The sequence below is a fragment of the Gopherus flavomarginatus genome, chromosome 2 (genome assembly GCF_025201925.1).
Source record: "Gopherus flavomarginatus isolate rGopFla2 chromosome 2, rGopFla2.mat.asm, whole genome shotgun sequence".
NCBI lineage: Eukaryota > Metazoa > Chordata > Testudines > Testudinidae > Gopherus > Gopherus flavomarginatus.
In genome coordinates, this window is record NC_066618.1 from 63,131,183 (window position 1) to 63,195,203 (window position 64,021).

The window sequence follows — 64,021 nt, forward strand, 5'->3', positions numbered from 1 at the left end:
GTTAAAAATGCAATAAAATAATTTTAAACATTCATCCGCCATCTGTTGTGTCCAAAAATTTAGCTAGTGCACAAGCTCATGTAAAAGAGGGAAACTATTTTAATTTTCTAAATTTTGTCAAGGGTTTTCCAATGGTTTCTTTGGAGGCATTTACTTCAAATTGGTAAACCTTTCTGCATGTCACCAGAGCTCCATCTGGGCATATGTTTTACAAATCTAAAACTAAATGAAATGCAAAAAGAAATAAAGTAAATTAACTATTACTACTTAACTGTGGAAGTTAAGTTTAATTAGTTGATTGTGAAAAAATTAGCAAGAAATAGTAAATCAATATAAATAAAGTGTAATCTAAATCTAGTCATGAGAGCTGGATGATTCAGGAGATTCTTGGAATATGGATCTTCTCCATCTCTAACTCACTGGTTAGAATTTAGCCCATAGCAGTAGTACCTTTTTATTTTCCAGATGACAAACAACAGACATGAAAATCCATTTGTGTAATTAACTTTATTTTGAGGAAGAAGAGGTTAATATGTAACTGTAATTTTTCTATCCAAACCAGAAACTTCAAAAGGACTGGAAACTAGAACTTCCTTAACCATCATTGCAATAACAACATGAGTTTGTATGAACAGCAAATTATATAACTAATTGCTATGTTCAATAAATATTTTTTCTCCTGCACTGATTAAGGGGACACACTACTTAGAGTTCAATTAAAAAAAATGAGTTAGATTTTTATGGTTTTAACTTGTGTAGCAGTCTAGAAACTTTTCATCTATAAAACACAACCTTTATCTTCAGTGTATAAGAATCTGTTTTTCCAAAGAAGTTAAACCAAATATGAAAATTTGCTATAACTCTAATATTCTACACTCAAAGCAATTTAACCAAAAAACCCGTTGGGTTCATGACTATCTAGTGAAATTTGCCATTACAGAAAAGGTTCAGAGATGTTGCTTATTTTTCAAAATTAATAACCAAGCATTAACAGAAAGATTAACAATTTTTTTTGGAAACACAGGTTTATATTAAAGTACTTGAATGTGTATATTACACACAACATGCAAGCTTTAAAAAACATCAATGCTCTCCTCTCCTCATTAGATTAGCCAGGAGTACAATTGTTTTAAAAACAAAAACAGACTGACTTACAAAATGTAACACCACTTTGGGATTTCTATTTAGTTTTGCTTAAGATGTTTAACTACACAAAACTACAACAATTACAATTTTAAGAGTATTACAATAAAAGGGGGTGGAAAACAGCAATACTTCAACTGAAAATATGTATCTTCTAAATGAACCAAAGATCTTATAAGAGATTTGAGGGGAAAAGAGGGGGAGACCAAAGGGAAGCTAAGGGCGGAACTTTATTTAAAAATCGTGTCCACAACTGGAATTCTTCCATTCTTCAGTAGCGTCCTGAAAAAAGATGACAATATTACTATAAAATTCATGTATATTTAAACATTCAAGTGTGCAATAGCAGAACTTACACGAAGGCGAATTTTCTGTTGCCACATTCAAGATCTCTCATTCATCACGAGTCTATTTTCCATTAAAACTAACAATCAAGTCCAGATGCACTAGCATGGTTTAATATGAACTATTTACATATACTTACTTGGGCTATAGGAGCGGGATCTTGACCGTGATCGATATCGGCTATAATAAGGTGAAGGTGATCGTCTCCTTTAAAGAGAATATGAAGTTTTTGCTTTGTTATGAAATGTCTTTATACAATCACTTTTTTTGTGATAGTTATTCCTTTGATGGTGGATGATTGGACTGTATGGTTGATTTAAATCTGATCTGGCAGAGACTCAATGAAATATTTAAGGCACTCCTAGCTTCTCTATTCCAAGCATTATGTATTTAAAAACTTCGAATTTAGAATGTTTATTATCCTATATGGTGCTCCAAAAAGTGTGCACAGCACTTCTGCAGACATGTAGAAACAAGTCCTTTCCCCCAAAGAATTTAGTTTAACTAGACAGCTTTGACAAAGGAGAAAGATTTTTAAATGGATCTGACCTCATGCTTAACCACCCCTTTAGTGGCTTTATTTTCAATATTACATTTTCCATTTCGTTTTAATATTTTCCTATTTTAATTTTATTTGCACCCCTGCCTATTTACATGCATTCTTATTAGCTTGGGCTCAGAAATCTTTTTTCTCCTCCCCCCGATTCTGAAACCTCACCTTTCTATTATATTAGCCTTTCCTCCAGTTCCCTACTGACATTATTTCCCTTTCTCCCCCCCTTGTTCTCCTAGAAAGGAGTATGTGGACAGCTGAATATGTTATTTAGTTGACATAACTGCATTAGTAAGGCTACAAGGCTTGCTTTTGCTGATCTTTCTCCTAGCAGTCACTTGAAATTTAAGGACACCAGATATGTATGAGAGTTGCAAGTCTCCCCCCAGCAACATATTAAAAAAAATTAAAATGAAAGAATCAAATAATTAATCAAACTGGTTACCTGTACCGGTAGTCATATTCTTCATATCTGTCATATCCTCTATCATATCCCCTATCATAGTAGGAATCACGACGACGACCTGCTCCTCCACCACCACCGCCACCGCCACCTCCACTGCTATTTTAAAAAAAGGAATAAAAGAAGCATACAAGTCTGCCTTCGTTCTTGTTAATTTTAAGTTCTCTAAAATTATCTTCAGTGTCCTCAAGTGACAACTACTCACTGTATACTTTGTGTCTCAGACTCAGTAGATTCCACATTTAAAGAATCACTAAGTGCATTAATTAACCAGAGTGGGGTGAGGTTTAGACATTAAAAAGCCCTGGAACAATTTGTTTCCCCCATCTTGTTTATTTTTAATATATTCTTCACTCAGCAAGCTCTTGGGCTTTAAGTAAAAATACCATACTAAAACAGGGTTTAATAATGTACCTCAAGATCAACTGCAACAAACCCACCCCCACTGCATGCAAATACATCAGAGATAACGAACAGCTTAAAAAAGGCAGACGACAAACCCTCACAAAAATATGCTGGTAGTTAAAACACTTAGTTTAACTTGATCTGAGGTCCGTTTACACTGAGTAGAGTAAATTCCTTACTGGGTTGGCCTGCCCATGTAGATGCCCGGGGTGGGAGTGTGCGCTCTCTTGGTGATGGAGTAATCCACGCGGATCCTCCTGCCGTCCAGCTCCATGCCATTTGCATGTTCCATCGCCTGCAGGGGAGACAGGGGCCCGGCCATTAGCTCGCGAGATGTTACACCAGTTAATGAATAGGCGATAAAATGAGCGCTTCGCTTTTAAGTACGCGGCACAAGCCCTGAACAAACGTCATCTACTCAGGCTGGTAATTAGCGCCCCGCTGTGGCGAGCGGCGCCTCTCGCCAGCCGACATGCCCGTCGCAGGCGGAGTGTTGCAGCTGCCTGCACTGGGACGCTGGAGCTACGTAACGCGCGATCCCTGTGCTAGCCATTAACATACTGACGCTTTCCCCAAAGCACTTCGACATTTCGCCAACAAAGAGAGTTAACAGGCAGCAAAGCAGCTTTCCCTGTAAACGGCATCCTTCCGAGCCCCGCGGAGGGGACGGGCGCATTCAGAAGCCGCGCACACAGTGGCTTCCTGCGGGATGCATATGGCCGCATTACTGCTAGTCGGCTGCCATTTCATGCTCTGCCTCCTGCCATCTCCCTTACAAGGACCTACTCCAGCAGAGCTTAATAAAATGGCGGGTTCAGCCTACATGGATACCTAATTACAACTTTCCTCCCTACTCGCATTCTGTGCAGCTCGCTAAACCAATACACATCAGGGACTGTGCTGGAAGGCTGCGCCCCCAGACAGAGCTGGGACCCGCGCACGCACTCATTCAGTGGCCCCCGATACTCTCGGTTTTGAATCAATACAATGGCCCCCTAGCCCGATTCCAAATAATTCAAACTGGAATTCAACGGAGCATAACACACTTTAAACAGTTACGCGAATATAATCTAAGACTTCACTCAAAGAGATCAGAGTTAACTGCTATTATTTAAATATATTTATTAGGTTACAATTAAGTGTTATTTGCAATAAGCAGCAATTTCTGGCCCCTTCCATCTAAGGGCACTCTCAGCTAACAGGTCGTAGATTGATCAGTTCATACTAACAATTAGTTTATCTGATGTAGATTGTATTTTCCTTCTCTTATGTGAGCTAAATAGAGTGTTAAAATTAGCACACCAAATTGTGTTCCCATTTTATGGATTTTAAGTTAAATATCACACACCACACTTAAAGCTGTCTTGTAAATGATACACAAAGCATTCTCTTTTACAGACAAAGTAACTAAAATTGTAACCATTAAAACAAAATTAAGATTCAGATGATTCCTTTTCAAGTCCCTGTTTTGGCCAACAATTTTATAATTTACATGTTAAATCAATGCAATAGGAATCTACAAGACATCACATGGTCACTGTTTATATTCCCTCCAAACTGGAAATCACAATTCTCCACTAACCTATTTAATCCCACTTAGTTTGCTCTTTTATAATGCTGTTTAAATCTAAACAATATCGCCACCTAGTGATATCTATTCAAGCTCAAAAATAGCTAGATTTAGTACAGTGAATAGCAGAGCAAAACTATGAGGGGATAATGAGCAAGAACTCAATCGTTCAACATTACACTTAAACATATAAATACAAGGTTTTGAAGTGTTTGCATACCCATAATCTTTTAAACTACTCCTATAATGCCATAAAATAAAAATGCTGTTCAGCAAAGATATACTCAGATATAAAAAAGCAACTGGCTACAGAATACCCTAGAACTCAACAGGATTCTCAAGTGATGTCATTTTGAACATAGGCATCTCAGAAACTTGATAAAGTGAAATAAGGTATAAAAGGTGGGGTTATTTAATATTCAGGTGGAAGATATTTTAAAATCTCAGGAACTATGAACCAGCAATTTTGGTAAAGTCTTACAAAGGAATTATGGCTGAAGTGACAGCCGGTTCAACAAATATAGACTTGATTGAGGTTTTTGTTTAACTGAAGAGCTAACTCTACAGGAAAAGGAACTTCTATTTCAAATGGCCCTGTCCCTTTCAGGGAGAAGTCAACCTTGAAGATGATACATTCTGAGAGCTGCTATATACCAACAACATACCTAACTGGCAAATAAGGTGTGTGTGTGTTAACTGGAACAACGTCTTAGAACTACCATTAAGATATGTACCTATGGATCTCAAGACAGTAATTCTAGTGTCTTATTGTGATCCAAAATATTAATAACTGTTTCCCCAAAGAACATTAAGTACATTACACGTTAATAAAGATTCAACAGTTTAATTTCTAATTCCACAGCTCTTCAGAAAACCTGACTGGCCTGCTTAGTGTCCCAAATAAATGTTTTTCAAAAAACAAAACAAAGACACTGTCCCCCCCAAAAACCTACCCCCTCCCCCACATAAAACACAAAAATAAAAAAGATGAACAACTGTCAGCATCATGGCCGGGATATTTAAAGTAACTGTAAAGTGATTTTCTTTTTTACCTTTGTATTAGGGTTCTTATAGACATCTATTTACCCAATAGGCAAGAACAATGGGGCCTAGATTTTTTAAAAAAAGGTAATTAAAGTCAAATTTTCATAACCTGATCCCACCTTCAGCCACTAGCAACTCTTCTTAATGATACTGTGTACTATTTTTAACAGCACAAAGTAACTAACAGAGAAATCCATGCAATGATCGTTCACAGAGTGCTTCTGGCATCTAGGGAATAAGGATCATTGCAAAATGACTAAACAAAGGCACTTTGAAAATATGCTTCCATTTCCTGCTTCTAAACGGTCCACAGGTGAAAGTGTCTTAAATTTGCACAGACATTATTGCCAGGGACACACATTAGGAATGCTAATAACTTTCGATAGTTTGCATTTCTGTATCTCAAACATATCAGTCTATACTGCTATTTTGTAATTGTATGCAAAGCATATTTTTATTAATTACTGTAAAGCATATAAATGTTTAAAATGTTTACTTGCTTAGGGAAAGTTCCCCACAGTTAATCAAATTCTTTAACACATTTGTAGCAAATATATTTTCAAATAGGATTGCATATCTATACACAGTCTCAGAAATTCACTTTCGTCAAAAGGGTGAAAAACAGTATTGATTTGAATGTCTGGAAAATCTACAATAGATGCCCAAATTTAAGAGAAAAATTATTATAGTTTAATTTTGGTTTTAAACATCACTGTTTAGTACCCTTTCCGAGCCATAATATATTTTCCCCTATTGATTCTGTCCTTTTCTATTTGAACTCTGATTTTCTCCCCAATTCCTGAATATTTCTAGACGACCTGAAATCACCATGGCTTTTATAAGATGATGTAACAGACAGCTCTTCTACAGAAACAAGTTTTAGTAGTTTACTTGGGTGGATTCCATGGGAAACACTTTAAGTCACTGTCTTCACAGAGGGAGAAAGAGTGGAAGTATATGAACATTGGTAACCGCATGTGAATCCTTCAATTCTAAATTGTTAACTTAAACCTGGATCAGCTTAGTACTGTTTATATCCTTACAGCTGTTCAGTGGCCTACTAACTTCAAGTTGGTAGTCTGTGTAGATCCTAGTGGACTGGTATACCACCTTTACCGTAGGTGTCAATGGCCAAGGATTCAATAGGTAGAGACTCAACTACTCTTTCATCCTCCTAGAACAGAGGTTTCCAAACAGTGGTATGCATACCCCTGGGGATACATGGGAGAAATTGGGCAACAGTGGATTTTATTTATTTTATTTACTGCATTTTCATAATAAATGAGTCAAAGCTTTAACACAGTGGGAATTTGTTGTAATACAGTAGTTGATTTACTCCAAATGTACCAAAGAGAACAGGGAAATATGGACAGATGGCTTAAAGACAGGTAATGTTTAGAACACAAAAATTACCAATGATGAAAAGGCCAGAGGTATGCAGACAGCTGGTAGATCCGGAAGGGGGTATGTAATAACAAGAGCTTGGGAATTTCTGCCTTAGAAAAAACCACCATGGGGAGGACTGATGCACATAGGAGGCCTTACGCCATTTATGTGTGTTGCACTTATTCAGCAGATAGCTCTACAAAGTGAAATCCTCTGTCAATATATTTCATGAGTCCTAAAGTCACTAAAAATAATTGTGCCAATTACATAATTGGTTTTAAGAGATACAACCCAAACTGCAAACAGATCAAACATTAGAGACCTTTATTTGACAGTGTCTCATTAAGTGCTATGTACAGCTTCAAGAATCTGGGAAACCAATGAAGCAGGCCAAGCATACTTAGTAATTTACTACTTCAGTTGTAAAAGCAATACCCTTATACACAGTAAAAATGTTTTAAATAAAAAACTTCCAGCTGTAACTTCTAAATAGTAGTTAATGACTTTTGGGACACATTCAAATATTTCTACATTTATTTATTTTCAGTATTTCTTAAAAAAATTGTGATTACTTACATGGAAAGGATTTCTACTAAGTCATTGGCTTCTGTTGCCTATTTCTTACCTGACGTCCTCCTTACGTCAATCACTTCCACAAAAAACAATTGTGATGCAATGAACAATATTAAAACGTGATAGGACCAGACAGTCACAATGAATGAATTAAACTAAAGCTTTTGTGAAACCAATATTATTTAATATCTCATTCAGATCAGAATAAAAAAATGCAAGCAAATTAAGCAGATAAAAATAGCTTTTTTATTTATTGTAATCTGTCAAGTCTAACATTCAGGACTATTTCCTTGTAAGAGTCTGCATCAGTTTCCTGCTCTGGTGTAAGTATTTCTAATGTTAAATGTTAGAAATTGCAAGCAAGCCTGCATTTTACATATTTAAACATCCTGCTAAGAATTTGGGATCCTGTTTTTTAAAAAGCTTTAAAGAATTTACGAGTAGATAAATACAGGATATAAAACAAAATTTCTAATCGGAATGCTATTCTAATGTTTCTGTGAGTGTGTCAGTAATGTCAGTGCATTTTACAATCAGCAAACGTTTTAAAATCGTAATCCCAGAGGTCTCTTAATCTCTGCTGGTTCGTTTTGTTCTCAAGAGTGCCTTCTGTATGATTTGTTGTTTTTTTTTAAATGTAAACAATTTCTTTAAGCATTAACTGAATAATCTGTATGAGAATTTTTGAAGTCTGTAATAATAAACAATGTAAATTTATTTCTAAACACACCGATAGGCTAGCACTGTAGAGAGTAATTAGTACTGATAATTAGTAACATAGTTAACAGTGGTTTTAAGTAATGTAAATATTTGGTCAGAATATTTGTGGTCTTTTTGGATTTAAGCTCATGTTTCAGTGCTTGGGAAAGGTGATGAATTGACCACCCTTAAGTTCTCTATCTGCAGAACGGAAACACAAAGTACATCTAGCAACAATGTCAAGTTCATGATTTATTAATGTGTTACGCTGACCCAGGGAAATTAATTTATAAAGGTCTAAAAAGCAGTGCAGTCTCTATGCCTACACAATCCTTGGTGCCTTTACCTAGATTGCCAACAGTGTAAATTACCACCACTTCTAAAAGTAGTTTTATAAGATTAATGCAACAGGACATTCCATAGAACTGGCATCCATAAAATTGAAAAATCCATATAATTACCAATACCCTGAATTATCCAGTCTCTCACAGTTAGAAGTTTCCTGACACATTACTAAACAAATACACAGTGTTACAGATATTCTACTTGGGTTTTTATTGAGAAGGCATTCCACTTCCACACATGTACAGCATTGTTACTGAAAAGTGTTTTAGCTATGAGTGTAGTAGTATTTCCCCGCTGCCATATATATTATTAGTCAACATAGACAACATTCCTGAGGATGCATTTTTTAAAATAGAAAAGTGAACTCCAAAACGCAAATAGGTGGATAGGTGAGAATCGGCTAGAATTCCATCAAGGTGTTTCAGTGACAATGCGGTAAACAAATGGAGGTAGAATGATTTTTCGTTAGAATTTTATGATGGAATGCCAATCCTGTGAATTATCTCCAAAGGGAGAGGATTACAAATGTGATAATCCCTTGTAATAAAATGCCATTCCTTAAACATCTCAATCTTTGAGACTGAGTAACTCAAGGAAAATCAAACACAAGTGACCACATACTGCAACAGACAAGACACAAAAACAAATACCCAAGTTTCTTAAGAAAATATAATGAGTGATAAAACGTCTCCTTTCCTCTTAAAAAAAAAAATCAAATCAGACAACCTCAAAGATTGTGCCCTCAGAAACAATCCGAGTTTTACAATTGGCTTGCTCAAATAAACATCCTGAAAAGGACAAAAAATACTCTAGCAGGTGGAATAGTCTGGGTACCTCTGCTTTGAAAATAGCAACTAATGACCAAACTGGACCCTTAAAGATTCTAAGCCACATTGTTTTGAAAAAGCATGCCAGATGGACCACATGTAAACTCTGCATATACTTGGAAGAAAAACAGGTCTTAGGTTGGCAAGTGAAACAACTCTGCCTTATAGAATAGCATGATAGTACAGGACTGCTAAAAGTTTACAGCAGCAAGAAATGCACTCAATACAGCCTTTGTAGTAACAGCAACATCTATTAAATTGGTGTCAGATACAAGAAGCTGGGTGGATTAAGGCTGTTCAACAGCTTATCTTTTGGAAACACTGGAATATAACTGTGAAGCCATGTATTGCATCTGTTGAAAACAAAGATGGATCTGTTAGTTGACCCCATGGTGTCTTGTAAGCTCAGCAAGTAGATCTTTACAGTACTCTACGTGGGAGCTCTTTGGGAACAAATTACTCACTTTGTGAAGCAACTGCGGTTCTTGGAGATCTCTCCCCCTTTAGGTGCACGTTCAGCCCTCAAAGCCCTTGTTCAGAGGCAGTTAGTACTGTCCATTCAGCCCATGCCTCCTCACCCAGTACCAGGGCTATTGAGGGGCATGCAGGTAAATTGCCCTCTCTTCTCCACCCAGAACAGGAATAGTCTGAAGCAGAGGGGAAGAAGGGTGGGTAGTGGAGCACCCCTAGAGAGACACTTTTCAAATAACTCAGGAATGCTGGAACAAAAGAGGCAAGAGGGCCACGGCCCCATCACTTTTAAAAGTGCGAGGGCAAACCAGCCACAAGGGCAAACGACCGGGGGAAGGGGCGGGCAGGGCCATGGTGGAGGGGCCATAGGGGAAGGGGTCACAGTTCGGGCGCTAGTGGTCCCCATACTTTTAGGGTGCTTCTGCCGCTCCTGAAATAACCAGTTACTGCACAAAGTAACCAACCTCTTCTTCTTTGAGAAGTGTCCCTATGAGAGCTCCACTTCAGGTAAATTCTGAGCAGTACCTTCAATGGAGGAGGGAGCTTCAGAAGAGTCCAGAATTGAAGACAGTACTGCAGAACCAAGCATGGACAGCATGGAGCAAGGCGTAATATTTTGAAAACGTATGTATTGAAGCCCATGTAGTAGCCCTACAGTATTTCAGATACTAATACACTCAATCAGTAATGTCGCAGATGTTGCCTGTGATCTGGTTGAATGTGCTATTACCCTGGGTGGGGTGTGGATGACCACCCACAGCATCATAAGTGATAAATACATCTAGATATCCATCTTGATAGCCTGAGTAGAGATTGAGAACTGTGTGGATCTATCGGCAAAGAAAATGAAGAGCCTAGGTGTCTTCCTAAATTGCTTGATCCCATCTAAGCAGAAGACCAATGCTCTTCTCACATCCAGGGTATATAAACAAAAATTCTGTAGAGAACTATGTAGCTTTGGAAAAAACACCCGTAGATGAATGGCTTGAATAAAGTGGAACTCTGATAGAAACTTAGATAAGCATTTAAGGTGTGGATATAAAGAGAACTTACCCTTGAAGACCACCATAAATGGGGGATAGAGAAAGGGAATCTGCCATCCAGGATCCAATCTCCCTGACCTTATGGCTGACGTGGTGGCTACTAAAAAGGCTGTCTTCATAGACCAAAGCAACAGTGCAGGTTGCCACTGGTTCGAATGGAGGTCTCATAAGGTACCAGACTGAGGTCTCAGGTTGGGGCAGGGTTTCTTATCTGGAGACAGACATTCCTCAAAACTTTAATAAGCCTGGACCACACTGCTTGAGCAAATATGGAAAACCGTTCTAGTGGAGGATGGAAGGCTGATATTGCCTTAGTATATCTGAACTCCTGTGGTACCGAATAGAGGATCAGTACCAACATGATAGCGGAGGCCAGGGTCGCCAAAGTTGATGGTACCGCCAATGCTAGGCATACCGAAATAAAAGCCAACAGTGTGTGGTGCTGTTGCTTGCTGGTGCTGAATGCATGGGTACTGACAGATGGGCTGAACTTGATGGTGCCAGTCCTGAGTGTCTGTGCTTGCCCTGCTTGCTGGTAGAAGGTACCAAGTCCTGACTGGACCTCTCTCTCTCCCCCCCTCCTTGGTGCTCCAGGACTTTACAGCCCCTCTGGTACTGGATGAGGAGTCCTTTGATTCAGTGGTATTGAGTCAAGAGGTAGCTCCTTCAGAGGCCATAGATCTCACCAAGGTCCTGGACTTGTTTTGGAGCTGGGTCTTTAAGGTGAGAGCCAATGTTCTTTTTAGAAGCATTTCCTGAAGCCTCCAACGTTTTTCCTTCCTTAGGAGAAGCCTGTGCTGAATCTGTCTGGAGACAGTTGTAGAGTGAGTGAGTGAGCGAGCGTGTGTGTCCGTCCTGACCTGACTCAGGAACTGTCTGAAGGGAGTGCTCCATCATTAGCAGACTGAGTTTAACCTTTTTCCTTGCCCTGGATTTCAGGGCCAGCCAGAAATTGCACTTCTGGCAGACTTCGAACTTCCCAAGCCCGACACACTTAGAGTGGCCATCTTGTACAAATACAACTTCTTAGCAGGAAAGGCAACATTTGAAGCCTGGTGAGCCTGATATGTCCTGCCAGGAAAAATAAGTCTTCCAGGAGGTAAAGACGGTAAAACTATTCTCAGTACTTATCTAACTAAATCTATACTAACAACTATAAAAACTATACCACTATAGAAATATCAGAAAAGCCAAGGCACACTCAAGGAGGACACACTAAGGCTTCGTCTCAGGCTGAGGCGATTGAGAAGGAACTCAGGGCTGTTTCCCACACCCCCCAATATAGCCTTGGTATCTGGCACAAGGAGGCATAAGCATGGATGAGCAGACTGAATGGACATTGCTAAGCAAAAATCTCCAATCATGGGATCAACAGGTGCATGCGTGCCTAAAGTGGTGCACCCATAGGGACACCACTTGAAAAAAGAGAAGCAGCTTTCTCACACATCTGGGTCCTGTTCAGTTGGAATGAGTGTAGTGATATGCCATCTACTTTAACTACATCATGCAACAATAGAATAAAAAACCAAAGTAAGGCTGAGGTTTTGCTTTTATCCCTTGCTGGAGAGTGGCCACTAAATTACTGCTACTAGGACTGCCTCTCTCTCAAGACCTATCTAAAGTCTGACAGAAAAATTCAAGATGCCCACAGACATTAATTATATGTAATTTCATACTGCCTATGAGATGTACTCATGTACCAGGATCCCACTGTGACATGCACTTCATAAACACAGAACAAAAAAGAAGGTTCCTGCCTCAGGAGCTTACAATCTAGTTGTACAACAAGAGAGGGTTACAAAAAAGAGCACAGGGAAGCAATTAAATAATATTGGCCAGCCTCATTGGCTACTGGTGCTGAGACCATAACCCAACTGTTGTAAAGTTTTTTGGGTGCATCATGACATAGGAGAGTTTTAAGGAGGGATCTGAAGGAGAACACTGAAGTGGTTTTGCAGATGTTTACAGGAAGCTTCTCCCAAGCAGGAGGGGCAGCATGGGAAAAGCATGAAGGTCCTTGTTTGAAAATCTAACAAGTGGGTAATGGAGGCTAGTATCATGAGCCAATCAGAGGTGGGAGTCAACATCTTGATACTTAATGAGAAATGATAGGGTGGGGCTATTAAGTGATGTGGAATTTGGTTGTTACCACCTATGATATTTTTACTTAAGTAGAGGGAAACTGGATAGCATATGGAGAGATGGCAGTTGTGTGTACTCTGAGACATGCTGAATGGACCCAAATTCTGCCGTGACAGAAATTTAGCACACTGGTTAGACTGGAAATTCTGTAGCAGTTTCACACTGAAGGAGAATTACACAGAATTAAATAATAGCATGTCAAACTCAATTAAATGTTGCACCATAATTATCCGTTTTTTAAATCGGCTGCAGAATTTTGTGCTGAAAATACAGAACTGCATTGTGGAAGCTGGAGACTATCAACTCGTTAAGAGATAGCTGGGGCTTTTGGAAACTGGGAAAACAGTTTATGATTGTGAAATAAGCATAATAGCTAATGTGGTTTCTGCTAATGTGGTCAGCATTGTTAAAGTTAACAAGGCTGACACAAACTGTCATAATTCAGTTCCAGAATTAACGCTCTATTGAGCATGAGGATAATTCACACCTCTTAGATCTACAGTTTCAGACTGTCTACACACTTAGGAAGACAACACGGAGACAGTTTACGTTCATTTCATGTTCTCTTCATAACTATGAGGGCTAGAAACTTTAAAACGAAATCTCAAGTTTCGCTTAAGGTGGGGTCTCTGTAGCCAGTTACTCAGTAGCAGAAAACACAGCTACTAAATAACTTTAAAGCTGATCAGCTTTGCCAGGGTCACATTAAAAGCTCAAAGGAATCTTAGGCCTGGTCCACATTACGCTGTTAAACCGATTTTAACAGCGTTGAATCGATTTAACGCTGTACCTGTCCACACTACAATGCACTTTAAATCGATTTAAAGGGCTCCTAAAATCGATTTCTGTACTCCTCCCCAACAAGAGTAGTAACGCTAAAATCGATATTAACATATCGATTTAGGGTTAGTGTGGCCTCAAATCAAAGTTATTGGCCGGATAGTTATAGTGATAGCTACCCACAGTGCAACGCTCTGGAAATCAATGCTAGCCTTGGACCATGGACGCACAGCGCCGAATTAATGTGCCTAGTGTGGACGCGTGCAATCAACTTTATAATACCTGTTTAATAAAACCGGTTTAAGTTAATTCAAAATTATCCTGTAGTGTAGACGTACCCTTAGTGAATTTCAGACATGTCACAATGCACATGAACCTGATAATGGTCCAAAGAAACACTTGTTTATTCTGGACTAGTTCATGAAAGACTAAAGCATAGCTGTTTACATGGATTACTTTAAGGGATACATGCTGGCATGCATGACTTCTACATATGGCAAGTAATTCACAAACGTATGTAAAATAGTGCTCTTCTTCCAGTTACTTCAGCCGAACTGGCGAAGAAGAGGGAGCATGGTCTAGTACAGTGGATATGAACTGTTCCCACCGAAGACCCAATCAAATCACACTTCTTACTGCAATCCAAAATCCCACAAAAATTTGTGGCCACAAAGAAGTGCAAACATGGGCTCCACAACAAGAAACTGGACCTCAGTTAGGAGACTGGGGGCAATGTGTTAAGGTGCTCATAATAACTATGATTTCCTCCATTCCCCAACCTCCTTCCATCCAACTGTTTCAAGTTATTGTGGAATAACAGAGTGAAGTAACTACAAGAAAAAGAAAGTTCTTCTCTTCCTCACTCCTAAAAGCTGCAGCCTTTGGTAGCTTTCTTCCTCACATTCTTGTCATACGAGTGCTTAACAAAAAACATTAATTAACCGATGTTATACACCCACGAGGTAGGTTCATTTTACTGCAATTCCTGAATCTATTATCTCCATTTTACAATCAGAAAACTTAACCTGCAAATTACTCATCTGTAGTTACACTAGAAATCTGAGGCAGAACCAGGTACGGAATCCAGATCTCTCAAATCCCAGTCCAATGTTAACCACTAACCCACCTTTCCTCTTCATCAAAATATCTTCTACCTTAGCATAGGAAGTTTTTTTTGTTTCTTGGCCCCCGGAGTGCAACCAATCGGGTAGCTACCCCCTCATGACCCACTTGGGGGGAGAGCAGGGGAGGTGCACACCCCAGCATTATTGAGAAACTAATTTAATGGAAGAAGCATTGACTGCAAACTTGAAACTGCTGATTTGGTGTCTATTTTTCTTCATTTTCACAGAGCACTGTTTAGAAAAACTTGAGATACAGTATCTTTAATCAAGGTGGCCTCACAGCCACAGACGTTTCAATATAATTTCCTATTTAGGAAGAAGTAACACCACACATCTTTTTAAAAAAGACACTGCTTTTCTATGGTGTTCTGTACCCCTTGTGCAAAAATCAATTTAGATTCTTGGTTTCCATTCTTTCCTCCTCAACTGACCGTATCATGGATGGAGAATGATCAAACCCAGCAGCAAGGTGCGTCACAAATGTTTTGCATTGATTAGTAACCCACTGACCTATAAAGGCGCACAGTGATAGTAGAAGTAAGCTGTCAAAATCTTGTTCCTTAAAACAATGACAGACAAAAGCTCAAGACTATGTGAGAGAAAACAATGGTATTTCTCATGATTCTGACAGATAAGAGACTGCTCAGGGAAGAGAGAAGTAACTTTTTAAAGGCAGATGTTTAAAAAGTTTCATAACATTAAAAATATCTATGCCCCTTTAAAGATTTTATTTCCATTTTGTAATAGATGTACTGAGGCAAACAGGGCTTGCACTAGTGAGTAGTTATGGTTGTGTTAATGGACGTATACTGATTGCACTTCACAGCTGTCAAGCCCAATAATGTTTGCTCAAACAGTATATTTGTATATAAAATTGCAGTGTTTTATAAACACTAAAACATTACTTCTCATGAATTTGACCAATGTACTATTTAGACAGCGATTTTCAGCATTTATGTGCTTCACAAAATAAAGAATTTAAATGTATAAAAATATGTGAAGTTTACAAATATGTAATAAAAATGAACTACAGTCAAGCGCAATAAACATGAATTTACCTCTTTAGAATCATCTATTCTCTCAAAATAAACAAAAGCGAATCCTCTTGATCGTCCAGTCCGCTGATCATAAACCACATTGACGCCACTCAAAGGTCCATAACGGGAAAAGACTTCACGCAAGTCTCGCTCAGTGGTATACAAACTGAGGCCAAACACTCCAAGGCATGTGTTAGGATCTGGATTAGCCTGTTAAAACAAAAAAGTTCAAAATATATTCCATTAAAATGTTATTACTATCATATTAGCCTACTATTTGCTTTCCTGGTTATTCAAAGCTTAGCACTTCAACCTTAATGAACTAAAAGATATTTTCAAAAATCAAACTTAATTTTTTGATAAAACCTATTACAGTAAATTAAATATTAGCAAGTGATGCTGAGTTCACAGTACTGGAAACTGAAGCCTTTTGTTCCCCTCCAGAACAAGTATAACGTAGACAGCTGCTCCGGAAGCTTTCCGATACTGCCCCTTACTAATATGCTACTGGCCTGATTTGGAAGGACAGACACTAGTGGTCAGAGTAGCACTACTCTCCATTCAGATTCCATCCTTGACCTCTCTGCAGAGACTGGAATATCATTTAACACACTATTCATGAATATTTAGCATAGGGGCGCATGAATTCCTAATTTATCTTTGCTAGATATGGACATCTCAACCATTAGTATACCTGTAATCTTCTCCAAAGATTGTTACTATTTCTGTCATTCCCCCCTAACAATAATTTTATGTCTGTAAATAAAAGGCTCAATTTAGGTTCGTACGGTGCATCTCTGTCCTATTCCTCTAAACAGACCAAGATCACAAGCTCATTTTATCTAGATGGTATAGATGTGAACTATTTTAAAGGGACCTTGGCACTCCAAAACCAGTAGGACCACAGTTCTGCATCAAGATGCCAGGATTCTTACATGGTAGACTGGAAATTCTTTGGCACCTTCACTTCAATTGAATGTTACTACTTTTACTTAACGTACTTTTAAAAAATATAACATTGACCCACACACAATTAGTACAGTACTTTTTATTACATTTATTTTATGTTGTCTCCACGTTTTCATTTTTTGATATGCTGGATATTTTAGTTTTAAATACAATGCATTGTAGAAACTTTTGAAACTTTTGGCACATTCGGAACTGTTGGAAGCACTTTAGGACTGTGGGATTAATTGCAGTAGCTGAATGTTTCAGCTACAATTATTAGCAGTGAAAGTTAATAAGGTTGAAATTTATTTAATCATTTTTAGATAGAACAATGAAGTGAATGGGGCAGTTCACACCTTTCAGAACTATGGTTTCAGATTTTCTAGCCACAGAAAGTGCACTGGTTTACATGTTCCTGATCCCTGGAGCTGTGACGAAAACAACAATTTTTTAATTTTTCATTTTGGAGCATAATTCCACAGCCACGGAATAATTCACTGACATTTTCAGTGACCACTAACTTGACGCAAGTCATTGACTTGCATAAAAAATTGTAATTTCATTCCTTAATTCCCTAAGGGATCTCATATCTCTACAATTGGCATGAACCTCTTATTCATGTCAGTTATTCTAAAAGAAACACTCCTTGTGACAATGTGTGGGCCCTGTGCAATTTGAAATGAGGTTTCCATCCTGTTTAAGGCAATAAAAGCCACTTTAAATTTAAAAATCAAACATCTGTATGATAATTTTGTTCTTGTCATTGTTAGAATTTAAAATTACTAACTAAAATTTTAGTGAGAACATTCTTTTGTACCTTCAGTTGGTTTACTTTATTCAATAATGTCAAATGCACAGTTTGAATTATTTCTGTTTGTGTAAACCTTATACAATAAAAGTCAAAGTTTAAAAAGAAAAATGTGATTGTACATGCTATAAAAATTGACAGGGGATTCCTGGAAAGATATGAGTTCCAAAACTACTACTTTAATTGACCAGATCACAAACTGATGGTGTTTCTTTAAGCTTTTCTCATGATTAAAGCATTTTCTACCTGTTTTACACTTGTTTATAATTTACAAAGCTTAAAGTTTTCTGTGTCTGAGTGTAAGCTCATTTACAATATTATACAGAAATGTTTATAATTCATGTGAGAACTGATACAGACACAGATTTAAAAGCCAGAATGGACCACCATCATAATTTAATCTGACCTTCTGAACATCGCAAACTACAGAATCTCACTCACTCCTGAGTTAGTGAAGTCCTCAGACATTCATTTAAAGACTTCAAGTTACAGGAAATCAAAACATTTACTCTAAGTTCAAATCAGCAAATGATCCATGCCCCATGCTGCAGATGAAGGCTAAAAATCCTGTCACGCTCACATGGGGGAAAATTCCTTCCTGACCCCAAATATGGCAACTGATTAGGCCCTGAGGATGTCTACAAGACCCAACAGCCAGATCTACCTGGGAAAGAATTCTCTGCAGTAACACAGAACCCTCCCCAGCTAACGTCCCATCTCAGACTGCTGGGGATAACTTGTACTAGCAATAGCGGAAGGGCCACTGCAAGCTACCGTTATACCATCCCCTCTGTCAACTTATTAAGCCGAGTCTTGAAATAAGTTAGGTTTTTTGCCCCTCACTATCCCCCTTGGAAGGCTGTTCCAGAACTTCACTCCTCTGATGGTTAAAAACCTGTGTCTAATTTCAGACCTAAGCCTATTTATGGCCAGTTTATATCCATTTGTTCCTGTGACAACAATGGCCCTTAAAGGCCTCCTCTCCTTCCCTGGTGTTTATCCCTCTGATATATTTACAGAGAGCAATCATAGCTCCCCTCAGCCTTCATTTTGTAAGGCTAAACAAGCCAAGCTCCACAGGTCTCATCTAGCAAGGCAGTTTCTCCACTTCTCTCCTCATACTAGTAGCCCTTCTTGCACCTGCTTCCAGTTTGAATTCATCTTAAACATCGGAGTCCAAAACTGCACACTGTAACCAGATGGTCTCGCCAGTACCCTTGCACAACGGTAATTCCATAGCTCTACTGGAAATATTTCATCTGATGCAGTCTAGCACTAGCCTTTTTCATGGCCGCATCACACTGATCACAGGATGATTGAGCTGCCAATCAATATACCCAAGTCTGTCTTCTCCTCAGTTGCTTCCAATAGTAAATTCTCAGTTTACAGCAAAAATTATTGTAATTAGTCCCTGAAGTGCATGATCGTGCACTTTGCAATATTAAATTTAATTCCATTTCCATTACTTCAGTTTTCAAGGTCATCCAAATCTTTTCGTATGTCCTCCTCAGTATTGACAATATGTCCCCACTGCGTCATTCAGTTTTTATTAGCACTCACTTTTTTTATCAAGGTCATTAACAAAAATGTTAAATACACTTGGTCCCAAAACCAATCCCTGAGGAACTCCACTATAACCTCCCTCCAACCTGCCAGTTCACCTTTCAACATGTTCTGTTGTAGTTTCCTCTTTATTTAACCAGTTCCTTACCTATCTTTTGATTCTCATATTAATCCCCATTTTCTTCAATTTAACTAATAATTTCCCACATAGAACTGTATCAAATGTTTTACTAAAATCCAGGTAGATTAGATTACTACATGCCGTCATGTAATGGCAGACAGCTTAAACGGGATAAGTTTTTAAAGTGCTATAATAAAATGGGTGAACTGAAGTGCCTTGCATTAAATGAAGATATTGATATAATAAGCATCACAGAAACTTGATGAAATAAGCATAATCCGTGGGACACAGCAATACCAGGGTACAAAATATACTGGAAGGCCAGAACAGGTCGTGCCAGTGGGGGAATGGCACTGTGTGAAAGAAAGCATAGAATGAAATGAAATAAAAATCTTAAATGAACCAAACAGTACCACAGAATCTCTACGGATAGTAATTCCATGCTCAAATAATAGAAGTATAGCAGCAGGGATATATTACCAACCACCTGACCAGGATGGCGATAGTGAATATGAAATTCTCAGAGAGATTAAGAGGCTATTAAAATAAAAAACTCAACAACAACAGGGGATTTCAACTATCTCCATATTGACTAGGTACATGTCACCTCAGGACAGGATACAGAGATAAAAGTTTCTTGACACCTTAAATCAGGGGTGGGCAAACTTTTTGGCCGGAGGGCCACATCTGAGTATGGAAATTGTATGATGGGCCATGAGTGCTCTCAAAATTGGGGGTTGGGATGTGGGAGGGGCTGAGGGCTCTGGGGTGGAGCCAGAAATGAGGAGTTCAGGGTGCAGGAGGGGATTCTGAGCTGGGGCAGAGGGTTGGGGTGAGGTCACTGGCTGGGGGTGCAGGAGGATTTTCTGGGCTGGGACCAAGGGGTTCGGAGGGCAGGACGGGGATCAGGGCTGGGGCACGGGGTTGGGGCACAGGCTCTGGGCGGCACTTACCTCAAGCAGCTTCTGGAAGCAGCGGCATGACCCCCTCCGGCTCCTAAGCAGAGGTGAGACCAGGCGTCTCTGCACACTGCCCCGTCCGCAGCTGCCAATGGCTGCAGTTACTGGCCAATGGGACCTGTGGGGGCAGCACTTGGGGTTGGGGCAGTATGTGGAGCCCCCTGGCTGCCCGTTTGCTTAGGAGCTGGAAGTGGGACATACTGCTGCTTCTGGGAGCCACACAGAGGCATAGCAAACGTGGAGGGCAAGCCACAGACTCCACTTCCCAGCAGGAGCTTGACGGCCTGATTAAAACATCTGAAGGGCTGTAGTTTGCCAATCCCTGCCTTAAATGACTGGAACCCAACAGGGGAGAAGCAATTCTTGAGTCTTAAGTAGAGCACAGGATCAGGTCCAAGAGGTGAATATAGCTGAACCGCTTGGTAATAGTGACCATAATATAATTAAATTTAACATCCCAGGGGCAGGGAAAACACCATAAGCAGCCCAAGTATTTAATTTCAGAAAGGGGGAGTAAACAAAAATTAAGTTAACAGAAATGAAAAGGTACACCACCAAAAGCAAAATCCCTGCAAGCTGCATGCCAACTTTTTAAAGATACCATAACAGAGACTCAACTTAAATGTATACCCCAAATTAAAAAACATTGTAATAGAACCAAAAAAGCCACTATAGCTAAAAGATAAAGTAAAAAGCAGTGGGAGGCAACAAGGCATCCTTTAAAAAGTAGAAGTTAAATCCTAGTGAGGAAAATGGAAAGGAACAAACTCTAGCAAATGAAGTGCAGAGATATAATTAGGAAGGCCAAAAAAGAATTTGAAGAACAGCTAGACAAAGACTCAAAGTAATAGCAAAAAAAATATTAAGTACATCAGAAGCAGGAAGCCTGCTAAACAACCAGTGGGGCCACTAACGATCAAATGATAAAGGAGCATTCTAGGAGGCAAAGGCCATTGTGGAGAAACTAAATGAATTCTTTTCATCAGTCTTCATGGCTGAGGATGTGAGGGAGATTCCCAAACATGAACCATTCTTTTTAGGTGACAAATATGAGGAACTGTCCCAGATTGACCTGTCATCAGGAGGTGGTTTTGGAACAAACTGATAAACTAAACAATAAGTTAGCAGGACCAGATGGTATTCACTCAAGAATTCTGAAAGAAGTCAAATGTGAAATTGCAGGACTACTAACTGCCGTCTGTAACTGGTTAAAAGATAGAAAACAAAAGGTAGGAATAAATGGTCAGTTTTCAGAATGAAGAGAGGTAAATAGTGGTGTCCCCCGGGGTCGATACTGGGCCCAGTCCTATTTAACATATTAATAAATGATCTGGGAAAAGGGGTAAACAGTGAGGTGGCAAAATCTGCAGATTATACAAAACTACTAAAGATAGTTAAGTCCGAGGCAGACTATGAAGAGCTACAAAAGGATCTCTTAGAAGTGGGTGACTGGACAACAAAATGGCAAATGAAATTCAATGTTGATAAATGCAAAGTAATGCACATTGGAAAACAATCCCAACTATACATATAAAATGTACCACTCACTCAAGAAAGAGATCTTGGGAGTCATTGCGGATAGTTCTCTGAAAACATCCACTCAATGTGCAGCGGCAGTCAAAAAAGCAAACAGAATGTTGGGAATCATTAAGAAAGGGATAGATGATATATTTTCTATCGCCTCTATACAATCCTTTGTATGCCCACATCTTGAATATTGCGTGCAGGTGTGGTCGCCTAGTCTAAAAAAAAGATATACTGGAATTGGAAAAGATTCAGAAAAGGGCAATAAAAATGATTAGGGGTATGGAACAGCTGCCATATGAGGAGAGATTAGTAAGACTGGGACTTCTCATCTTGGAAACAAGACGACTACGGAGGAATATGACAGAGGTCTATAAAATCATGACTGGTGTGGAGAAAGTAAATAAGGAAGCATTATTTACTCCTCATAACACACGAACTAGGGCTCACCAAATGAAAACAGGCAGCAGGTTTAAAACAAACAAAAGGAAGTATTTCTTCACACAACGCACAGTCAACCTGTGGAACTCTTTGCCAGATGACGTTGTGAAGAACAAGACTAACAGGGTTCAAAAAAGAACTAGATAAGTTCATGGAGGACAGGTTCATCAATGGCTATTAGCCAGGATGGGCAACAAGTGATGGATCACTTGATGATTACCTATTCTGTTCATTCCCTCTGGGACACCTGGCATTGGCCACTGTCAGAAGACAGGATACTGGGATAGATGGATCTTTGGTCTGACCCAGTATGGACGTTCTTATATTCTATCTTCTCAAAGAAAGATCAGGTTGGTCTGGCCTCACCTACCATTTGTAAAACTATGTTGCTTTTTTATTCCAATTACCATTTACCTCTATGTCTTTAATTACTCTTTCAAAATTTGTTTGAAGACCTTGCATACATTTGAAGTCAAACAGGTCTGTAGTTTCTCAAGTTACTCTGCCCCTCCCCCTTTCTTAAATATAGGCACACTGTCTATAATTCTTCAGTCACATGGTATGACAGCCGAGCTTATGGATTCATTTAAAATCCTTGCTATTGACTAGCAATTTCAAGAGCCAGTTCCTGTAATATTCTTGGATGGAGATTAGCCTGGCCCCTCGATTTGATCTCATTAAGTTGTTTTGAGTTTGGCCTCCCTCTACGATACAGTAGTTTCTACTTCCATATCCTCATTCCCATCAGCAACCGTACCTCCGCCCCCAAGCACCTCATTATCCTTATTAAAAACTGAGGCAAAGTATTTGTTTAGATTTTGGGCCATACTTATTATTTTAACCTCCACCCTGTCGTCAGTGTTTAGCAGTCCCACTTCCTTGTTTTGTTTTTGTTTATATGGCTAAAGAACCTTTTACTATTAATTTTAATTACCTTTGTACGCCCCAGCTCTGCTTGACTTTTGGCACGTCTCACTTTATCACTATGGTTTCTGACCTACATTGTTGGATCAAGGAAAATTGTTCATTCTCTCAAATAGACAAATAAATGCAAAACAAGTCTATTCAAAGTATTTAATGGGAGATTACATGAAGAAATATTTAGACCTATTCATAAAGTTAAACAGAAGAAAAAATGCGTCAAAAATGCACGTCATGCACTATTACAGGAGTAACTGGTGGTAATCTCTATATTTAGGTTTCTTTACGCTTTCCCTTATATCAGATTCTTGTAACTTTTTCCAGAAGCTCTAACACCTACACTGTTCACAGCAGGCTTTTGCAATTTGGCAACTAGAATGCCCTTGGCAGAGAAGTGCCTTTAATCCCATGAAATTCCTTTCAGATTTAGCAGAGTTATAAACAGTTAAAATAATTTCCCTTCTTTCATTAACATTCCTCAGGAAAAGTCTGTCTGCATGCCAAAATATTAACAGAACACATTCTAATCAACCAGGCTGCCACAGCATACGATGTATTAGGAACACCTGGGCCCTACCAGAGCGACTCCAGTAATGGGTTTACAGAAGGAGCTAGACCAGGGCCCCTAATTCTCCAACCACATCACATGAGCCCTGCAAATCTGCAGATATCCGCAAACCATGTTTGTGGATTGGACACAGATACAAATATTGGACTCTGAGGCCATGATCTAGGTCAATCTCCATCAGCCTGCCCTTGCGGCCATCATATGGGGGAAGAGCTCCCTCAGCTTAGGGGGCAATTGGGAAGGCAGTGGAGACAATCAAGCCAGGATCCCCCACCTACATCACTGACTCTGCACATGGCACCTGCAGCCCATTCCTGCTTTGGGATAACTGTCTCCTCCTGCTGCCGGTTAATATGGTCAGTTCTCAAGTAGTAGAAATTTTGCTGCACTGCTGAGGGTTGAGGTCTCAAACTTTGATTATCCATGATGGTGATTGTTACAGCCTGCTTTATATTTTTCCCTTTAACAAACCTAGGGAAGTGCAATACAAAAAACCGCTTCAAAAGAAAATTGTTTAGATTACGAAACCAAGAATGCAGAAGTTAAGAATGTCCAGATTTATAGTTGCCTCTGCAATCTTAATTCTGCCACTTTGTGCAAATGCATTTGACAATCTTTAATCAAATCTTCCCCACATCCCAAGACACCTACCTCATTTAGTCCACAGACTGTATGCACAAGGGGGAAAAAATTAGGTTGCATGGGCAACTGTGAATCTGACACTCCCCAACTTTCAAGTTCTTTGCTTTGTAATATAAATAACTAAGTGTAGATTTTTTAAAATGTAATTTCATTGGGTGTTTGTTAAAATACTTTTAAACTTTAACCTTTTTAAATGCATTTTTTTATGCATTCTACACATATATATATACTAAAGTGTGAGTGCCTAAAAAATTACTACTATAGTAAAACACATACACATTGTACACATGTTCTAGGCTGGATTTTATACCTAAAATATTGTATTGTGCAAACTAATAAATGAAACGGGCATACTGCCATATGCAAAATGCTTTCCTCACTTGCACCTTTTAAAATATTTTAAGGTAGCGAGGGGTCAAATAGCCACTTTTGATATGGAGAAATGTACTGTCTTATTTTGGACTGAAGTTAGCTACCATGGTTACATAAACTAATGTATTTCCCAAGTTGAGCAATTTAGACTGCTTATTGCTAACTCCAACAATAATGTAAAGAACACCTAATCAGGTAAACTGAAGGCAAATGAAATCAAGATCATCAATTTGGAACATCCTAATAATTTCTACCAAACTGGTAGTGATCAGAATCAGAGCCTCTGAACTTAGTTTCTTCAGGACACAATGGATCAGAGAGAAAAAAGCGCATCTTATATGAACTTCCTAAAGGATCAGGAGTTGTCCAACCCTCTTTTTCTTTGTAGTAAGTGGATAGCGAGGCAGCGTTGGTATTCTTAGTCACAAATAGATTTGGAGGAAAAGCTCATTTCAGCTTTCATTCCCCCGGCAGTAAAGACTTAAATCATCCATTTTAATTGGATTGAGCCTACTGGCTTGGTAAATCATCTTGCGCAATACCAAATGGCATATTGCCCAGCCCATCAGTATCATAGGTTCTTGTTCTTGGTGTCAGTCTTGTGGGACGGATTCTGTCTTGAAGGAGAGTCAAGATCCTATGGGCAAGCTTGCCACAGAATAGATCAGGTATACGCCGGTCACTGTAGCACTCCATGGTTCAGTTGTATCTTGCTTCTGCTGCCAGAGCTATGGAAGTGCTGAAGTTAAGAGTACTTGAGTCACTAAAGTAACTGTCAACAGGAGCAGAGAGACAGAGGATACTGATAGCAGGGGCTCTGCTGTGGGCTAAAAGCCTATACAAGAGATAGAGCTACTTGAAACAAAATACGGAGCAGCACCTCAGATTTCAACTGACAGGTTCCTTCCAGAAACTAAAGTCAGACAGGCACTGATGACTCTTGATCATGATCAAAGTGACACATCAAAATGTATGATAAAAAAAAATAAACCTTATCCAATTCACATTTACGTCAATGCTTGATATTCCCCAGACATTTTTGAGTACTTTGCCTTTTTGTTATTTCCTTTGATCCAGAATGGCTTCACTACTTTCTTCAATGTTTTGGTCTAGTTTTGCCATGCTCAATCTGGGTAATTTGAACAAGGATACCAACTCCTCCTTTGCATCAATTACACTGTTTAAGTATTTTTTCTCCTGAAGTTCAGCCTATGTTTTACCTGGCTCCATTTCATTCCTTAATTTCCAGTTATTCCTCCCCGTATTATTAAGCAATTTCCTCTTTATTATGGATACCCTTAATTATTTGTGTTTGTTACAGCATGCCTTTAGTAGTTTTTTTAAAAGCTTAAAACATATTTCTTCTAGCTTTTCTTCATGGGTAAGCCCCTCTATACCTACTGTTACCTGTACTGCCCTTCTGTAAATCTCCTATTTGCACATAGTATCCCAAAGACAGCTCAATCATTGCTATTACCTTTCTAATATGTGACACAGAGAGCTAGGTATAACAATAACTATGCCACTGTATAATAGGTTACAATCCAAAATACAGGAGGGATTCATTTAATATTGCCTCCCATCACCATATTATGTGAGAAACCTTTCACATAAAACCAACGGGAATGGTGAAATCCCTACTGGTTTTGATGACATCTCTGGCACTTGTCCATGTACAGAAAAAATTCTACTTGGGCATGTTGTTTTCAATTTTTTAGATTTTATAAATTACCTTTTTGGAAACTCTATGAGTTTTATCTGGGTTGAAGGAGGATGGGGGGGAAATCAGTGTTGAGAGTGTCTCTCATGGTGGAAAGACCTTTTTGAAGAGGAATGATTTGCAGCATCTTTCCTAAAGTAGCAGCAGAATTTACTCTTGCCTCTCCCCTTCAACCCTCATTTAAGATGACTAGCATGTTTCCTAAATTTCATTATTAATTCCAGCCAATTTTTTTAAGTGATATAAACACATTCTCAATATTTTATGTGTATACAACTCCATTTGGCATTGTCATCTGCAAATTTAATTCTTCAATAGATCATTCACAAAATATGCTAAAATCAATTCCTACACTGACATTTCAAGAAGTCCTATTAATTAAACAGTTAATTCAGACAGGATGTTCAAGTCAAACAAGATGCAGAATTACTCGTTACATCCTGTCATCTTTTAATCCTTTTAATTTTGTATTTGCCCAATAGAGTGAAATTTCATTAGATAAAAGTTAATCCGAGGCAGGGTCAAGTATGTCAGAGAAGTCTAGATATCTTTCTTAGGAAATAACGTCTAAGGGTTTAAGCAGAGAACCAGGAGTCATGATCCTATCCTACCAATGTAATGTCTAATCTTAGGTAAATAATTTTATTCCTTCTATTATTCCCCCTTGCACATCTTTAAAATAGGGGTTTGGTTTGTTTGTAAAGTGAGATATTTAGATATTGCCTTTCATAAGTATACATAATAAACATGTTTACACTGTAGCCAAATAAAAGTGTAGTTTATTTCAAAAAAAATTAAACCAATGTTTATTCTTCAAAAATCCATGCCACTTTTATTCATCAAACACTAACAGATTTGTTCCCCTAACATGCTATCATGTTGCAGATGGGACTTTGGGGCAAGGCTAGATACCTTTACTCCTCTGGCTGGAACCATTACATAGGCAGATTCCTGCATTATGTTTCCACATCCCATCCAGACAAAGCACTTAGCAGAACTGATTAACTCCATATGCACTAAGACGTGAGCACACAGAGCACCTCCTTCACCAAGAAGGCACAAGAAATGCATCCTAATCATAGCCCTTCTTTAGTTAGGTATGAATAGTCAATCCAGGAATCTCTTTCTCCTTCAGTCAGTCTTAGAGGCAGACATCTCCTGGAGTTCCTCTTGCCTTATTCATCCACATCAATGAAGAAAACATAGTAAACTCATAAGCATTTAAAAAAAACCTAGCCTCTTTTATGACAAATGTCCACAGGGAGCTATACTTTACATCATTTATTTATTTAAAATACTCAGCCTTGATTAATACCACATACTCTGCTGCCAGTGTGCCTTCTTCGGTTAGACATTGGAGAATGACTGCGGCTCCTTCGGCGACGATATTCGGGTGTGTACGATCTGCTTCGAGATCGTCTCCTATGGGAATGAGAATGAGAATGGGACCTGGAGCGAGTGTAACGTCTGTGAGAATGTCTTCTCGATCTGGACCTTCAATGAAGAAGAAAGTTTTCAGGTGTATATACATACGTGAAATACATGTAACAAATTAAATTTAAAAGATTATTTGTCCCTAAAGGAAAGTTCACAAATTCACTATCACCACATACACAAATTACATTTAAAATATTGTTTAAATTCTACTTCTTAATATAACTATAGATTGACAATTGCAGATTTGTAGTAGTTTAAAATTGCATTGAGACTGATCAGTAATGTGATTCAAACTCACAAGGCAAGTACACTTTTCACATGTGAACTAGCATATATTTTAAATTAAAGAGATTTTTAAGCTTACACACACAGCATGTTAATATAAAATGACATCTATAACATGCAGTGATATGGAAGCCCAATATACTATGTTTTAAGAAACAGTCTTACATCAGCAGGGAGATGGACAGATCTAGCAGGGCTTTTCTGTCTAACTTCTATGACTGAGGTAAGCCTAGGCTCAACAGTAATACAAAATTAAGGCCAGAAGGATCATGCTAGTTTCAGGTAGGTGGGTTGTTCTTCACATCATTCACACATGTCCAGCTGTTCTCAGTAAGATGGTACAAAACTGTTACAAATTATGTTGTTTCACACACAAGTATCATAGTCACCGGTAGGGTACAACTCTCATTGCCTAACAGTCCAAGAAAAACATACTGCAACAGCCAAAGAATGTCTGACAATTTGCACGGTTCAATTCATGGTCTTTTGGCATTCATATCATTCATGCTCCTTATGAAACCTATGCTCTAACACCTCACGACTACCTGCTAGTCAGAGGACCTGCAAAGTTTTGGCAAACCACAGAAATTATTGTCTGACAGTAATTATGAAGAAACCAGTGTGGTATGATTTGAAGTATTTGATCTCATTCTCCACTCCAGTCTCTGGTGTAGAAACTCTGAAGTAGAGGGGAAGAGGAAAGATAGTGGAGCACCCACAAGGACTATCATCTTGAAGCATCTCAGTTACTGCACAGGGCGAGTAACCTCCTTCTCTTCTTCAAGGAGTGTCCCTTTGGGTGCTCCACTTTAGGTGACTGTAGAGCAGGGCCTGTTGATGGAAGGGAGGGGCTTTGGAGTTGCAGCCGTAGAACGTCTGAAGAGTGCAGCTCTGTGACATAGTGCTGGGTGAATGTATGGACTGATGCCCAGGTTGCTAGCTTTGCAGATGTCCATAGCAGGCACACTGTTAAGGAAGGCTACTGATGTGAAGAATGCTCTGTTGGAGTTTGTATGGGTCCCCGGGGGGGCGGGTTGTACTATTGATGGCAAAAGTTAATGCAGTTGGAGATCCATTTCCACAGCCTTTGTTTGGATATGGCATCACCTGTAGATCCTTCCGTGATAGAAAGAAATAACTTTGGTAACTTCCGGAAAAACATTGTCCTTTCAATGTAAAAAGCTAGTGCCCTTCAGACACCCAGGATATAAAGTGTTTGTTCCCATGACGTTTTGGGAAGAATGATGGGAGATGGATGGGTTCATTCAAATGTAATGATGAAACTATTTTAGGTAGGAATTTGGGATGTGGTCATAGGGTAACTTGTTCAAAAATTGTGTGTATGGGGAATGCGCCACGAGGGCCCTCAGTTCTTCTACTTGTCAGGCAGATCTGATAGCAAAACAAGGATGGCCACCTTCACTGAAAGACGGAGAAGTGAACATGTCACTAATGGTTCAAAACGGGCCCTCATAAGGCATTGCAGCACCCAATTGAGGTCTCACGATGGAATAGTGGCTCGTATTACAGATTAAAAAGATTAGAAACACCACTGAGGAAGCATTTTAGTGGTAGAGTGGGCGAACATCAAGAACGTGTCCACTCTGTGAAGGAACGCCGTGATTGCTGTGAGATGTACTCTGATCGAGCTCAATGAGACACCAGATTTCCTTGAGATCTAGTATGTAATCCAATGCCACTGATAAAGGAGAGGTAGTTGCCATTGTTTGCCTATTCTGGTATCATGTATAGAATCTTTTCCATTTGTGAAGGTAGGTATATTGTGTAGTCAGGGCTGGTCTTTAGGAAAATGGCACCCTGTGCCAACTTACATTTTGTCCCCCCCCCGCCGGGGCATGATGCTTTCCCCACTGCCCCAGGTATGAGATGGTTTACCTCCTGTCATAGTAGGTGTTCATGAGAAGGATCCATAACGAGGGGCAGAGAGCGTTGGTAGGGAGGATGGAGGCAAATTGGATAGAATAGCCAGTGTCGATGATTTCCTGTACCCATTTGCCTGACATGATGTTTCTCCACGCTGGGTGGAATGAGTCAGACAGACAGTCTCTAAATGGATGGATTGTGTTGGATGCCTCCAGCAATAGAAAATGTTGGCGGTATCTCTAGTCCTGGACCAAATCCTTGAAACCACTGTTTAGAAGGAGGTTGTTCGGTTGTAAGGGGCTGAGAAGAGAATGGTCTCTCTGGGTCATATTGCCTCTGAGGTTGGATGTAGGGTGCAGATCTTGTTCTTTATGCCAAATAATACTTCTAGTTTTTTCTTTTGAGAAGGTACATAAATGCTCAACGATCTGAGTCACACTGGAATCTTTTAACGTGTTTAGAGACTCATCAATCTTGGCGGCCAACAGCTTTGGGTCCTCGAACCGGAGATCCTCGAAGGTAGACTGTACCTCTGGGAAAAACAGAGAAGTGGAGGCAGGAAACTTGTCACATGACTATGGCTGTGGCGATGGAATGTGTTGCCCTGTCCAGAGAGGCTTGTCAGACTGTTCAAGCGAGAAGGTGGCCTTCCGACAAGGTTGCTTTGAATTGCTGTTTTTTTGTCCTCAGGGAGATGATCCATACATTCAGACATTTTTCAATAATTTGTGTAATTGTATTTGGCCATCAGTGCCTCATAACTGGCAATCCTGAACTGTAGGGTCACTGACAAGTAGGCCTTATGCCCAAAGACGTCTAACCACTTCCAATCCCTATCATACGGGGTGGTTCTAGAGTAGGGTGAGCAGATAGCAAGTGTGAAAAATTGGAAAAGGAGGTGGGGGAGAAGGGAATAGGAGCCTATATAAGAAAAAGCCCCAAACATCAGGACTATCTCTATAAAACTGGGACATCTGGTCACCCTATTCTAGTGATGTTGCCTGCCCTGCTCATTCACAGCCTCTACCACCGGAGAGTTTGATGTGGGATGGGAAAACAAAAATTCCGTTCCCTGGAAGGGGACATAGTATTTTTTTTCCACTCTATTACAAGCGGGTAGAATTGTTGCCAGGGTCTGCAGGATCGCCTTGGCCGTGTCCATAAGAGCCTCGTTTATTGGTAGGGCAATCTCAGAAGAGGCTGAAGTCTGAAGGATGTCCAACAACTTATGTTGGGACTCTGCAGCTTGTTCCAATGGAATTTCTAATAAATCTGTTATTCTCTTAAATAGTTCTCAGAACTGTTCAAAGTCATCCCCCCATTGTGGGTTGTGGAAGCATGAGAGCTTCATCCAAAGAGGAGGATGAAAAACTGGTACCTGGAGTGACTCTCGATCTGAAGTCTCCTCCAGTTCCTCAACTGCCTCTTCCGGAGGTTCAGAGAGTACAGGTACAAAGGGTGATGAGGAATGCCTCACCCTCTGTGTGTGTGAACTGGGAGGCTGACAGTGTTGGCAGTATACTGCCTATGAGTCCCAATAAGACCATTGTGGTGGGAATGGCAACGGTGGCAGCATTCATGGGTGTCTATATCATCCCTGAGTTTCAAGTATGAGTTGGTACTCCTGTTGTAGTGGACCTGATCTGGTGGGGGTAGGCAAGGAGTGGTGGGAGGAGACTTCCCCTTCATCATCATTAGCCTCATTGCTGGATAAAAGAGGAGCTGATCTGGCTAGTGTGGTAAGTTGGCACTGTACCAAGCATACTGGAGTAAGGTCAGTACTCAGGAGTGGAGATTCCGGTGCTGACGAGACTAAAAGGTCCTTATGCCAGAGGAATTGCTGCGGTACAGAGAGCATTGATACCAAAGAAGGTATTGTCGGCGGTACCAGCACCTTTACCACAGTTTTCGGTGCCGAGGGCCTTGCGCTATGCCTGTGTAGGCAGGAGGTAGTGCCACAGATTGTAGTGGCGCCAAGCTGCTTGGTGCCACATTTGATCAGCTTTGGCAGTACCGAGGCAGGGATTTTCCCCGTTTTTACCTTTTCCTGAGCCAGCTCTCTTCGGGTCATTTGCTCGCACAGGATCGAATGGTTCCACTATCTTAGAGATGGATGGTCTTGGTGCAGTCAATACTGATGCGTCTGAGAGGCCGGAAAAAGTCTCTTTTTGGCAGCTTCCTGAGACAGGGAAGGTGGAGCCCGTTTCTGTGCTGCTTTTTTGGGGAAGTGCTCTTTCCTCTGATAGGGTGGTGGGGAGAGTCGGTCACGCCCTTTGGAATAAGGTTCTCCCATAAGGGAGGGTTACTATATTACACCAAGGGGTATACTAATAACTGAAACTTAAACTCCTAAGATAAAGAAGAATTATTAATTATTTTAAGAAAAGCAGGGAAAAGATAGGGCAGTTAACTATGAACTAACTAAATGGGTTATACACTGGTACTCTGAGACAGAGACAGCGCATGTGAGACCCAACCAGGCATCGATACTAGAAATCTCTAATTCCAAGCACAAGCACGCAGATTCACCTAAAGCACTCACATGGACACTTCTCAAAGAAGAACATGGTGCTGTCTGAAAAAGCACTATATTAAAGTGCACTAGTGATTTTAGTGCAGACCAGCAGGGCCCAATTAATGCCCAACATGTTAAGCAACAGTCTACATTACTGCTTCACGTAGAAAAGACTTCAGATACAAGTAACCATTTCCAGTGTTTTTCCACTGTTTACGGGTGTAATAGATTTCTGTATTGGAGAGTTTTAATGTGTTTCTTGGTCAAAACTGAAAATCAGAAGCTCTACATATCTTACATCATACCCACGGATATATGATGCAGAATTAATTTTTTTTTTTATCAAAATCAGTACATACCTGGATTTTGACCTTGACCGAGAGTGCGATTCAGAATGTTTGGAAGCCCTCGATGGACTACGAGATCCTGACCTGCTCTCCGATTTTACACGAGCAGGACTCCCAGCTGGAGATTTTGACTGGGAGCGAGACTCCTAACAAAAAAGATAGTATTACAAATGGCACTGGTCACATAAATGCCTAACTCCTAACATTTAAAGTACCGTAACTATATTATTTTGATTGCTCCTGAAAGACAAATGGTTAGGCAATACCCTCCAGAACAAATTTCAGTCTGTTAACCCACTGTTAATATTGTATGCTTTCCTCAAATAATTCCCTACTTGAACCAGATCACCAATTCTCTATTAACTAAGTAATCATGCAAATTCATCTACAACTTGATCATACAGACACTGGAACATAAACCATACATTTACTTAACCTAGGACCCATTCATTCTTCCAGATTCTTTTAATTCTACTTCACTCTTGCTTTCTACTTTTCTTCATTCTTCATTGAGTTTTTCATTTTTCATACTTCGTGTATTCTTCCCCAATTCAAACAATTCATTATAGCCTTAAAAAAACATTCAAGTGCTTCTATCTGACCAATCTTCTGTTCAATTTTTTCCCCCATTCAATTTTAATTTTCTGATCTTTAATACTTTTCATTAGCCTTCTTTTATCTTGATTTATCTTCCACAATCTTGGAAAAAACTCTTCAATTTCTTCACGAACATTAACCTTAATGGAAAAAGAACATTTAGTATATTTAAGCACTAGGGATTATAAAACTCTGCTGGAGTTCAGAATGTTATCTACCAAAATTGAAAAGCCAGCAGGTAAAGTGCAAGTAACTATTTTATAAAAACATTTTTTAAAAAAAAAATCTTTAGAATTGTATTATTTCTAGGTTCTGACAATGAGTTTACTGATTCTCAAAATGTTTCAAAACTGCCCTCCTCCCCTTTCAAATTATAGAATTATCCTTATTTTTTAGAATTTCTACAAGATACAAACATGTACTAAAAATTTAATCTGCACAAATATATTAAGATGTTCTGATATAAAAGTTTTCCTAATATTTAATGGTCACTTTGATATCAAATACCTAAAATGCTAGTCTTGTAATAAGTTCTTATTAAGCCATGTTTAGTTCAACAGAATGTTAAAGCAGCACTTTCCCAGTCCAAAAAAAAAAAAAAATTCTATGCACATAGGCACATACAGTGCCCAAACTAAACCTAAAGTGAATGATTGTCTAAATTTTCTTCTCTTCCTTATTGCTATCCTATTTCCCTTGAGTATTAAAGCCATACTTAAAATAAAATGTGTATTATACTACAAAGCAACCCATGAAGGGTCATTTTTACTTGCATGAACACACACAAGAGAAATAACCAGGAAAACAAGTAAACAGAACAGGATAGGATTCCCCCTCCCCCCCCATACTACTTTTTTCCAGAGAGCCGTGGCCATATGTGGCTTAAATTTGCTTTAATTAATTGTAAATGTTTAGATATGGAGAAGTATTAAATATACACAAAATTTAGCAAGCTTTCCCCCAACTTTCAAGTTTTCAAGAACCTTTCAAGTTCTACTGAGCCTCATAACATGTAACATGAGCAAGCTTCCCCAATAGTACCTCAACAAGAATTCAAGGGAAAGAAGGGAGAGCTACATTCAGACTGCTAACTATTCAGAATGCCCTCCGATGACTATGGAAGGCTTCTGTACCTTTATTCTATTCCATGCCTTATTCTCACATCCAGAGCTCACTCAGAGAACATGCTCCCTTTCAGGCCCACAACTATTCCTGCCTTTCCTTTCTTTCTTTCCTGTCCTCCTCACTCTATTTCTCTGCCCCTTCATTGTCTTTGAGAGCCTCCTCTATTCTTTTCTCTACACTTTATTCCCTGCAGCAATTCCCAATATCTACAGCAATCATTCCCACTGCCTTCCTCATTAAAAGTGATCAGCGATTAAAGTTAATTGTAGAAGTGTCACTGACATATCAAATTAAAACGGGAAGGATGAGGCCCACAGGCTTTATGTTTGACACCTCTAGTATAAGAGGTTACAGTTCAGTATCCCTGTCCATTCAAACTTAAAACTCTGCTGACACTGCCAACATGGTTTCCAATTAATGTCATATTGACATGAATGTATCTGCCAGATATTTGAAAGGAACCACCACCTCATTTCATACAGAACAAACTATAATCCATTTGTTTTATTTTTAAATTATTTCATAGACCTATAGAATATCAGGGTTGGAAGGGTCCTCAACAAGTCATCTAGTCCAATTCCCTGCTCTAGAACAGTTTAAACTCACAGGACAGTTCAACTGTTCCAATTTTCAAGTTGCAGCGAGAGCACAGGTCCTTACAAGTTTCAAACCTCTTCAACTTCATAGCAATTGGTGATGTGGACTGCAGCTGAGGAGACAACTATTATCTATCAGCAGCTGCATACGATATGTTAATGCCAGGCATTCAGAGTTTTCTGATATAACAGAGAACATTACTCTCACAGAACTTCAAAGGGAGTATTAAAGGAATCTGTATAATGGTTTTATGAGATAATTTAAGGAAAGCAAAGCAGCTAAGAAAATATTTCCCTCTACTTGAAGTCTTTCGCTGAATTAGAACAGGTTTCCAACCCCCGGTGAGTTACATAATACGAGATGAAGTCTTCTGCTGGGAAGGATTTTTTCCAGAGACCTCACCATTCCTACCTTCTTTCCCCAAACTGTCCTCTCCCCCCACCTCAAAATCAAGATGGCATCTTTAAAGTTTTATCATCTACAACGCAAACAGAGCAGACCTGATGGTTTCGTACACAAGCATTTTATGGTATGGATATAACCCACAAACCTCTTATATTATGTGTTGTCCTACAATATAACTCTTGTCCCAGGAAGTAAGATTTTTCCTTAGTACATAATCTTCAATGAATGGGGAAAAAAATCTCCTAGGATTATTTGAATTTTCTATGCAGCCACCAGGTTATAAAAATGATAAAAAGCACACCAAAAATAAGGGCTTGTCTACACTAGAGCAATCAGTTCTTGCTCTTCAAATGGTCGTACAGCACTGATGGAAATACCAACACTTGAGTCCATACTCGCCTCCCCAACTGGTTTAAGTTTTGCCCTTGTATCCACATTCATCATGGCAAATCCTAAATGAATGTGGCCTTGCAGATCAAAAACCACCTGCGTTGATTTGAATTCACATAAAGGCTGCCCTAAAGATGTGGACAGTTATCTTGGACTGCCAGCTAAGCCAGCACATATCCTTACTTGCCAACTAAGAATCCCTTCTCCACTGTCTTCATCTTTACAGTATATCCTGCTCCACAGAAATGCCACTGAGCCATGCCCTCCGTCCTGTTCTCCAAGGTCCTCAATTTGTGACAAACCACCAGTTAGGGCTGTATTTCTTAAACACCATTAACCTCCCATCCCACTGCCACCATTGGACAGAACACCTACACTAATGCCTCCCCTTCTATCTGCTACTCAGTGAGTCATTAATAGTTCACCAGTCAATCCTCTTGCTCTAACAAACTACAGGTAGTTTGTTACAGTGAATGCTTCAGACAGCAATCCACAGATGACTCTCTAGCTCAAGAGGCAGCAAGAAGAGCACAACTAGTAGCTGCGCTCCTTACAACACCTTAAGTACCAGATTCTCCCTAACACTCCAAAGCTAACAGAGCACCTTGACCAACTCCACTCTCCTTGTAGCAGGCCCACATTATGGCTGACATTCTCACTTTGATGAACCTCAAGCAAGCAGTGGTACAGTTAAAGCAGGGGACATTACTGGAGGTGAGTGGACAAGCTACAGAGTACAGTTTCAGCTACTGATCTACAGGTGCTTCACCAGATGAGGACATGCACAGCCACAAGTATTTCTAAAGGATATAGGGGGGCTCTTCTGGGAAGAGAAGAAACCAGAAGCAGAGAGGGGGCCCACCAAGGGCAGAGAGGGAAAACTCACAATCAACAAACTGAAGACCATTCTCGAGCTGAGGATATTGTAATCTCCAATAGGTATTGGTTAACAGGGCACCAACTGTACCAATGTGTTGGGTCTACATTGATACACAATTGGTTGAACTATGGGGGTTATCCTTACAAATTTCAGATAAGCTACACTGACTGTTGCCTTCCCAATAATCCATGTTATTTTCTACACTACAGATAAGGCTTTAAAACAAGCTTTCAGAGTACTTCAAATATCCCACTGAATCTTTTGCAAGGTATTTAAAAAAAATGCTCTTTCAAATTTCCTGGGGTGGGGAAGAGAATGAGGTAAGGGAAAAAGGAGAGGAAAAAAAAGCCTTGAGGGATGGGGTATTTATGCCCTCTCACTGACCACTTGAACATCTCCAAAGTGTGTCAGAATGAGTTTGTCAAATGAATATTAATGGACCCCATTTCTGAGATGAGATATTAAAAAAGATAAAATAGGGCATAGCACTGTGTGCATGAAGAGCAGAATAGGGAAGGAAAAACAATTTATGGAATTTCACTATGGCTATGTCTCATAATAACCCCATCTCTCACCCTCCTCCCCCGCACGCCAAAATACAGTATGCTTGATTTGGTTAAAAAGAAAACATACATATTACACACAGAACAAATAAAAATCAGTCTCAGACTTCTCCGTAGCTAACATTTCACTTGTAAGAGCTGCACATACATCAAGGTTTTCATTCAACAGGTTAACAACTAACAGATGAGTCCCTTCAGTCACAGTTATTTACTCAGGGATCAACTGGAATATCTTGCCACAGAATACGGCCAACTTTGCTTTAAATGGAGAAACAGATCTCTTAATGGCTATTTTTTTCTTATACTCTGTCAAGAGCTTGACAAATCAAAATGTAAGACTGTAAATCGTATAATGTGATCTGTATATTAAGGTATCTATCTATGAGTAATTCAACATATATGGGAGAAAGATGTATTGCTGCTAAAAAAGATAATTTGCCAACTATATCGTCCAACAGAAAATATACCGATAAACATATTAAACTCACAATGTTAATGAGTTACATGATTATCAATAGATAACTCTTACCTTTCAGTGTTCAAAAAATTAACTGGAGCTAAAAGGGCTTTGAAAATACTCATATTTATGGTTATAGCCAAAAAGAGAAGTTCTGTGCTCTACTTAGGGTTTATTTAGGTGAGTATTTTTGCAGAAAGATTGTTTTCAAGTACTCCTCTATAAGGTAGGGAAGACAGGAACAAATCTCCTTTTTTGAAACCTAAGAGTCCTGCTGTCAACCATGGCACGAACAGCAATCTAGCAGTAACTACCAGCATTACTCAATAACAAGACGAAAAGCCAAAGGGAACAAACAGGACAAGAATATTCAGACATTTAACAACAACAAAAAGTTACCCTCCTTTTTCATACTCTTATAGACTCAGACCATGGGATTATCAGAGCATCTCCCAAAGAACTGCTGGACTACCCATGTGTGAAAACTGTCACTGCCATCTCCAAAAGCTGCAACAAAATACATCCATACTGTTGTCCTCTAAAAATTCTTGGTGGGAGTGTCTGGTCTCTACTGAGGCAGTAGACTGCCCTTGGAGAATATGTTCTGACCCCAACCAAAGGTTACAGATACAGCCTTCCCTAAAATTATTTTTGAGCCAATGAGAGGACTGCAAAGAGAATAGATGACCAGATTTCCTTAACCTGTATATTTTTAAGATACACCTGCAAAGTATTCTTTTCAAGCCAATACTCCTTCCACAATTTCTCTGACCCAGCAAAGCACATAAGTAACCATACTGACTTCAATGAGACTGCTCAGGTGCTTAAAGCTACATACGTGCTTCAGCACTTTTTTGGACTATGGCCAATGTTAGGATTTATACAGAGTGGGAAGAGATCTCAATTAAAATCAAAGATACTGACAAACTTAGGAAGATGAGAAAAAATATCTGACTGCTACTTTGACCTGGTGAAAAACTGAATAGGCATATCTTGTAGGAATTTCTATCTCTCCTTGACTAGCAAGATAAACATCTGCTGAAGACACCATTTTTTTAGGGAAAGAATCCCAGTTATCTATGTCTAAAAGAATGGTTTTATATATTACGTATGAAATGACAGGGGTTGAGTAAATTGTTGTACACCGCTACCTCGATATACCATCACCCAATATAACACGAATTTGGATATAACGCAGTAAAGCAGTGCTTCGGTGGGGAGGGGAGATGCGCACTCCAGTGGATCAAAGCAAGTTCGATATAACATGGTTTCACCGATAACGCAGTAAGTTTTTGGCTCCCAAGGACAGCGTTATACCAAGGTAGAGGTGCACTGCATTTTTAATATACTCCCCCAGCTGTGCACAGGATGTTTTCAGGATGAAATAAAGAATATGGGCTTATTCACCTCTTTGAAACCGAACAAATCAACCCTTCCGGTTACTCAATTCATCTAGAGCAATGTTTCTTAACTTTGGGGTTTCAGACGGAGGGAAGAGAAGGAGGACTCATCAAGAGATGGGACGGGCGGGGGGTCACAAGTGCAGCCAGCTTTAGGGGGCGGCAAGCAGGGCAACTGCCCAGGGCCCTGCAAAGCCAAGTTACATGCTTCAGCCCCAGGCAGCGGGGTTCAGTCTTCAGATAAGGCTCACGAGTGAAAAATGGTCTCAAGTATCACACTGAAAGTACAGTAAGTATAATATTTATATTCCAATCAATTTATTTTATAAGTCTATTTAAAAAATGAGGAAGCCAGCAATTTTTCAGTATTAGTATGCTGTGACACTTTTGTATTTTTATGCCTGATTTAGTAAGCAAGTAGTTTTTAAGTGAGGTGAAACTTGGGGTCTGCAAAACAAATCAGATTCCTGAAACAGATACAATAGTCTGGAAAGGTTAAAACCACTGGCTTAAAGTGTAGTTTGTACACTGCTTTGAAAAACCTCACTACGAAGCTACATCATTGTATGCAGCATACGTTGCTAATGACAACCAGCTGAATATGAAGGAAATAGACTCAAATCTTAAATTCTCTGTAATTTACTAAGAATTTGCACAAACTTTGCATAAGAGGTGAATAAGCCCATGTTGTTTATTTCTCTCTGAAAACATCCTATATGCAGCAGAGGGAGTAAGTTAAAAATGCAATACTAGAATTTACTCAATCCATGTCATCTCATACACACTATATAAAACCATTATTTCAGACACAGATTACTGGGATTCTAGTGAAGTATTGTCCCTGAAACAAGGAACAATACTCCTCTAACCTGAGGAAGGACAAAAACTTACAGTTTCGGGAGCCAAAACATAAAGGCAAAACTGGAGCTACCAGAATGAAAACAGTTCTTTCGTGAGTATATGAGCCTAGGGCGGTGATTCTCAAACCGTGGGTTGGGACCCGGTTTTAATGAGGTTGCCAGGACTGGCATTAAACTTGCTGGGGTCTGTGGCTGAAGCCAAAGCCTAAACCTCACTGCCCAGGACCCAAACACAAGGGCTTCAGCCCTGGGCAATGGGGCTCAGGCTACAGGCCCCCAGCCTGGGGTGAATTCCTAGGGCCTCGACTTTGGACCTCTCGCCCAGGGCGTTGGGGCTCGGCCAGGCTCAGGCTTCCGTCTCGCCTCCTGTGGTCATGTAGTAATTTTTGTTGTTAGAAGGGGGGTGGGGGCACAGTAAAATGAAGTTTGAGAATCCCTGGCCTAAGATATGAGCAGAAAATGGAACTATAAACCAGACTTAAATCCAGGGATATGACAAAAAATCCACTCTTGACAATCCCCGGGAGCTGGAAAAGGAAGACTTAATCTTAGCATTGCAATTAGCAACCACCATGTTCACTTGGTAAGGTCTTAGTGTTTGCCACATCAATTAGCACTGTAATTGAAAAAGTGAGGATATTTAATCATTAATAAAGGCTTCCTTTATATATTTATCCAAAATATCAGGTGTTAAATAGATTTAGTCATTATGAATAAAAATCCTTTTACTTTTCAAATTGCTCAACTTCCACCATTTCAGCTATAATGGGGTCAACATTTCAGTAGTTTCCCAGTGTATTTCAGCATAGAGATCTTCTGTCATTTTTAACATAAAAAAGGCAGAATATTTAAAAAAAACAAAATCACACTTTCCTAGTCCTCCATATACATCAAGTGTTCTCAAGCTGGGGGCAGGACCCCTCAGGGGGTCGTGAGGTTATTACATGGGGGATCACCAGTTGTCAGACTCCACCCCAAACCCTGCTTTGGCTCTAGCATTTATAATGGTGTTAAATATATAAACAAGTGTTTTTAATTTATAAGGGGGTCGCACTCAGAGGCTTGCTATGTGAAAGGGGTCGCCAGTACAACAGTTTGAGAACCACTGATATATATCATATATAAAAAAATGCACATGCCCATTTTCCCTCTTAGCAGATCACCTTTAAGAGAGATCAACTGGGAATCTACTCAGCTTCAACAAAATAATTTTAAATCGCTTCAATTGCTATAATTGGCAAGTTATGGAAATTTCCATAATAACTGTATTAAGGTTTGCCATGACTCAGTTTTCATACAAGCATTCCTTCATTAGTTCAAAGGCCACTTGTGCAAGTTGCATCCAAAAGAGCAATATAAGAATATATCCTTATATTCTATATCCTAACAATAATACAGTTATAAGCATTGGCCAACATGCTTACAATAAGTTCAGGGTTCGGAGATACCTTCCTTCATCATGCCATGTCTCCAGAAGGGTAAAGAAAACTGACAACTGCATTAAACGCAAGCAATATCACTGCTGGTTATTGGACCTTAGCTAAAATCAGCTGAAGCAATTTAGGGCTGCACCATACTTTCTTATCTCACTTTGCCATATTTTCCTCTAGCTGCAAGACTTGACTAAGCATTTCTAACTTATTATTTACTGCACCAGGTGCTCAATTAACCATGTTTTCTTTATTTCCATTGCTTAGCTCAAACCCTCAATAATGTCACAGTGATATTTCCAGGGCCATTATAAGTTTTAACATAAACAATCCTTCTCATTTTTTCTGGCTGCATGCTTCAGACTTACCACTTAGGTTAAAATCAAAAAAATGTAAAATCATAGTTTACTTAGGTCTCATGTAGGCCTATATTCCTACACCAAGATTTCCCAATTTTGTGGCTTTACAAATCATATTTATCTTAAGCATGTGTGTTCTAGCCTACAATGTGGATGGGTAAGACACCCCTATAAGTGTTATTCGTTACACAAGGATAAAAGTGAAACTGACTATATATACACATAAAAATGCAAAGTAAAACTGACAAAGCTAGAGAATTATTTTTCTAATATTTCAAGTACAGTAAACAAGTGTTTGCAGCAATAGTGCATAAAATAAGTTCAGAGAGATGTGTGATTTTTTAAAATTGAAAGTAATTTTAAATTGTATGGTTTATTACACATTATTGTGCAATTCTTAAGGCAATCTGCAACACCTTTTTTAAAGTTACTTTATGGTAGCTAGGCTTTTATGACATCCACAACAGTAGTAATTCAGTTCAATTCATATTATTTTAGAACAACAAAACACTCAGAAATGCATGTATCAAGGACACATGATGATTAAGGTATGGCTGGTTGGGTTGAAGTAGTGAAGAACACATACTTAACTAAGCAGCACCATACAGTACTTCAATTTTATTTTAATTAACTTTAGTGTAATTGACTTTTGTTGGATTTGGGAGAAGTGTTCAACAGATGGATCTTCAAAATCGCTCACAAGCGAAAACGTAAGGCACAGATTTATTGCATCTTTAAAATAATGTTTTACACAAAGCAAAAGAAAAACAAATGAAAAATAATTTTAGAATACTCCTAGAGTAATGAGAATTAGTGTTTGTGATTGTTTTCTGTTCTGATATATATGAACAAAAGTAAACATATCACTAATTTTCTCTACCATTGCATTCAGCTGCATAGAAGACCATAAAATGGAAAATAACCAGCATAGCAAATGGCAATGTAAGAAATGTCATCATCATGGGAAATAAAGATAAGTGTACTCCCAAAAGAACTGAAGTAAGGCTAATGGCACACACTGACAAGTAAACTTTCCCCTCTAAATAGAGAAGGGACCAACTGCAACAGCAGTCACAGAAACATAGCTTCAGAAATGCCTTCTATTCCAACATCAGGGACTGGAAAACCTACAGTAACTCTGAAACTCATCAGTTTCATCACTGCCCTAACAACTGTTCTCTTAAACTACAGAAACTGATGAGAAAATATCTTTGGGAAAAAAAAAGCAAGATACCAAAATACATAGTAAAAATTCACGGTAAACTACTGCTCAAAGAACATCATAAACTGTAAAGAACTACTGACAAGTAAGCACATGATTGTTACCCAAGTTTTTCAAACTGATATCTAAATATATAAGTTCATTTTCCATTTACTCATTATTTTAATTAAATCAGAAATACACAGCTAACAAAGGCACTTTTGCCAGAATAATCCACACTAGAACTGTTTTTGTTTACCTCACCTGAGGAAGCGGCAGCCAATACTATAGCAGTGTATTGTGCTTCTAGCCTAGGGACTATTTTTATTTAGTGTTACAAAAGTAACACTATTTCAGAAGAGATACTTGTTGGAATACAATACTGCAGTGTCAGAATTTCAGTGGTCATTTCCCTAGGCAGCATCAGGTTGCTGCAAAAGCTGCTGCCACTGGTTCATCAGAGGAGGTCACAAAAAAGCTCCTCAAGTTCTCTTCAAGAGCAACTCTTGAGAGGATACCAAAGATTTCCTACGATAAAACAGAGGTAAACAGGAATGGGATGAGGGCAGTGACCACATGGACGTGAACATCTGTCCCATGTTTCAAACAGTACCAAGCAGTTTCTAATTCCTGACTTTGTCAATCACTAAAAAGTGTAGAGACCATTCACACATTTACAGAAACCATTCACACATGTACAGAAAAACTGCAGCAACCATTAGAGCAGGGGTTCTCAAACTGGGGGTCAGGACCCCCCAAGGGGTCACGAGGTTATATTGGGAGGGGGTCACAAGCTGTCAGCCTGCATCCCAAAACCTGCTTTGCATCCAGCATTTATAATAGTGGTGAATATATTAAAAAGTGTTTCTGATTTATAAGAGGAGTCACACTCAGAGGCTTGCCATGTGAAAGGGGTCATCACTACAAAAGTTTGAGAACCACTGCATTAAAAGGTCAGTGAGGTGCTCAGCCTAACAAGGCGAAGGGCCACCACATCCCATTGGTGGCACAGGGGAAGCAGTGGGGTACAATCGGATCATCAGTGAACTACACAGGGCAGCAGCGGAGACCTCAAGTGGCAACGGGAATCTGACTCAGAGGAAAATCCGATCACGGGCCATCGGAAGGGAAGAGGAGGCTGGTCCCTGCGCTCCTCAGGCAGTGACACGGCCCGTCTCTCACACAGGCGCAGCCATTAACTGCCCGACAAAGAAAACACAACCAAACCAGCGCTGACACGTCGTGATCCCCCCCCACCCCAAGGGCTGGCAACCGCGCCGCCTCCGGCGCCCAAGCTCCGGGTAGAGGAGCTCCAGGAGTGGGATTCCGCAGACCTGGGAGCTCGGGGCGGGCGAGCTGGACTCGAAGCCCGAGAAGGGGAGAAGAGAGAAACTCAGAGCGAGCGCGCTCGCCGGGGTGAGAGGAAGGGACCCCAGGAGGACTCAAAGGAGGTGGGCAGGTAGCACGGAGCACAGCCCGCATCAAGAAATGAGAGTGGCGGGGCCAGCAGAGCAGGGCGCCCCGTGGCTAAACTGTGGGGAGCAAGAGGGGGGCAGGGTGAGGAAGGGCAGCGGGGCGCGGACAGCGGCCCAATGCAGAACCCGCCGGGGGGGGGTACCGGCGAGAGGCATCGATGGCTCAGCGCCGCCCAGGGTCGCCATCTTAGGGAGAAAATAACGCGCCTCCCGGCCCGCCGGAAAAGAGCGCCTCGCCCCTCCCCCACTCCCTGGAGGACCGGGCCGGCCTTCCCCAGCACGGCCCAGGCGGGCTCGCCACTCACCCTCCCCTCGAAGTTATTCTCCTCCACGTCGCTCATGGCGGCGGGGTGCTGGTTGCTGCGCTCAGCGAACGGGGACGCGAGTCCCAGGCAGCGGCCTCCTTCCTGCCTCCCTCCCCGCAGAGCCTCCACACCCGTCCTACAGGCAGCGGCGGCAGCGCAAAATGGCGCCTCTGCCTCGTCTGCGCCCGACACCGCGCAGGGGGGCGGGGCCGTCCCGCCAATCACAAAGGAGACGCCCGGCGGAGGGGGGGGGGTGACTGAGGAGAGGCCCGCTCTCAGCCGTCCGCCCGGCCCGCATTGGGAGTGGGGATACTGTCCCTATTTACCCCCTTCATCACCCTGCGGGGCGACCCCCTAGTGCGCGCACCCAGGCTCTGCCTTGGCCCCGTCTAACACACGGGACTTGTACGATTCCCCCCCTGCTCAACACACACTGTTGCGTATAAACTCCCCCTCCACAACACGCGCCGCTGCGTACGTGCCCCCCCCCGCAGTTTGTACGAGCTACCCCCAAACACACAACATATACCACCACGTATAAGCCCCCCTACACACAACACATAGCCGTTTGTATGAGCTCCCCGCCCTCCGCCCAACACAGCGTGGTGTGTTGGGACTCCTGCATCTCACAGCGTGTGTATGAGCAGAAAGTGAGATGAGAGCTTGAGCAGGCCAATGTGTGCGGTTGTGGGGGGGCTCTGTGCATGTGTATGTCTGCGCAGGTTTTTTTTGGGGTGGGGGTTGTGTATGCTACCGTGTGTGTGCGGTTGTGAGGCTTTTGCATCTGGCAGTTTGTGGGTGCATTGAGAGCACTGTGTGCAGCCAGATGTGTGCGTGTAAAGAGGACACTGTGGTGCATGCTGATGTTAGGGTGACCAGACAGCAAGTGTAAAAAATCGGGAAGGGGTGGGGGAGGTAATAGGTGCCTATATAAGAGGAAGCCCTAAATATAGAGACTGTCCCTATAAAATTGGGACATCTGGTCACCCTAGTTGGTGTAGACTCTTGTGCATGCCAGTGTGTGTGTGCCTTATATGTGCCAGTGTATACTGGGGGAAAGTGTGCATACCAGTATATGCCCCTTTGCCACACACATCAGTGTGTACGAGCCCCCTGCACACTAGTGTGTATAAACCTTGACACCCTACACACACATCAATGTGTATGAGCCCTCTACCACCTGCACCCGCATCACACACATCAGTGTGTATACAAGCCCCTTCTCCCCTACACACACACATCAGTGTGTACAAGCCTCTTACTACACATACAACACACACTGGTTAACCCCCCTCAAAAAAAAACATACATCACATGGTGTGGTGTGTACAACCCCCCCACTACACACACATCAATGTGTAGAGGTCCACTACCGTCACAGAGACACATGCTGATGTGCACAGTCCTCCTCTTCCTCACAGAAATGTCCACAGTGTTTCCCTCAACATATACATCAGTGTTAGGGTGACCACCTTTGCTGGATAGAAATAAAGGAAAACCACATGAAAAATAAGGGTCAACGCTTTATTTTAAAAGACATTTTAAGGAAACACTTTTTTTCCTTAGCATATCATGTATTTTTCTCTCACGTGTATATTTCTACTGCCCTCAAGTAGACAATGCAATTATCTTAAGCTTCAATTTAATGTTTAAAATGGTACTTATTAGTTTCAATACATTTCAATTCATCTTAAAATAAAGGATGGATGGTAACCCTAAGGAACAAGTCAATGAAATAAGGGATGGTCCTTTAATATAAAAGATGGGTGATCATCCTAATCAGTGTGCATGAAGCCCCCCCCCAACAGTGTGTGTATCCATCTTCTCCACACACACACAGATGCTGGCATGAATGAGGTCCCACCTTTCTCTCCTCACCACACACTAATGTTTATGAAAAAACAATGAGATGTCTTGTGGCACTTTAAAGACTAACGAATTTATTAGCACATAAGCTTTCCTGGGCGCTTTTTTTTCATAGCCCACGAAAGCTTATGCTCTAATAAATTTGTTAGTCTTTAAGGTGCCACAAGACTCCTCACTGTTTTTGCTGAAACAGAATAACACAGCTACCCCTCTGAAATTTATGAGGCTCCCTTAGACAAACACTGGTGTGTACAACACGCTACCCCAACATAGAGTGGCATACATAAGGCACACACACACTGGCATACACAACACTCTACAGCAGCATGAACAGCTTCTCTCTCTCTCTCTCACACACACACACACACACACACACACACACACACACAGTGCTCTCTTTAATGCACCCACATGCTGCCATATGCAAAGCCCCCAAAACCACACACATACGTTAGCATGCACAACCCCCACAAAACCGAATGGACATACACATGCACAGAGCCCCCCACAATCGCACACACATACTGGCCTGCTCAAGCTCTCACTCTTTTCTCATACACACATAGGGCTGACAACTCTCCAGGATTGGCCTGGAGTCTCCCAGAATCAGCATCGATCTCCCGGTGACTATTAAAGCAATCCAGGAGATTTTAATGGGCTATTTTAAGAAAATGACATCATGTCATGTTGGGGGAAAAAGTCTCCCAGAATAGCTTCAGTTAGAGTTGGCAACCCTATACACACACTGTGAGATGCAGGAGGCCTAACATGGCATGCAGGTGGTCCCCCTATGCCTGCAACCCCCAACATACCAACACCTTCCCTGCCCAGGTGCATACATATCCATCTTACCTCATACACATGCTCCAGTACACACATCACCTATACTTTCTCCTCATCTCCTTATCAATTTATTTAAATCTGACCTCTGTGACGGGTTCTGTCACAGGGGCTCCCTTGGGACTGTCACCTGATGTGCTGAAATTACTTCTGAACCTCATTTCCCTGCCAGCTTGGGACTTCCAGAATCCTGTCTTGTTTAGCCAAACACGCTAGCCTGCTATAACACAGACCCAGGGTTTGGTCCACGCCCCCAAAGCTGCAGACTAACTGAAAACAGCTCAGCAGGTTATGTGTTTCCATTACCTAGTTCCCAATGGGATCCAAACCTTCCTATCTTTAAAGTTTTAGGATTCACCCAGGGAGAGGTGACACACACATACTCCCGTACACCTCTTTCACACAGGGACGGTGGCTGACTGACTCGACCTTCTCTGCCCAGATTTCTGCCAGGGTTCACACCAGAACATGGCCAACAGCAGTCTTTTGGCTTTTGCTCCACACACTGCATCTTTGCCCTGCCATCAGCCTTGCACCCCCATAATTGGCCACTGAACCCCCCCCCACTCAACCCATGTGGGTAGGTGGTGAGCAGGGATCTGGCCAGCAGCAGGACCCGCCAGTACTGAGGGGGGCGGGGGACAAAATATATGGGACAATTTGCCCATTTTTAAGAAAAAGTCAGGACACCGGCAGGAGGGCTTAAATACGGGACTATCCCTTTAAAAATGGGACCTCTGGTCACCTAACTTGAAGAGTTAATATAACAGGCCTCACTATAACTCGGTGGTTCTCAAAATTTTGTACTGGTGACACCTTTCACACGCAAGCCTCTGACTGCAACCCCCTTTATAAATTAAAAACACTTTTTTATCTATTTAACACCATTATAAATACTGGAAGCAAAGAAAGGTTTGGGGTGGAGTCTGACAGCTCACGGCCCCCCATATAATAACCTTGTGACCCCCTGAGGGGTCCTGACCTCCCATTTTGAGAACCCCTGCTATAACTGGAATTAGTGCTAAGTAACTGTCATTTTGTTATTACTGTACCCAGGGCCGTCTCTAGGTTGGTGCGGGGCCCGGGACAATCCCTCCCCTCTAGCCCTGCCCCCACTCCACCCCTTCCTCCAAGACCCGACCCCACCTCTTTCCAGCTTCCGCCCCCTCCCCCAAGTGACGCAGGGAGCTGGCAGGGTGGAGCGGGGCAGGCTGGGGCCGGGTCGCTCGTTGCTGGCAGTGCCAGGCCCCCTGCTAAACCCCCAGGCCGCCCTGGACCCTGCATCCCAAAGTGTGGGGCCCTCAAAGCATGGGGCCTGGAGCAGTTGCCCCAGTCCGTCCTATGGATGTACCAATAAAGCACTTACATCATTGTAAGAACAGTTTGCTCTGATCTTTTCTGACATGGTATCAAAACAGCCCCAGGCTTGGGAGCAGAGTCCCAGTCGGAGGGCCGGGAGCAGGGCTTCGAGCACAGAGACAGCAACTGGGGCATGGGGACAGCCCTCAAGCCAGGGAGTGGACTCCTGGGCCTGGGGCCAGCGGCCCCATATAAAACCTGGGGGTGCTGCAACACCCCCCGCATCCCTACTTTCCACGCCTATGGCTGGGATAATAGTAAAAGTAGAAAAGCATAAGGTGGTAATAGCTGAAGTACCAGGTTGGAAATAGATGGATCTACCCCTAGTCAATGAACGTAGAATCCATAAAAACAGTACAGTCCACAAAACACAGAAAAATGCCCAATCCTTCAGAGGGATGGGACACTTACAGTACATGGTTTGTGCCCAGTTTTAGCAATAGTGTTATATCTATTACAGGCGTGTAGGAGGCCTGGTCTACACTTCGCGTTTATACCAAATTTAGCAGTGTTAAACCGAATTAACCCTGCACTCGTCCACACAATGAAGCCCTTTATATCGATATAAAGGGCTCTTAATAGCGATATCTTTACTCCTCCCTGACAAGGGGAGTAGCGCTCAAATTAGTGTTGCCATTTCGGAATAGGGTTAGTGTGGCCGCAGTTGGACGGTATTGGCCTCCGGGAGCTATCCCATAGTGCACCATTGTGACCGCTCTGGACAGCAATCTGGAGTCAGATGCACTGGCCAGGTAGACAGGAAAAGCCCTGTGAATTTTTGAATTTCATTTCCTGTTTGCTCAGCGTGGAGAGCTGATCAGCCCAGATGACCACGCAGAGCTCATCAGCACTGGTAACAATGCTGTCTGAGAATTGAAAAAGAGCTCCAGCATGGACTGCATGGGAGGTACTGGATCTGATCCCTATGTGGGGAGAGAATTCCGTGCTAACAGAACTCCATTCCAAAAGACGAAATGAAAAAACCTTTGAAAAAATTTCCAAGGCCATGATGCAGAGAGGCCACACCAAGGATCCAGTACAGTGCCGTGTGAAAGTTAAGGAGCTCAGACAAGCCTACCGGAAAACCTAAGAAGCCAACGGAAGGTCTGGGGCAGAGCCGCAAACATGCCGCTTCTACGCTGAGCTGCATGCAATTCTAGGGGGGTCTGCCACCAGTACCCCACCCGTGTCCGTGGATTCCGAGGTGGCAGTCATCTTAGCCGTGCCTGAGGATTCTGCGGACGGGAAGATGAGGAGGAGGAAGAGGAGGACGAGCTTGCAGACAGCACACAGCACTCTGTTCTCCCCAATAGCCAGGAGCTTTTTCTCAGCCTGACAGAAGTACCCTCCCAGCCTCCCAAGCCACTATCCCAGACAATGAAGCCATAGAAGGGACCTCTGGTGAGTGTACCTTTGTAAATATAAAACATGGTTTAAAAACAAGCATTTTTTAATGATTAATTTGCCCTGAGGACTTGGGATGCATTCGCGACCACTACAGTTACTGGAAAAGTCTGTTAACATGTCTGGGGAGGGAGCAGAAATCCTCCAGGGACATCTCCATGAAACTCTCCTGGAGGTACTCCAGAAGCCTTTGCAGAAGGTTTCTGGGCAGGGCAGCCTTATTCCGTCCTCCATGGTAGGACATTTCACCACGCCATGCACGTAGCAAGCAATCTGGTATCATTGCATGACAAAGCCTAGCTGCGTATGGTCCTGGTGATTGCAGGCATTCAAGCAGCATCCGTTCTTTATCTCGCTGTGTTATCCTCAGGAGAGTGATATCGTTCATGGTAACCTGGTTGAAATTCAGGAATTGAATTAAGGGGACAGAGATGGTTGGGCTGTTTGCCTGTGGCTTAAGAGAAATCTTTCCCTGCATTTAGCCAAGCGGGGGTGAGGGGGTGATTGGCGCTGAGCTTTTTCGCATTTGGCTAGCTGGGATCTTCCCTAACACCAGCCACGCGGGGGGGGGGGGGGGGGGGGGGGGGGGGGGGGGGGGGGGGGGGGCGGGGGAGGGGTAAAGCGATCATCCCACAGAATTGGATGGGAACGGTTCTGGTGCTGCACATTAACAGGAAAGAAGCAGCACTCAACAGGCTTTGCTTGCTATTTGGGGAAGGAGGGCACTGGATATATGAAGACTGCAGAAGCCAAAAGACAATAGCTTACCATGGCCGCATGCAAACCGAATTCTGCTGCCCGGACCTGCGTCTGTGATCTCTGACACCAAAGTCGCAGGCACTCAATATTAAGATGCAAAATGCGACCTTGTAGTGTGATCACATGTGCTACGTAAGGTGAATAGTTTTGTTCACCGTGAAAGAGTATAATCATTGTTCTGTAAAATGTATCTTTTTAAATACTTCTCTCCCTTTTTTTCCTCTCTTCTGCAGCTGCAAATTTTTCAAGTCTTCCTCCTCCATCCCAAAGGCTATCTCAGTTAAGGCGGCGAAAAAAAAGACGTGAGACGAAATGTTCTTGGAAATCAATGAAAGAGCTCATCTGAATGAGTGGAAGGATGTGATATCAAAGTACAGGAAAGATGCCAGTGAACATGAGGAGAGGAGAGACGCTCGAGATGAGAGGTGGCGACAGGAAGATCAGAGGAGGCATGATGCAAGGCTGGGGCTGCTGTGTCATCAAACGGACATGCTCTGGCGTCTGGTGGAGCTTCAGGAACGACAGCAGGATCACAGAGTGCCGCTGCAGCCCCTGTATAACCACCCTCCCCCCTCACCGTGTTCCTTAGCCTCCTCACCCACCAGACGACTAAGAACGCGTGGGGGGAGGCTCTGTGCACCCGCCCATTCCACCCCAGTGGACAGCCCAACCAAAAGGCTGTCATTATTTTGAAAATTTTTTAGTGGCTTTTTCCTTCCCTCCTATCCTCCTCCCAAACCCCACCCTGGCTACCGTGTCAGTTCTCTCCCTCTTTTTATAATTAATTAATAAAGAATACATGATTTTTAAATGAGAGTGATTTTATTTCCTTAGGAAGCAAGCGGTAATCAAAGGGGGAGGGGGGTGGCTTACAGGGAATGAGTCAATCAAGGGGGTGGGAGGTTTCATCAAGGAGAAACAAACACAACAGTCACACCGTACCCTGGTCCGTGATGAAACTGGTTTTCAAAGCTTCTCTGATGTGCATTGCTTCCTGGTGTGCTCTTCTAATCGCCCTGGTGTCTGGCTGCGCATAATCAGTGGCTAGGTGATTTGCCTCAGCCTCCCACTCCACCATAAAGGTCTCCCCCTTACTCTCACAGAGATTGTGGAGCACACAGCAAGCAGCAATAACAAAGGGGACATTGGTTTGGCTGAGGTCTGAGCGAGCCAGTAATGTGTGCCAGCGCGCCTTTAAATGGCCAAATGCACATTCTACCACCATTCTGCACTTGCTCAGCCTGTAGTTGAACAACTCCTGACTTCTGTCCAGGCTGCCCGTGTATGGCTTCATGAGCCATGGCATCAAGGGTAGGCTGGGTCCCTCAGGATAACTACAGCCATTTCAACATCCCCAACTGTTATTTTCTGGTCTGGGAAGTAATTCCCTTGCTGCAGCCGTTTAAACAGAGTAGTGTTCCTGAAGACGCGAACGTCATGAACCCTTCCCAGCCATCCCACGTGGATGTTGGTGAAATGTCCCTTGTGATCCACCAGTGCTTGCAGCACCATGGAAAAGTACCCCTTGCCGTTTATGTACTGGGTGCCTTGGTGCTCCAGTGCCAAGATGGGGATATGGGTTCCGTCTATCACCCCATCACAGTTAGGAAACCCCATTGCAGCAAAGCCATCCACTAAGACCTGCACACTTCCCAGAGTCACTACCTTTCGTAGCAGCAGCTTAATGATTGCTTTGGCTACTTGCATCACAGCAGCCCCCACAGTAGATTTGCCCACTCCAAACTGATTCCCAACTGACTGGTAGCTGTCTGGCATTGCAAGCTTCCAGAGGGCTATCGCTACTCGCTTCTCAACTGTGAGGGCTGCTCTCATCTTGGTATTCTGGCGTTTCAGGGTAGGGGAAAGCAAGTCACAAAGTTCCATGAAAGTGCCCTTACGCATGCGAAAATTTTGCAGCCACTGGGAGTCATCCCACACCTGCAACACTATGTTGTCCCACCAGTCTGTGCTTGTTTCCCGGGCCCAAAATTGGCATTCCATGGCTAAAACCTGCTCCATTACCAGCATGATCTCCAAAGTGCAGGGGCCCGCGGTTTGAGAGAATTCTGTGTCCATGTCCTCATCATTCTCGTCGCCACACTGCCGTAGCCACTTCCTCCTTGTCTGGTTTTGCAAGTCCTGCTTCAGCACGAGAATGCGCGAGGTGTTTACAATGTCCATGACTGCTGTCTTGAGCTGAGCAGGCTCCATGCGTGCTGTGCTATGGCGTCTGCACAGTTCACCCAGGAAAAAAGGCGCGAAACGGTTGTCTGCTACTTCCATGGAGGGAGGGGTGAGGCTATATCCAGGATCACCCGCGACAATGTTTTTTGCCCCATCAGGCACTGGGATCTCAACTCAGAATTCCAATGGGCGAGGGAGACTGCAGGAACTATGGGATAGCTATGGGATAGCTACCCACAGTGCAGCGCTCCGGAAATCGACACTAACCTCCGTACATGGACGCACATCGCCAAATTAATGTGCTTAGTGTGGCCATGTGCACTCGACTTTATACAATCTGTTTTAAAAAATGGTTTCTGTAAAATAGGAATAATCCTGTGGTGTAGACATACCCTAAGAAGGTAGTTTAAAGAGACCACTGTCAAGAGGCCTTCCATTTTTTGGAACAGGAGCTGTCTAAAGACCTAGTGCTAATTAACCTAGATTTTGACAGATCCTCCCTGGTGCTCACAGATGCTTGACACTGGTTTAAGGGCTCTCCTGATGTAAGTAAGTATAGAGGGATAAGGAAAGAAATCCCATACAGTGCATGGATCATCATTTTGTTCTGTGTTTGTGCCGTGCCTAGCACAATGGTGTCCTAGTCCATGGCGGCTCCTGGCCTCTGACTGGGATTTCTAGGTGCTATCACAACATCAGTAATAATAATAATGATAACAACAACAACAACTATAAATAATCTAGCTATGCCAAAACACTATTAAGGGAGAAAAACTATGCTACTGTTGAAAAAAAGTGTCTTGTCATAATGCAGGGTCTAAACATACTACAGCTATCTCATTATGGGAGGTGGTTTACTGAATAGATAGACCCGCAATCATATGATCACATCATATGAAAGGAGAATACTAACTTGTTGTGGAGCCTCAACTCCACAGATCAGCAGCCATGCTGTGAAACCTAGCTCTCCCCACCACCTGATTAGTGGTCAAGAGTGTATATGTAAGCAAACAGGAAACTGGACTCTCCACCCTCAAAGCATTCTGATTGTCTAGAGAGCTGGCAGGTAATTTTGCTCCTGCTTCCTACTGCCAGCTCTCCTAGGACTGCAGAAAGAATTCAATGGGCTGTTGGAAAGGGCACGTGCAGTTGGCTGCTGGTGAGACATATCAGACCAAGGGCTTGGCTACACTGGAGAGTTGCAGCGCAGGTGGTGGGTTTACAGCGCTGCAACTTAGTAACTGTCCACACCTGCAAGGCACATCCAGCGCTGCAACTCCCTGGCTGCAGCGCTGGCTGTACACCTGGTCTGCTTGGGGTGTAACGATTGCAGCGCTGGCGATGCAGCACTGCTCATCAAGTGTGGCCACCAAAAGCACTGTTATTGGCCTCCAGGGTATTAGGAGGTATCCCAGAATGCCTGCTCACAACAAACCGGAAGAATGGCTGAACTCCGAGCTCCCCTGAGATGCTTATCTAAAAAACAAACACAGCTCCTGTTTGCTGGAGCGAGCGAGTGGAGGCAGGCAGGGGAATTGCTTTGGAAGGTTCACAGCTGTTTGCTTGAAGAGAGAAGTCACACGGTAGAAGAGGAGGGGGAGTCCATGCTGAGCAGCTGCTTATGTGGTCTGAAGGCTATTTAGGAGTGCATAATTTGCATTTAGTGAATAAGAGAGGGGTGGGGGAAGGGCTCGAAACTTTTAAATTGATTGCAGGTTGGGGATGTGTATGTTTCAGTCCTTAGAACTTGCAAGGCAGGGAGCTGACAGATTTAAAAATCCACTCTCTCTCTTTCCCCCACATTCCCCCTCACCCCCTCTTTTGAAAAGCATGTTGCAGCCATTTGAACGCTGGGATAGCTGCCCACAATGCACCACTCCCAACAGTGCTGCAAATGTGGCCACACTGCAGCGCTGGTAGCTGTCAGGGTGGCCACACCGCAGCGCTTTCCCTACACAGCTGTACGAAGACAGCTGTAACTCCCAGCACTGTACAACTGTAAGTGTAGCCATACCCCAAGAGTCTGAGCTCTAGATTAGAGGGAAACAAGGCAAGGGAGCAGCCTAAACATGTGGTTTCATTGAGTAAAACAGCACCATATGCGAGATTCACCTAGAGCCCACAAACAGGAAGAAGGTATCCTGAGTGTCTTTAGAGTAGCACTGTATCTGTATCTGCAAAAAGAACAAGATCACTTGTGGCACCTTAGAGACTAATATTTATTTGAGCATAAGCTTTCATGGGCTAAAACCCACTTCATTGGATGCATACAGTGGAACACTTTGCTGATAAAGCTGACTGTTGCTGATAACATGATTGTTTGTTACTGATAAAGGAGTTGTAGTGGCTTCTGGGTGAATATTTGCCTCTACAAAGGCCATAGGAGGGCCTTAAACCCAAGGGGCTGGGAGTTTGGAACTGGCTACCACAGCAGGGAGCTCCCACCACACTGGTGCCTAGACTACAACACGGACAAAGTCCTGTCTCAAAGAACCGAAAAATAAAAATGTGTTGTTTTCTGTTGTTAGCTTAATGCAAGTGAAAGTCCCTCTAACACTTGTTAAGATGCAGTCTAGCATGTTTTAAGGCATATTATCTGACTGGGTTGCTGCCTAGGCTACAACATAGCCAGCCAACATGCCTTGATATGTATTATCCTGTTTTAACGAGTGCTGAACTGGTTTTTCGATTGTGTTAAGCTAACTTGATGGAGAATTTTGGTCCATCAAGATAGGACCTTGTAAAGGGGAAGGAGTATGACAAATCCATTATCTTGTCCATTATTCATATTAGATATGGAGTACCATTAATGTTAAGAACAAATTATACATTTATGTAAGCCCTGCATCTTTAAAAGCAGACTGACCTGGCTTTAGGATGACACCTTCAGGCAAGACAATTCACTTGACAAGCCCGGTACAAAAGGTCATTCTCAGAAAGGAGAAGCTAAATTGGGTTGATAAGATGCAAAAGTGTAGCAGAAAAAGAGGAACTGAAATTGTTTGTTCTCAGCACTGAATACTATTCTGAATGAATTTGGGAATGGACCCTCAGATACACTTCTTCTGCATACTATTTCATTTGTTTTAATCTGATCTCCTTACAGATTTTTAATTAAACCACTTGAAACTCAGATCATTCTGGACAGGTGACAAATTTCAGCCTCTAAAAACAGGTTAATGAAGAGCATCTGTATGATGCTTTTCTCAGGATTCTCATCACAAGGGCATAAATGAAGGAGTCCTCTCTCATTAGGTGTGTCACTTAATATTAAATACAAATACATTACACAGGATTTATGTAGTTTGTTATAGTACTTTTTTTCCTGGTCCTAAAAAATATTGTAATTAAATCACTACAAACAGAAGAACTGACTTTGGGGTGTTGGATTAAAGTTCACTTACTCAGCAGATGAATCTAACAAATATTTATTAAGGCAAAACACTCAAAGCAGTGATCAATTACTCACAAATGCCAAGCTCACCAGGGTGATCTCATCACAGTCACCTGCAGCACTGGACAATACAGCTTCAATCTCTGTTACACAAACTTATTTATAACTTTTTGTTATCTTTTCTCATACATATGTATAAGCCTCTCATGTCCATGTTAATTCTCCTCCCCCGTCAGTAGAAATTTAGTATTAGTTCAAACTATTCTTTTCTAGCTTTTTATTTACTATATATTTTCTTGTTTTCCCAAATATGATTACTCTGCAATTTCTTACATATGTGCAATGCTAAACATAAATATTCTGCAATTTCTTACATGTACACAGTTCTACTTAAGCTTATGCTGTTAAACATTATCAGAACAGATTCTTAAAATCCACAGCAGGCTTCTGCCAGGCCTAAATATGCCTTCACTCCCAATACAGGCATCAGTGTGAAGATTTTATGTGCACATATTCCTAAAATGTCTAATCACATGCCTGGGATAACAGGGCAGCATATCATTTAATATGGTGATAGCTGTACCTTCATAATTGAAAAAAAGTAACAAGAGCATGACTATCAGCCCAAAGGAACAAATATGAACACCAGGGATTTCCCTACACCGCCCTGAATTTCCCCAACCCCCCAGTTTTGTGAACTAATTACATGCAATGTTGCCAATTTAGTGATTGTTTGGAAATCTGAATTGAATTTAAAAGATTAATACACACTTTAAAAGCATATACTGTGTATGATAAAATTAATGAATCTGAAAAAGTATAATAGATTTGAAAAGTTTGAACACAGACTAGCTTCCTTATACAGCTGTTGTTTTCTATGTCAATGTCAGTGCATTCATTTTAGTGATGTTGACGAACATAGTAATTTCAAAGTATGAGTTGTAAGCAAAGTCTAAATGAGCTCTCCCTGACAGCTAGTGATGAGCTGAGGGGAAAGGCTTCAGGACCAGACTGTATTTACATTCACATCTAATCTACCTAGGTATCCAGGAAACAGAGCTGCACTGCCCAAGTGATAGATTTTGGCTGGGGTTGGGTTACAAATCACTTGAATGCCCAGGTGGGTGGGTGAGGCGGAATGAAATGTTGTTATTCTTATTGTATGAGTAAAGGGCAGTAGAACTGTACTTAGCCTGTGCTGATTGAGGGCATCAAGAGAGAGGGTGGGGACAGGTGTTTTGTTGATGGCCTGTCTGAGTCACAAGTACTATTTGACTTGCCCCTCTCCATTGTTTAAAGACAGAGCTGATTAGGCTCTATAGATAGCACTGGTCTACAATTTTTGAGAAGTCATCTGCTTCAGAGATAAAATGTGATATTTATTATGTATTTTGATGTGCTGAATTCAAATATGACAATTAAAACAACTGATTGGCTACTGTTTCTAAGATATTTAAGTTTTTACATTTTATGTCTATGCATATTGTATAGATAGTAGGGTTTTAATCATAAATTGTAAACCTAGGTCTTTTCATGTGTTTATGGTTGCTTTACATGATGATATTTCACCTGTCCTGTTTAAAAATCAGCAAAAGGGTTATACAAATAAAATTTATTATGGAACAAAAGGCAAAAAACTATTATGTACATAGTTTAGTCCTATTCAGTGTCTACTCGGCGCTTCTTGGCTTGTCTCTTGTATTCATTAAATGGAGCATCTCTTGTCACTGTCCAGCAATAGTCTGCAAGCATTGATGGGCTCCATTTGCCCTGACAGCCTGCCAGGAGATTCCACTGCTGTAGTCTGGAGCCCAACAGCTCTGCCTTACTCTTGGGTAGTTCCAAATCCCTGACAAGGTCATTCAGTTCACCTTGTGTTATGAGGTGTGGTTCAGAGGAGGAGCATGGGAGAAAATGGGGGTCCTCTGACATTGATGGTTCAGGACCAGAAGTTTCATCCTCTTCCTCTTCCTCAACTGACTCAAGTGAGAATGATTCTGGTGCATCAGGAACTGGCAGTCCTTCTCCGTAGGGTACTGGGCGTATAGCTGATGGAATGTTTGGATAATGCACAGTCCACTTTTTCTTCTTTGACACACCTTTCCCAACTGGAGGCACCATGCAGAAGTAACAATTGCTGGTATGATCTGTTGGCTCTCTCCAAATCATTGGCACTGCAAAAGGCATAGATTTCCTTTTCCTGTTCAACCACTGGCGAAGATTTGTTGCACAAGTGTTGCAGCATATGTGTGGGGCCCACCTCTTGTCCTGATCTCCAGTTTTGCAGCCAAAATAAAGGTGATAGGCTTTCTTAACCAGAGTGGTTATATTGCGCTTTTGTGATGCAAAAGTCACTTCACCACAAACACAGCAGAAGTTATCTGCACTGTTCACACAAGTACGAGGCATCTCTGCTCACTTTGGCTAAACAGGAATTTGTCCCTTTGCAAAATCAAACACTGACAAATAAGAGAGCACGACACTGTATGATTTCTAGAGCTGATATAGGGCAATTTGTTCAGCAGAGTGATGTAAGCTTCGTTATGATTGCATCATCCATGACTTCTAGGAATAACATGATGCAATTCATATCATGTATGATGCAATACCAGCTTCAGATTGCATCATTCATTGTTTTGCCTAAAAAGCAAGTACTGTCCAAACTCAGTCATAGATTTATTCATAGATCCAGTCAAAGATGTATTTTAGTCATTTCTGGTTTAAATTGAGATCCCTTCCCTTTATAACTCACTTATCCTCCACCATTCCCAAGTCAAGGGTCATATATACTGACCCAATAGCATATCTTGAAAACTAGAGCCAATCAACAATTTTAAGCATCATTTTTGTTCTCAGTGACCCAGAATTAGTAAAGTTGGACTACATTTATTTCAGAAGCATTTTGGCTGTAGAGCAGTGTAGTCTTTTGTTTTGTTAAGTGACCACTACAGCTGAAATCACTGATAATCTGGTTTAAGTGCTTAGACCTGCTGTAGGACAGTGTTTCTGTGGAAGTGATGGCCCAGTCTGCACTAGCAGTGAGCGTTCAGCTGAAATCATCGAGAGCTGGGTGGAACCTCAAGAGACCAACTAGCAGAGGTCACAGTGGCAGGTGGCAGCAGAAGGTGATGGCACAGGGCCATTGGCAACAGAGTGATGGAGTGAACGGTGGCACAATGAAAACAGTGGCCAGAGTGAACAGTGAGCAGCTGGAGGAACAAGCAAGGTGCCTTCTTGCCTCACATGTGAGAAATGAACTCATGTGGGGGAAGAGATAGCTCAATGGTTTGCACATTGGCCTGCTAAACCCAGGGTTATGAGCTCAGCCCTTGAGGGGACCACTTGAGGGATTTGGGGCAAAATCAGTACTTGGTCCTGATAGTGAAGGCAGGGGGGCTGGACCTGATGACCTTTTGGGGTCCCTTCCAGATCTATGAGATAGGTATATCTCCATATATCATATCATAGGAAAGCAACTCTGAGTCTCCACTGACCAAGGACAACACCAGTGAGTGTTAATGAGGCTGTTAAGAATGCTGGAGGCACAACACAGTTCATGTGAACAAACATGGCTATTTTTATGGCTTTCTATTTAAGCAAGAGATGCCATACTCTACAAACTGGAGGCCAATGTTAAGTGCATTGTCACTTGTTCATCCTGAACTTGAACACTGGTTCCAAACAAGACCAGCAAATGCTCACTATCTTTCTGCAACAAACTCAACTGACTGGCTAAAATATGTGGTGCAAGAGTGAAAGACTCAACAGTTGAAAAAGCAGCAAAGAGTCCTGTGGCACCTTACAGACTAACAGACGTTTTGGAGCATGAGCTTTCATGGGTGAATATCCACTTCGTCAGATGCATGTAGTGGAAATTTCCAGGGGCAGGTATATATATGCAGGCAAGCTAGAGATAATGAGGTAGTTCAATCAGGGAGGATGGGGCCCTGTTCTAGCAATTGAGGTGTGAAAACCAAGGGAGGAGAAACTGGTTTTGTAATTGGCAAGCCATTCACAGTCTTTGTTTAATCCTGAGCTGAAGGTGTCAAATTTGCAGATGAACTGAAGCTCAGCAGTTTCTCTTTGAAGTCTGGTCCTGAAGTTTTTTTTGCTGCAGGATGGCCACCTTAAGGTCTGCTAGAGTGTGGCCAGGGAGATTGAAGTGTTCTCCTACAGGTTTTTGTATATTGCCATTCCTAATATCTGATTTGTGTCCGTTTATCCTTTTCCGTAGCGACTGTCCAGTTTGGCCGATGTACATAGCAGAGGGGCATTGCTGGCATATGATGGCATATATTACATTGGTGGACGTGCAGGTGAATGAACCGGTGATGGTGTGGCTGATCTGGTTAGGTCCTGTGATGATGTCGCTGGTGTAGATATATGGGCAGAGTTGGCATTGAGGTTTGTTGCATGGATTGGTCCCTGAGCTAGAGTTACTATGGTGCGGTGTGCAGTTACTGGTGAGAATGTGTTTCAGGTTGGCAGGTTGCCTGTGGGCGAGGACTGGCCTGCCACCCAAGGCCTGTGAAAGTGTGGGATCATTGTCCAGGATGGGTTGTAGGTCCCTGATGATGCGTTGGAGAGGTTTTAGCTGGGGACTGTATGTGATGGCCAGTGGAGTCCTGTTGGTTTCTTTCTTGGGTTTGTCTTGCAGTAGGAGGCTTCTGGGTACATGTCTGGCTCTGTTGATCTGTTTCCTTATTTCCTCGTGCGGGTATTGTAGTTGTGAGAATGCTTGGTGGAGATTTTGTAGGTGTTGGTCTCTGTCTGAGGGGTTAGAGCAGATGCGGTTGTACCTCAGTGCTTGGCTGTAGACAATGGATCGTGTGATGTGCCCGAGATGGAAGCTGGAGGCATGAAGGTAGGCATAGCGGTCGGTAGGTTTTCGGTATAGGGTGGTGGTAATGTGACCATCACTTATTTGCACCATGGTGTCTAGGAAGTGGACCTCCCGTGTAGATTGGTCCAGGCTGAGGTTGATGGTGGGGTGGAAGCTGTTGAAATAGTGGTGGAATTTATCCAGAGACTCCTTCCCATGGGTCCAGATGATGAAGATGTCATCAACGTAGCATAGGTAGAGAAGCGGCGTGAGTGGACAAGAGCTGAGGAAGCGTTGTTCCAGGTCGGCCATAAAAATATTGGCATACTGTGGGGGCCAACTATTTCAAATTTGATGACAATATATATCTCCAGATCAGTGGCACAGCTATGGGCACCAGCATGGCCCCACAGTATGCCAATATTTTTATGGCCATCACATACAGTCCCCAGCTAAAACCTCTCCAACGCATCATCAGGGACCTACAACCCATCCTGGACAATGATACCACACTTTCACAGGCCTTGGGTGGCAGGCCAGTCCTCGACCACAGGCAACCTGCCAACCTGAAACACATTCTCACCAGTAACTGCACACCGCACCATAGTAACTCTAGCTCAGGAACCAATCCATGCAACAAACCTCAATGCCAACTCTGCCCATATATCTACACCAGCGACATCATCACAGGACCTAACCAGATCAGCCACACAATCTCCGGTTCATTCACCTGCACGTCCACCAATGTAATATATGCCATCATATGCCAGCAATGCCCCTCTGCTATGTACATCGGCCAAACTGGACAGTCGCTACGGAAAAGGATAAACGGACACAAATCAGATATTAGGAATGGCAATATACAAAAACCTGCAGGAGAACACTTCAATCTCCCTGGCCACACTCTAGCAGACCTTAAGGTGGCCAGCCTGCAGCAAAAAAAACTTCAGGACCAGACTTCAAAGAGAAACTGCTGAGCTTCAGTTCATCTGCAAATTTGACACCTTCAGCTCAGGATTAAACAAAGACTGTGAATGGCTTGCCAATTACAAAACCAGTTTCTCCTCCCTTGGTTTTCACACCTCAATTGCTAAAACAGGGCCCCATCCTCCCTGATTGAACTACCTCATTATCTCTAGCTTGCCTGCATATATATACCTGCCCCTGGAAATTTCCACTACATGCATCTGACGAAGTGGGTATTCACCCACGAAAGCTCATGCTCCAAAACGTCTGTTATTCTATAAGGTGTCACAGGACTCTTTGCTGCTTTTACAGATCCAGACTAACACGGCTATCCCTCTGATACTTAACAGTTGAAAAGGTGAAGAACTTTCTCACCACATTCAAAAAATGTGCATATATGGCTGATGAATGCTCCAATGCAAATGGGAATCAAGTATTAAGTCATTGTGTAGACAATCTTGATGTCAGTGGTAGGTCAATAGATGCATTTCTAGATGTTCAAGTTATAGAAGGCACATCAGCTGCATCTGTGACAATCCACATCTTAGAAGGGTTAAATGCTTGTCAACTGGACCCCAAACAGATGGCTGCTTGTGCATTTGATGGAGATGCAAACTTCTCTGGAAGAGATGAAGTACAAGCTTTGCTCAGAGAAAACCCTAAGCTCTCCTATACACGATGCAGAGGCCATCTACTCCAACTAGCGCTAGTACAAGCTGCAGACTCTTCAAAAGACATTTAAAAAGCTATAAATTTAATGTCTTCATTATATTCTTTTTTTCAGCAAGAGTCCAAAAAGACTGAATATCTTGGAAAATATAGAAGATACACTGGGAATGAAGTTCAAATTAGTCCAACCTGGGAAAACCCTCTGGTTTTCTCATGAGCAATCCTTGGCTGTTGTCCATTATTACTGGCTTTGGAAAGTATCTACCAGCACTGGATGGATCTAAGTAGTGAGGCTGGTGGATTACTTTTGCTACTACGTTCAGAGAAGACGATTGCTGTTCTTTCTCTTGTAAGTCTACTGTTGAAACCACTTGGGTCATTAAACAATGCCATCCAGGCATCTGCTACAACAGTAGTAGATCTTTGTCCAGCAATAGAAGCTACATTTGGACCAATCAGAGAGCTATCCATTGAAAAAGTACTGGAAGAAGCAAAGACTTCAGTCCAGGAGTTGACTAATGAAGGCATTTATATTGAATCCTTAAGTGAAGGGGACAAGAAGTGTTTGTTAAGACAACTGAAAAAGTACACAGACTTGATTCTTAAAAAATCTACAGCAGCGACTTCTAGATTCTACTCAACCTCTACGTCGCATTTACAGATCTCTGTCCTATAAAACACTGACAGTTGAGTGGAGTGAGGCACTACC

The 64,021-nt window shown here is 41.7% G+C and overlaps 1 protein-coding gene across 3 annotated transcripts; it reads right to left on the reverse strand.

Moving 5' to 3' along the window:
* Positions 1–488: 488 nt before the first annotated feature.
* TRA2A (transformer 2 alpha homolog) lies at positions 489–45,230 on the reverse strand. 3 transcript variants are annotated; one of them, XM_050938713.1, is made up of 9 exons: positions 45,050–45,230; positions 33,018–33,151; positions 27,860–28,031; positions 23,249–23,311; positions 15,972–16,160; positions 3,089–3,204; positions 2,487–2,603; positions 1,628–1,695; positions 489–1,425 (listed from the first exon to the last, which is right to left on the reverse strand). In XM_050938713.1, the coding sequence occupies exons 1-9, from the start codon at positions 45,083–45,085 to the stop codon at positions 1,415–1,417; spliced, it is 906 nt and encodes a 301-aa protein (XP_050794670.1). In that variant the 5' UTR covers positions 45,086–45,230; the 3' UTR covers positions 489–1,414. The 3 variants fall into 3 exon arrangements, with proteins under 3 accessions (XP_050794670.1, XP_050794671.1, XP_050794672.1); XM_050938714.1 differs by lacking the exon at positions 23,249–23,311 and having other exon boundaries at positions 45,050–45,229; XM_050938715.1 differs by lacking the exons at positions 23,249–23,311; positions 27,860–28,031; positions 33,018–33,151.
* Between the last annotated feature and the right edge of the window lie 18,791 nt (positions 45,231–64,021).

Excerpts from the sequence above, each read along its gene's own strand:
- TRA2A (XM_050938713.1), bottom strand. The coding sequence starts at position 45,085 with ATGAGCGACGTGGAGGAGAATAACTTCGAGGGGAGG. Across the intron at positions 3,205-15,971 it reads GAATAGATGATTCTAAAGAG|GCGATGGAACATGCAAATGG; the intron begins GTAAATTCATGT and ends TCTCCCCTGCAG. Across the intron at positions 1,696-2,486 it reads GAATATGACTACCGGTACAG|GAGACGATCACCTTCACCTT; the intron begins GTAACCAGTTTG and ends TTCTCTTTAAAG.